At 46.1% G+C, this 72,089-nt stretch overlaps 1 protein-coding gene across 1 annotated transcript; it reads right to left on the bottom strand.

Annotated features, from left to right (window-relative positions):
- Positions 1-27,883: 27,883 nt before the first annotated feature.
- LOC118654992 (zinc finger protein interacting with ribonucleoprotein K-like) lies at positions 27,884-54,620 on the bottom strand. The gene is made up of 4 exons (XM_036306319.1): positions 54,202-54,620; positions 53,327-53,449; positions 30,323-30,446; positions 27,884-29,213 (listed from the first exon to the last, which is right to left on the bottom strand). The coding sequence occupies exons 2-4, from the start codon at positions 53,408-53,410 to the stop codon at positions 28,132-28,134; spliced, it is 1,290 nt and encodes a 429-aa protein (XP_036162212.1). The 5' UTR covers positions 53,411-53,449; positions 54,202-54,620; the 3' UTR covers positions 27,884-28,131.
- Between the last annotated feature and the right edge of the window lie 17,469 nt (positions 54,621-72,089).

Consider the following 72,089-nt stretch of genomic DNA (forward strand, 5'->3'; position numbering starts at 1 on the left):
GAAATTAAGCATACACGGACTGAAATAACGAATATTATACAGACTCCCGACAGCAGACCAGAGGAGCGCAAGAATCAAGTCAATGATTTGAAATGCGAGGAAGCAAAAAACACCCAACCGGAAAAGCAAAATGAAAAAAGAATCCAAAAATGCGAGGATAGTGTAAGGAGCCTCTGGGACAGCTTCAAGAGTACCAACATCAGAATTATAGGGGTGCCAGAAGATGAGAGAGACCAAGATATTGAAAACCTATTTGAAGAAATAATGACAGAAAACTTCCCCCACCTGGTGAAAGAAATGGACTTACAGGTCCAAGAAGCGCGGAGAACCCCAAACAAAAGGAATCCAAAGAGGACCACACCAAGACACATCATAATTAAAATGCCAAGAGCAAAAGATAAAGAGAGAATCTTAAAAACAGCAAGAGAAAGAAACTCAGTTACCTACAAGGGAATACTCATACGACTGTCAGCTGATTTCTCAACAGAAACTTTGCAGGCCAGAAGGGAGTGGCAAGAAATATTCAAAGTGATGAATACCAAGAACCTACAACCAAGATTACTTTATCCAGCAAAGCTATCATTCAGAATTGAAGGTCAGATAAAGAGCTTCACAGATAAGGAAAAGCTAAAGGAGTTCATCACCACCAAACCAGGATTATATGACATGCTGAAAGGTATCCTTTAAGAAGAGGAAGAGGAAGAAAAAGGTAAAGATACAAATTATGAACAACAAATATGCATCTATCAACAAGTGAATCTAAGAATCAAGTGAATAAATAATCTGATGAACAGAATGAACTGGTGATTATAATAGAATCAGGGGCATAGAAAGGGAATGGACTGACTGTTCTTGGGGGGGAAAGGGGTGTGGGAGATGCGGGAAGAGACTGGACAAAAATCGTGCACCTATGGATGAGGACAGTGGGTGGGGAGTGAGGGCAGAGGGTGGGGTGGGAACTGGGAGGAGTGGGGGGAAAAAAGAGGAACAAATGTAATAATCTGAACAATAAAGATTTAATTAAAAAATAAAATAAAATCAGCCAGCCGTGTCTCGGATTCTCCTTATACAGTGTGAAGGGAGCGGGGAAGCAGGGCAGCACTGCCAGGAAAGAGGGACGAAACCCATTTGCTGAGTTGTTCCAGAGTCTTTCTTAGACGCTCACACCCAGCATGGAGCTTGCAGATTATCAAGGGCAAACGTGCAAGGGTTAGGGGTTTTCCATATTTAGGAGTCGTACTGCAGAGCGTTCCAGATCAATATCTTTCTAGGTTTCACGTCACCTGTTCTGCCGATGGACTCAGACTGCTGGATGCCTTTGTCTGAAAGGTCCTTCTTCATCCCACTAAATCTCAGGAACTGGCATTTAAACTCATTTACTCTCAACTGCCAGGGAACATTCAAAAGAGTTGGCCTTGGTCCTCTTTGAATCAAGCTTTCCTCCATTTATGCAAGGCCAAGCCGGGGCACTGGTCACCACAGGCGCTGCAGGGCTGGCCTCTCTCTATCCGCCCCAGTCCAGTCAACGAGCGACTGGACGGCCTTTTCCGGGAGCTCCGGCTGAACATGGCCGGGCGCCTGCCACTCGCAGCGGGTCCCTGGGTCTGTCCCACGCGGCCGAGGAGGGCGGCTGCCTGGAGGGCACGCGTGGCCAGTGGCCCGGAGCCCGGCTGTTTCCGCCTCGCAGCCCCGCAGGCTCCGAGTGCAGCCTCACATTTCAGTTTTAATAACTTTTAATGAAATAGAATTTCCTTCTTAAAATTATCCTTATGTTTATTAAAAGCGCTAAATTAAGACCAATTTATTTATAGCATTCAATTTTGGCCCGGAGGCTGCGTGCACAGAGCCCCAGAGTGCCCTGCGGCCGGCAGCACGGATGGTAGCACCACCCAGGACAGAAGCCCGGGATAGACTCACGATCTCGAGGGTCGACACACGTCTGGTACATGCATGAAAGCCTTGGAAAGGTCTGGAAAAGGGCCGCGCGGGTTCGAGGGGGAGGGGAAGGCTCGCACACTCTGCCTGCACACTTGTGCATTTGCTTGAAGTTTCACAACCGGCCCCACAGGCAGCCCGGGGCGGTGTGGGAGAGGGGCAGGTGGTGGCCGCCGCCGGGATGTGCCCGGGACAAAGTGTTGGCCCTCGGCCAGGCCAGCCCTGCGCTGCCCTGGGAGGGAGAGAACCCGGCCGCTTACCCTGCACTCGGCTGGGCTGCCTGCTTCTCCGAGGCCCGCTGTACCCCAGGCACCTGCGAGGGGGTCCTGCCAGCAGCGGGCCTGGGGTACAGCCAGAACCCAACCCCCCCCCCCCCCAGCCTCCTGTCTAGCTCAGGATAGGACCCCTGGTTCAGCGGGGAACCAGCAGTTTCAGACGAACCCCGCCCAAATGCTAACAGGAAATGGCTGAGAGAGTGCAATCTGACGGCTTCCCACCCTCACCCCCAGCCGGCAGGTGACACAGATGGTCCCTAGGAGTCTGCAGGAGGATGGGACAGCCGTGCCCAGCCTAGGGCCCCCCCCCCGTGCGGGCCAGATCCCAGAGCTGCTGACATGGGCAGTGGGCAAGGAGATGTTTTTGGGGTTTTTATTGATTTTAGAGAGAGGGAGAGAGAAACATCCATGATGAGAGAAAATCATGAGTCGGCTGCTTCCTGCACGCCCCACACTGGGGATCGAGCCCGCAACCCGGGCATGTGCCCTTGACCCAAAATTCAACCGTGACCTCCTGGTTTCAGGCAATACTGTTGCTATTTTATAATAAAATTTGGTCTCTCTCTCACTCTCTCTCTCTCTGTCTCTATCTACAAGTACACATGTAACTCCTAGCGATGGAGGGGAAACAGCACAGAATTCATTCTGAGAGCAATGCTTTGTGGGCACAGATAGGTAGACACATATAGGTAGACAAGAAGGATGGAGGGACCATTCTCGGGGGGCCCACCAAGCCCCTCCATTTCAGACAACAGCCTCCTACATGGAGGAATCTCCAGATGCAGGACGTGGGAGCTGGGGGGGGGGGGGGGGGGGGGTAGCAGGGGGGCCTGGCCTCCCGGGGCCCAGGCCTTTCCTACTCTGAATATCTTTGAATGTTCGCACCCCAGCCCATCAGCCTCAGTGACAGTCAGCTCCTGGCCTCGCCGCACACCCTCCAAAGCCCATCTTAGCAGATGTCCCAGGCCTGGGCCTGACGCGCCGACCCACCCAACGAGAGTTCGCTTGAGTTACAAAGATGCTGGTGTCTTTGTTTTGTTTTCGAGGGTGTTTTGCTATAACATCAACAATGACTTGCCCTGGCCGGTGTGGTTCAGTGGGAAGAGCGTGGGCCTTCGGACTGAAGGGTCCCGGGTTCGATTCTGGCCAAGAGCATGTGACCTCGGTTGCCAGGCCCGATCCCCAGCTCTGGTCGGGGCATGTGCGAAGGCAACCAATCGGTGTGCCTCTCTCACATCAATATTTCTGTCTCTCTCTCTCTTTCTCTCCCTTCCACTCTCTCTAAGAATCAATGGAGCCCGGCCGGTGTGGCTCAGTGGTTGAGCGTCAACCTAGGAACCAGGAAGTCACGGTTCCATGCCCGGTAAGGGCACGGGGTTGCGGGCTTGACCCCGGTGTGGGGCGTGCAGGAGGCAGCAGATCCATGATTCTCTCTCATCATTGATGTTTCTATCTCTCCCTAACCCTTCCTCTCTGAAATGAATAAAAATATTTTTAAAAAAATAAAATTAAAAAACCTGCAGTGCTGGGCGGCAGAGCAGCACCCGGCACCTGGAAGTATGCGATTCCAAGGGCCCCAGCGGAACCATGCGCCCCTACGGTGGAGACGGCCTGGGGAGTTGTGCACACCTGGAGGCGGGGGGCCGGCTCCCGCACTCATCACAGACGGGGTACACCTCAGGCAGGGCTGGTTCCATCCTCTTTGGCCAGCTTTGGGGTTCCAGGCACACCCCCCACCCCCAAACTGGCTCCCAGCGCCCTGCCCCAATCCTCTAGCAAGGGGTCCGCGCAGGGCCCACAAAGCCTGGACCCCAGCAATGGTTGGGGGGCTGGCCGCAGCCAGCCAAGTCCAAAGTCACCCCCAGACTAAAGCCCTCCCTCCCTCAATACCCCCCCTCCCCCAAGCCAGGCCAGCTCCACCCACGACAGCGCGCCGCCCTTCACCCAGCCCCTCCCCAGTTCTCCAACCCAGCGAGCCACCGGTGCCATCCAATGGGAGGCCACAGCGAATCCAGTCGCAAAAATATTTTCCAACCAGTAAGTTCCCGGCCTAGTGCGGGCCTCGCCCCTCCCCTCCAAAGAGGTTCCCAGCCCCAGCCACGTCCCAAGCGCTCACCCCTTCCTTGTATTCAGGGTCCCGGGAGCTGGGAGCTGGGCCCCGCCCTCGCTGCCACACCCACCATGGCCCTGTTGTGCCCAAGCTAAACCAACACTCTCCCTTCAGGGATGCAGGCTCCATCTGGTCCACACAGCCTTCATTCGGACACTCAGAGGGCCTAGCAATGGCCCGCCTTCACCCTGGGCCCCACTTCACCCCGGACTGCCACGTGGTTTTGGGGGCCACATGCCTGGGCCGACAAACGCGGGGGCAGCCCTCGGAAGGCTGGGTGCTTCTGAGATGCGCGGGTATTGGACCCTTGCAGACCTCGGATCCGCTCAGTTGACCAATGCAACCGAGAGGGCACAATTTTAATTTTTTAAATGTTTTTTAAAAAATTATTATTGATTTCAGAGAGAGGAAGGGAGAGAGAAAAAGAAACATCCATAATGAGAGAGAACCATGGATCGGCTGCCTCCTGCACACCCCACCCTGGGAATCCAGCCCACAACCCGGGCATGTGCCCTGACCGGAAATCGAACCGTGACCTCCTGGTTCCTAGGTATCCAGGCTCAACCACTGAGCCATACTGGCCGGGCCTGGGCCGCAATTTTTAAACCAGTATTTTAATCATCTGATGAACTGTTTTATACGTGAGAAGGCTGAACCGCTGGGAACCAGAAAACAGCAGAAGCACACGGGTGTTCGTTTTGTCTTTCACTTGCCCCAAATCGGGAGGAAGTGAAGGATTCACGTGAGCTCAGAGGAAAGATGCGGTTCTTGACACTGAGCTGGGAAAGAAAAGTTGTCATCCATTAAATGCGGGGTGGGTTTTGTTGTTGTTGCTACTTTTGTGTTTAAAAAAACAACCAACTCCCAGGTCGAGGGTCCCTGGGATCGAAGAGCGGGCGGCGGTCCCCGGCCCCCAGGCTGCCGCCCCGGGACGCCCACCCCCGCGCAGGGGCCGCGCGCCCGCATCCGTCCGGGGCAGAGTGAGCGCAGGGCCGGGAAGTGGGCAGCGCAGGGCGACGGGCGGGCAGGAGGGCTGGGCCCTCCTTTCCGGAGAGAGCATGGCCTCCCCAAGGAGCCCCTGGGGTCCGACGTGCCCCTGCCGGCCGGATGGGCGTGGCTCCCACCCGAGCCTCCGACCCGGGACAGGGACCGCCCCCCGCAAGCTCTGGTTTCGACAAATTAAACCTTAGAGGGCTGGAAAAATTACAGGAAGAGAGAGCAAAGAATGTGCCGAGCGGCTGCAGGGAGTCCTGTCCCCGCGTGAACTTCACCCGCCGCGCGCCTCGCCCGGCCGGCCCCGCCCCTCCCGTGCGCGCGCCCGGGCAGCGCGGGAGGGACCGGGAGCCAGGGCACCCCCTTTCCTCGCGGCTTCCGGGTGCCACGGCCTCCCGAATTTCCCCGATGGGTCCCCCACCCCGCGGCCCCCACCCAGCTCGCCCGCATAGCCGGCGGCTGCCACGCTGCGGGCTCCGCTGCTCGTCGCAGCGACTCGTCAGAGGCGCATCCGCACCCACAACCTCGGGGGAGCGAGGGCGAGCGGGGCGGGGGCGCGGCGGGCCCTCTCCGCCGGCTGCACGGGGGCTCCCGGCCGCCTCTGCTGTCACCCGCGCGACTCCGCGTCCGTGAGGCGCCCGCCCCACAGAGTGAGCGCATGGAGGGGTGGGGGTGGCGTGTAGGGACCACGGCGCCAAGTCGCGGCCGCAGCCTCGCCGCGCATTGTGGCGGACGGGCGGACGGGCGGGACCGCCGCCGTGCGCGCAGCGGCTCGGGGTGGGCGGCCCGGCCCCCGGGGGCGGGCGGGGCCGGGGCCACATCGGGACCAGACCTCAGCGCCAGCCACATCCTGGCGGCGCAGGCTACTGGCGCCCGGGCGGCCGCGGGGCGCTGCGCGCGCGGAGGGGGCGGGGGATCCGGGAGCGCGCCCCCCGCGCCCCAACAGGGGGAGTGCCCAAGGGTAGGGGCGGTCCCCATTGGTCTCCACGGCCCGACTAATCCCGGCCACTGGGGGAGCCCAGACCCCGCCTCCGGGCCGACGCGCGGCCATGGGCGTGCCCCCTGGGCCAGCCGGTGGAGGGGCGCACTTTGCAGCTGGGAGTCCAGCTCACCGACGCGCGTCACCCGGCGGCGGGGGGCCCGCCCTCCACCGCCTCGGGGACCCCGCAGGGTATTTTCTTGCCAGACCTTTTGTACTGTCACGGCCTGGACCCCGGTGTGGAGGCGAGCGCTGGGGAGGGAGAGGGGGGCACCCCTTTGTCCATCCAGCCCCTCTCGCCAGGGGCGCCGGGGTGGGTGAGCCTCCGCTGCTCCTTCCCCTCCGGAGCGAGGTTTGCACCAGGAGGAGGCGGGGCCGCCGGGGCTGGGTGCGGGGCCCTCGGCCGCGCCTGGGGGCGGAACCACTCCCGCCGCATCCGCCCCAGAAGGGCTCCTGGGTGGCCGCGCCCGGAGACTCAGACCGCTCGCCCCCATCACGCTCGAGCCCTAGTCGCGTCCCGGTCTGGGGCGGGGCCGCGAGCGAGAGGCACCGGGAGCTGCGCCGACTGGCCCCGGGCGGCCGGGGACCTGGTGCGGGCCGCGCTGCCCTGGAGGCGGGGGCAGCCGGAGCCGGACGGCCCCGGAGCTGTGGCTGTTAACCTGGCGGCGTGGGGGTTGCGCCCACCGCCGCCCTTTGCTGGCGGGAGCGGACTACGTGCAGGGGCGGTCGGTGCGCCGTTCGGGGAATGCAGGGCGCCTTCCTCCCGCTCCCTCCCCCCAGTCCCAGGCCCGCAGCCACCTTCTCCTGGCCGCCCCTCTCCCACCGTGGTCGGTCAGTGCCAGCGGCGGGGACCCCGCCCACTGCGCGCCACCCATCCGCTCCCCGCGGAAAGGCTCGGCTGCGCCCAGCTCTCCAAGGCGTCCGCACTCGCACCCCCTCCGCCCTCGCCGTTCGCCTCCGGGACTGGGCTAGCGCCCGAGGGGCCGGTGCCTAACTTTGCAGCGAGCCCCTTACCGGACCCTCGCCCGCAGCCCCTGACCCTGCAGCCCTGGATCATTTTTCTTCTCTACTTTTATTTCTTTAATATGTTTTTATTGAATTTAGAGAGGAAGGGAGAGGGAGAGAAACATCAACGAGAGAGAATCATGGATAGGCTGCCTCCTGCACGACCTCCACTAGGAGTGGAGCCCACAACCCGGGCATGTGCCCTGACGGGGATTCCAACCATGGCCTCCTGGTTCCTAGGTCGATGCTCAACCACTGAGCCACACCGGCCAGGACGGGAGTTAACTGTGTGTTTAATTCCCCGGGGTCTCAAAACATGTACCTCCTGTGCCTTCTTTCTCGGGGTAGGAAGCTGCCAGGGATAACGCTTCACGAAAAGTGGAGACAGACGTTAACCCAGAAAAGAGAGGCAGGTGATCCAGGAAGCAGGTGTTCACCCCAGGAGGGTGTGGGGGGCGGTGGGAGGACAGAGGTACCACCAGGCCAGACTGGGGCCGGTCTGCAGCTGCAGGGACACGTCTCCAAAAGGTGGGAGAGAGAGGATTTCGGAGGAGCTGGGACATGTTGCCGCATCAGCGACTCGCCAATCCCAGTGGCTTCTTCCTGGTCCTGGCTCGGCATCTGTCCGTCCATCTGACCGACCCACCGTCGTGAGGCACCTGGGGACCCAAGTTGGTGGAGCAGCCAGCGGTCGCCAACCTTTCGGACCTCAAGGACCACCGGTTGGCGACTGCTGAAAGGTGAGGCACACACCCACAGGGGGCAATTTGATGTTTAAGGGGGGCAACTGGAGAATGCGTTAATAACTGAATGTTTTGCATTTCTTATGGTTCGAGGGGCCTCGTAGACAGTCTATAAATACATACTGTGACATATTTATGCATCTCAGTTCTCTATTATATGTTTTAAAACTTTATTTGCTATTTTTATATCACGTCAGATTATTATATTTTAAACAATTTCTTAGTGAGTTCTTCCTCAGTTCGTCCAGTCCTTTCCTTCTTTTGTTTTTCTCTTTCATGGACGCCATGTTCTCTGGCAGCTTGTTTAGACCAAGTTCATGGCCTTTTAGGCTTCCTCCATGTGAAGGGGAGTTCACTTTTTTAAAAAATATATATATTTTTATTGATTTCAGAGAGGAAGGAAGAAGGAGAGAGAGATAGAAACATCCATAATGAGAGAGAATCATGATGGATCGGCTGCCTCCTGCATGTCCCTCACTGGGAATCGAGCCTGAAACCCAGGCATGTGCCCTTGACCAGAATCCAACCTGGGACCTTTCAGTTCACAGGCTCGCCACCTTCCTCCTGGGCAGGACTCTGCTTCCTCACCTTTGACCCCGAGAGGCAGGAGCCTGGCCGGGCACAGTTCTGTGGGGAAGGACCAGGGGGATAGCCGTGAACACAGACGTGAAGCAAGAGGAGAATTGTTTTTTTCTTTATTTATTTTTAATACTCACCCGAGGGAAAGACAGAAAAAAACATTGATGTGAGAGAAACACATTGATTGGTTGCCTCTTGCACACGCTCTGACCAGGGCCCGGGCCAGGGAAGAACCTGCAACTGAGGTACGTGCCCTTGACCAGAGTCGAACCTGGGACCTTTCAGTCCAAAGGCTGATGCTCTAACCAGTGAGCTATACCGGCCAGGGCCAGAGGTATTTCTTCCCTTTCCCCGTGAGGACATAGAGCAGGCAGGCTCCCCTCGCCGCTCCGCCCCCCAGGCCCGAAGGACGCCTTGGTCTGGTAGTTTTTGGATCTGTCCACTCCAGGGGCTGCTGGCCACAAGCACCCATTGGTGTCGGGGAGAGTTTGCCAAAACAAAGCGTTTCTTGTAGAACTGCCTGTTTAGTCAGAGCCGGGGTGGGGGGGGGGGGAGCCCTCCTCAAGCCCCTCGTGGTATCAGGTTTCTGAAGGAGGAAAACACCTCCCCTCCCCACCTCAGAGACTCATTAGCAGCTTCTATCACAGGCCCCATGGTGCCAAGTTCTAACGATTTATGAAAACCAAGGCTTTTCCCCATATGTTCCTGGCAAAACCATTTCTTGGCCAAACCTGACCTGGTCGGATATAAAGACAGGGAAAGGCTAAGAGTGAACATTGGCACATGTTCCTGCAGAAAAGCTTTTTTTTTTTTTTAAAAAAAAAAATGTATTTTTTTAATGATTTCAGAGAGGAAGGGAGAGGGAGAGAGAGAAACATCAATGATGAGAGAGAATCATGGATCGGTGGCCTCCTGCATGCCCCACACTGGGGATCGAGCCCGAAACCCAGGCCTGTGCCCTGACCGGGAATCAAACTGTGTTTCTCTCTTTCTCCCTCTTCCTGCCTCTCTGAAATCGATAATAAAAACATGTATAAATGAGCCTGCTATATTTGGTCAAGCATTTAATTAACTCAGCCCTAATGCCTTGTTGGGGTCTGACCACGATTTCTCGGGCCTTATACGGCCCAAAGGCCGGATGCTCCCCACCCCATCCCCAAAGAGGGGACAGACATTATTCCAGGTGTCTCACAGTGAGATACCCCATTGCAAATGAAAACCACTGCCCAGCTGGTGTGGCTCAGTGGTTGAGCGTCCACCTAGGAACCAGGAGGTCATGGTTCAATTCCTGGTCAGGGCACATGCCCGGTTGCAGGCTCCATCCCCTGTGTGGGACATGTAGGAGGCAGCCGATACATGATTCTCTCTCATCATTGATGTTTCTCTCTCTCCCTTTCCCTCTCTGAAATCAATACACATAGATTGAAAAGAAAATCACTGACATGAACGTGCAGGGTGACATGACATTGCAGGCTGGGCTGGAGGCTGGGGAGTCCCTGGGAGAAGGCAGGCAGGCAACTGGGAGGATGGGGGTTGGGGGAGGGGGTGGGAGCGGTTAATTCCTGGTTGTCACTGGGATCTGAGAACAACAGCGCAAACCCCTTATTTCTGTTCAGGCTAATATTAGCCTGAGCGGGATGGGAATAATGTCCTTTCCCCGAAGATGTTGTTAATACTTAAGGGTGAAGAGTGCCAGCTTGAGCCCAGGCTCCTCCCCACCCCGAGCCACACCAGCTAGGGCTCATCATCGATGTTTCTCTCTCTCTCTCCTTCCCTGAAATCAATAACAATTAAAAAAAGAAAAGAAAATGGGACTAGCATTGCTCATGCCCCGCCCCCCCAGGGGGGATGTTGAGGAGGCAGCAGGATTACCTCCCCGCTACCTCTCCCCGCTGCCTCCCTGCTGCCTCCCCAGAGCCCTGGCTGGGCTGTGTCCCGGCTCCTGGAGGGCGGGGCCTCCAAGCCCGGGCAGGCCCGTGGTGCAGCCCCGCTCAGGCCTGGGGGGCATCTGATAAGGCTTGTGCCTGGTGCCTGGTGACAGGTCAGGGCAGGTGGCGCCCCAGGGCAGCAGGCAGGCTCCTGTGAAGACAGCATCCATCCAGCCAGAACCCAAAACAGCCTTCTTGTTTTTCCATGGAGCCGGACAACCCAGGAGCCCATTCAGGAGAGACAGGCTTGACTCCTGTATAAGCGTTGATTCCAATCCTCCCGGCAGCGTGGGAGAGCCTCAGGGCACCCACAAACATCTGCTCTCTCCACCCCACCCCCCATAAGCCAGCTGCTGATAGTGGGTAGAAGGACAAAGATTACATGGGAAGTGGGCAAAAGGGTGATGCCAAATGGGCAGCTTACAGGTGAGCTGGCTGGAGATTTGCAAAGGCCTGTGGGTGTGCAAAGGCTGGGGGTTTGCAAAGGCCTGGGGGTTTGCAAAGGACTGTGGGTTTGCAAAGGCTGGGGGTTTGCAGAGGCCTGTGGGTATGCAAAGGCTGGGGATTTGCAAAGGCCTGTGAGTGTGCAAAGGCTGGGGTCCTCAAAGGCCTGTGAGTGTGCAAAGGCTGGGGGTTTGCAAAGGCCTGGGGGTTTGCAAAGGCCTGTGGGTTTGCAAAGGCTGGGGGTTTGCAGAGGCCTGTGGGTATGCAAAGGCTGGGGGTTTGCAAAGGCCTGTGGGTATGCAAAGGCTGGGGGTTTGCAGAGGCCTGTGGGTATGCAAAGACTGGGGGTCCTCAAAGGGCTGGCAGCTCTGGTTTCTGCAGCAAAGCTATTCATCTTTCCATGATCACAGGCAGCTCCCAGTGGGGAGGACGGGCTGCGTTTCCAGGGGAGCTCCCAGGGCCCGCGTGCAGCTCCCAGCCAGGCCAGAAGGTGCCTTCTTTCATCAGAACAACACAGCCATGGGTCACAGAGCGTGATTCATATTTCTGACAATCGAGCTGGTCCCCAACATTTTATTTCTGCCGCCGTCAGCGGGACCCACCTGGGGGCCCCTCTGCAGGGAGGCAGGTTCCCAAACCACAGGGAGGCGGCTCCTCACTGAGCCCCCAGCTCCTCCCCCTGCCCGGCCAGGTGAGGGCGGGAGGAGCAGGGCTCCTGGCTCAGCCCTACCCGGGCGGGCGGCCCTCACCCGAGGGATCCTGCCCGACCTCACCGAAGGCCACCCCTTCCCTAGCATCGAGATTCCTTTTCTTTAATTTTTATTATTAAAGACTTTGTATTGATTTTCAGAGAGGAAGGGAGAGGGAAGGAGAGAGAAACGTCGATGTGAGAGTAAAACATCCATGGGCCGCCTCCTGGAGATGGAGCCCGCCACCTGGGCATGTGCTCGGACTGGGAATCGAACCGTGACCTCCTGGTGCGCGGGATGAAGCCCCACCCCGGCGGGGCTGGGATGAAATCTTCATGTTCCCTCCCTCCAGCCCGTCTCCCTCGGCCTCCGAGACCAGGCCTGGCACGCACACCGCCAGCGGAAGGAGCGGGCAGGCGGCGGGGAGGGGAGACACACATGGCCTGGGGGCGTTTCGGATACAGTTGGGAGTATTTTTAGCAAGTTGTTCTGACTCAGTGAAAAACTTGAAAGATAGTGTTGATAACCACGCTGATTATAGCGTGCAGATGGCCCGGCTGGGCTCAGACGCCTGTTTCTGGGCGATGGTGCGGGGCCCGGGAGAAGGCAGGCACCTTGCCCAAAGCAGGAACAGGCACCCGAGGTTGTCCTCAGTGTTTAACGGTCGGGGCTCGTGCAAGAGGCAACTGATCGGTGTGTTTCTCTCGCATCGATATTTCTCTTTTCCTCGCTTTTCCACTCTCTCTAAAAATCAGTGGAAAAATATCCTCGGGTGAGGATTAATTTAAAAAAATAAAATAAAGAAACATCAAGGATGAGAGAGCACCCTGGACCGGCTGCTTCCTGCACGCCCCCTGCTGGGGATCAAGCCAGTAACCCGGGCCTGTGCCCTGACCGGGAATGGAGCTGTGACCTCCCATTCCTGGTTTTTTCCCCAACACCACAGATTTGGGAGGACTTCCAGGGAGTCTTGCCCGCCAGCCCTGTTCCTGCCGCTCTGACCACGACCAGATGGGCACTGACACCCCCCACACACAGCCCCCCTCCCGTGTGACCCCCACGGAGGCCTAGACATGCTGTCATGGCCTCAGAGGTCTGATGGCCACCTAGGGCTCCGTGTTTGGAGTTCACGGGACTGTGTGTGTTTCCCCCTCGGGGTCTTATACGCTGAACATCAGAGCCCTGAGCCTTTGGCTCAGTGGATAGAGCATCAGCCTGCGGACTGAAGGGTCCCAGGTTCGATTCCTGGTCAAGGGCACATGCCCGGGTTGCGGGCTCGATCCCCAGTGGGGGGTGTGCAGGAGGCAACCGATCCATGATTCTCTCATCACTGATGTTTCTATCTCCTCTGAAATCAATAAAAAAAATATTTAAAAAAATTAAAAAGAGAATGCAAACAGGGTTGGGCTCTGTGGTGTGCCCGGGGCACAGGGAGTCCCCAGGGGGTCCCCCACCACTCTCCAGTCTCCTCCTCCCCTCCCCCCAGCACCTGGAGCTCCCTCGAAGGCCTCTGGGGACCCACCTCCCCTGCTTGTTTGGGTGAGGAGAGCCCTGTATTTATAGCCGAGAGCAGGCGTGCCAAGCGGGCACCCAAGCAACAGCTGGGCACAGGCTCCAAACGCCACACACACCATGGGGGTGGGGTGGGGTGGCAGGGATGCGGCCCTCTCCCCTGTCTTGGGGGTGCTGCCTCCAAGATAACCCCTCCATGGGCTCCAGGGAAGGGTAGGAGAAAACAGCACAATTGTCACTGGCCATGTGCTGGGGGGGCGGGGTGGAGGACAGGGGGGACAGTGGGGAGAGCCCCACAGACCTGAGGGCTGGGGAGAGGGGGCCATCAAAACAGCCCTTTGCTGGGGCCTGGCCAGCCGCGCACAGGGCTTGTGTTTCTCGGGGATGACAATGGGGTGAAACACTAGAGTGGGCATCAATTATTCACAGTCCCCCGCCAGGTCAGAGCGCAGCAGCCCGGCCCACCCCGCCCCCACGCAGAGCGGAGGAGGACGGGAAACCGGAGGTGCTCCATGCCAAGAGGGAGGCTGATGATGGGGTTCAGGCAGACTCCGGGCCTCAGCCCAAGCCCCCTGTACCCCCAGGTCTCAGCCGCCCGCCCCTATCGGATCTAACCTCCCTGCACCCTGCTCTTCTCTGCATCCGGGTGGCACTGAAGATGATGCACCATCAGAGAGGAAGGGAGAGGGAGAGAGAGAGAGAGAAACATCCATGAGGAGAGGGAACCATGGATCGGCTGCCTCCTGCACACCGCCTGCTGGGGATCGAGCCCGCAACCCAGGCATGTGCCCTTGACTGGGAATCCAACCTTTGGCCCTTCAGTCGGCAGGGTGACTGACGCTCAACCACTGAGCCACCCTGGTCGGGCCATTTTTAAGTGGGTATTTTTGTATGGCCCTCGAGTGATGTTAATAAATATCCAAATGGCACTTGGCAGAAAAAAGGTTCCCACCCCTGCTTTAGGGTGAGGGGTAAAAAGTCCAATTGTACCTGCTAAGACCCCCCAAAAGCGAGTCCCTTGCTCCTCTCCCAGAAATGGTGTTGAGCATCGCCCAGCCTGTGAGGCTCAGTGGTTGAGCGTCGACCTATGAACCAGGAGGTCAGGGTTCCATTCCCGGTCAGGGCACTCCCTGGTTGCGGGCTCCATCCCCAGGAGGGGGTGTGCAGGAGGCAGCCGATCCGTAATTCTCTCTCCTCATGGATGTTTCTCTCTCTCGCCCACTCTCTTCCACTGTGAGGTCAATAATAAAAATATATTAAAAAATAAACAAGAAATGGTGATGAGCAGGAATCGTGTTGTGGGCAAAGGCTGGTCCCCCGTCTGTCATCGCAGTAGCAGCCTCTCGCTCTGGACGCTGGGGACGTGGTCCCAGGAGGCCCCGTGGGGGAGGGCCGGGTTCAGCCCCTGGGAGGTGTCTGGCCCCGGCCCCGGTGGCCCCGGAGAAGGGTTCTTATTCGGGTCAGGAAGTGGCTGCCTCTGACCAGGCCGCCTGACATGATTTGAGCTGCATGGAGGCCCTTCCAAGGCAGACCAAATAAACACTCGCATCGAAAAGAAGGCGAAATGGGGTCACTGGAAACAGAGGAGAGCGGCTCCTGGCCCTGGAGGGCGAGGCCAGGCTTTCCAGAGAAGCCCAGTGAGGGAGAGAGAGAGAGAGAGAAAGAGAGAGAGAGAGAGAGAGAGAGAGAGAGAGAGAGAGAGAGAGAGAGAGAGACTGTGTGTGCGGGCCCAGGCACAGCCCTGCATCAGGAGGAACTGTTTTCTGTTAAATAAAATGCGATCCGACCCTCAGCTCTCCTCCACGATTCGCTCCGTGGCCTCTGCTGCTCTCAGACCCGATCTTTCAGGGGCTTGCTTTTCTTTGTTGCTTTTTAATATATGTTTTGCATTGATGTCAGAGAGGAAGGGAGAGGGAGAGAGAGAAACATCCATGATGAGAGAGAATCATGGACCGGCTGCCTCCTGCACGCCCCCTACTGGGGATGGAGCCCGCAACCCGGGCATGTGCCCTGACCAGGAATGAACTGTGACCTCCTGGTTCATAGGTCAATGCTCAACCACTGAGCCACGCTGGTTGGACTCCATTGATTTTTAGAGAGAGTGGAAGGGAGAGGGAGAGAGAGAGAAACATTGATGTGAGAGAGACACATTGATTGGTTGCTGCCCCCAAGCACCCCGACCAGGGCTGGGGATCCAGCCTGCAACGGACGTACGTGCCCTTGAGTGGAATGCAACCCAGGACCCTTCAGTCTACAGGCCCACGCTCTATCCACAGATCAAAACTGTCCAGAGCGCCATGGGGATTCTTGGTTGGTTGATCCCATTGTAAAGGAGTGTCAGGATGGTGGTTCTCAAAGTGGGGTACGTGGACCCCTGGGGGTTCCTGAGACCCCATGGGCGGAACCACAACGTCAAAACTCTATTGTAAGAATAACACAGAGACGTTTTTCCTCCCGTGGCCGTGGAACAGAGTTTTCCGGAGTGTGCATGATGGTGTGATATCCGATGAGACTGAAATAGAAGCAGTTGTGAAAAATCCAGCTGTCTGGTACACCAGACAGCGGCAAAGATTTCTTTAAAAAGATAAAACACGGTCGTTCTTCTTACAAAATGAACTCTTCTTAGGGAAAAAATGGCTATTTTCATAAATGTTATTTGTGTTAACAAGGACTGGCTTGACTGTCATTTTAAAATAAATGCGAGCTAATTTTAAATCGGTCTCAATGTTAACTTCTATTTGCAGGACATACTGATGGGTTTGCCCGTATAAATAAAAGCTTTCTGTCTGGCCGGTGTGGCTCAGTGGTTGAGCGTTGACCTATGAACCATAAGGTCACGGTTTGATTCCCAGTCAGGGCACAGGCCCGGGTTGCGGGCTCCATCCCCAGTGAGGAGCATGCAGGAGGCAGCGATCCATGATTCTCTGTCATCATGGATATTTCTATCTCTCTCTCCCTCTCCCTTCCTCTCTGAAATGAATAAAAACATATTTTAAAATAAAAGTAAATGGAAAAGTATCATCAGGTAATGATTTAAACACACACACACACACACCCCAAACAAGCGCAAGAGATCTCAGGAAAACCCCCTGGAAGAGGAGAGCAAGGCCTGCCCGTCTCTATGAGGAACACGTCCCCGTAGCCGGGCTCCGTTCACGTTCGACTTTGTGGCCACAGGCTGGTTATCTCCTCGGATCTCCCTCCGCATAAACCCTGGCTGAGTTCTGAGGCTCAGAAGTTTCAGGGAAACCGATGTTGGATAGTGACACCATGAAATAACCTTCCTTTACTGTCTGTGTACGGCCCTGCTGCACGTAGCAACGTCTCATTGCCCAACACAGCCCGGGGCGGCCGGACAGATACTCACGGTGCCACGGTCATGTTCCCAGGGGATGACTCATGAAAACTCCGCTTGTGGTGCATGTGTGGGAAGGGGCCCCATGAATGCATTTTAAAAATATATACTAGAATTTTGTGCCAGGGGTTCGGCCCTCGTAGCCCCAGCTTCGTCCGGAAGGTCGTTCGGTTGTCCAGTCTAATTGGCGTATTACACTTTTATTATTATAGATATTTTTTTATTGATCTCAGAGAGGAAGGAAGAGGGAGAGAGATAAACATCAATGATGAGGGAGAATCATGGATTGGCTGCCTCCTGCGTGCCCCACATTGGGGATCAAGTCCACATCCCAGGCCTGTGCCCTTGACTGGGAATCAAACCATGACCTCCTGGTTCACAGGTCGATGCTCAACCACTGAGCCTCACCAGCCGGGCCCCCTGGCTTCTTTAGAAGCGAGTCCCTACACATCAGTAAGTTCATCTGTAAATAGTTCAGAGTCCTGTTCCTTATCCATTGTTGTTGCCTGGTTGCTGGTCACAGCAATGGTCTCTGAGGTCCTGACTCGTGGACTGACAACTTGGTCTGGGACCAGCCGAAGGCTCCTCCCGCAGGTTCTGCCCGGCTCCCTCTCGCGCGGGTGGAGTTCGCTGGTGACTTCGTTGGGGCTGGATAGACTCGGATGGCCTCGCTTACACGTGCCTGGCCTTGCAGCGGGCTAGCTGGGGCTTGCTTCCCGGTGGCAAGAGAGGGCAGGCCCTGAGGGGCAAGGGCCGTGCAAGCCTCTGCTTGCGTCTTGTTTGCTGATGTCCCGTTTGCCAAAACAAGTCGTGTACGGCCACGCCCAGGACCCATGTGGGAGGATGAGAGAGATGGATGAGGGCTTCAAAACGGGGGGGACTCGCCTGGCCTGTGGGCATCGCTCAGCGGCTGAGCATCAACCTATGAACCAGGAGGTCATGGCTGTATTCCTGGTCAGGGCATGTGCCCGAGTTGCAGGCCCTATCCCCAGTAGGGGGGGCATGTAGGAGGCAGCCAATCCATGGATGTTTCTATCTCTCTCCCTCTCCCTTCCTCTCTGAAATCAATAAAAAAATATTTTTAAAAATAATCGAACACTGATAGAACCAGCACCCCTTAGATCAGTGGTTCTCAACCTTCTGGCCCTTTAAATACAGTTCCTCATGTTGTGGTGACCCCCAACCTTAAAATTATTTTCGTTGCTACTTCATAACTGTAATGTTGCTACTGTTATGAATCGTCATGTAAATATCCGATATGCAGGATGGTCTTAGGCGACCCCTGTGAAAGGGTCTTTCGACCGCCAAAGGGGTCGCGACCCACAGGTTGAGAACCGCTGCCTTAGATGCTGGGGGCCCACTCAGGCCAAAAGCAAGCTCCCCAGTGCATGGCAGCTCCAGAGCACCTGCAGTACCACATTTAGACACCATAGGGAGCCAGACTGCCAGTTCCTGAAAAGGGCACAACCAGCAAACCTATGCAGTTAGCAGATCACACATGAATCCAGACAGGATGCATCTTTACAAAAGATGTTTTTTATTTTTATTTTTTTAAAAATATATTTTTATTAATTTCAGAGAGGCAGGAAGTGGGAGAGAGAGAGAGAAACATCCATGATGGATCGGCTGCCTCCTACTGCAGAACTCGGGTGGAAAACGAAACCACACCAGGAAAGTGAGGCATGAACACAGGAGAACATCGACAAGGAGCAGGGCCACCTGTCTCTCGCCCCGTGACACGGGGGCAGGAGGGTGGCCAGATGGGCCCTGCCCCCTCGGCTCACCCTCCCGGCACAGGTGACCATCCCCAGCTTCCATTTAGGGGCTCAGCTCTGAGCTGGCCCCGCTGGCTGGCTGGCTGGCCTTTAATCCTGTGTGCAGAGGCTCCAAATGCAGGACGCTTAAGCCTGGGGATAGGCAAGAGTAATACCATTGGAGCCTCAGGGACAGAAGGGTCCTGGGTTTGATTCCGGTCAAGGGCATGTACCTCGATGGCAGGCTCCATCCCTGGCCTGGGCCCTGGTCGGGGCTTGTGCAAGAGGCAACCCATCGATGTGTTTCTCTCATATCCATGTTTCTCTCTGTGTCTCTCCTCTCTCTTCTACTCTAAAAACCAATGGAAAAATATCCTCGGGTGAGGATCAGCAACAACAGAAAATTAGAAAACAATGATAAGTGTGTTACAAAAGCTATATGTGCACACCAAGGAAATGTGAAGAACAAATATGCATAAAAAATAATTTTAAAAAGCCAATATGCATGTATTTACAGAAGCATGGCCAAAGAGTTAAAATGTATTAAGCCAGACCAGGGTGGCTCAGTGTCCACCTATGAACCAGGAGGTCACGGTTCGATTCCCCGTCAAGGGCACACGCCCTGGTTTCGTGTTCGATCCCCAGTATGGGGCGTGCAGGAGGCAGCCGATCTATGATTCTCTCTCATCGTGGATGTTTCTCTCTTTCTCTCTCCCTCTCCCTCCCTCTCTGAAATCAATAAGAATATATTTAGCTCATCTCATTGCCACCAAATAGACAGGGGGATGTGGACTCTTGCTGGCTGGGAGGAGGGAGCTGTGAGCTGAGGCTGGGCCTTGGTGCGGATTTGGGTTGGTGCTCACGTGGGTACGGGGGGTGGGGGGGCTCAGACGCCAGCTGTTGGGGACTGTCTGCCCTGGAGTTGTGCCTCTCTGGATTTCCAAATCCCCCGATTTGACCACCCTCTCTACAGCCACCACTTTGCTTTCAATTTGCTAAATCGGCACCCACTAAATCTCTGGGTGGGGAGGAGGGATTACGGCTGATGACAGAGGTTATAGGAGGACGGGAGTCAGGCTGGCCAGCTGCAGCCAGCCTGCTCCTAGGCCCTGGGCCTCCTTGTCCGGGGCCCAGGGGGCTGCCCTCGTGGGGGGTCTGGCCCTACCCACCAAGGGGTGCAGGAGACAGTCATGGGCTCCCCAAGGAAGATGAGCAGCTCTTTCAAGCGGGGCTTGCTCAAGAGCTCCACATTGGGGTCGCAGAAGGTGAGTGAGTCCTGGCTGGTGTGCCTCAGTGGGTAGAGCGTCGGCCTGCGGACTGAAGGGTCCCAGGTTTGATTCCGGTCAAGGGCACGTACCTCGGTTGCAGGCTCCACCCTGGCCTGGGCCCTGATCGGAGCATCCAGTTGATGTGTTTTTCTCACATCGATGTTTCTCTCTCTGTCTTTCCCTCTCTCTTCCAAATATTCAATAGAAAAATATCCTCAGGTTAGGATTAAGAAAAAAGAGGAAGGAGGTGAGTGAGTGTTGCCTGGCAGCCTGAGGGCAGAGGGACAGAACGACAGAGGGACCCTGGTCAGTGGGCGTCTGTCCTTCGCAGTCTGCAGTAGATGGGGATGGGGTGCCCTGCCTTCAGAGGTGCTGCATCCGAACCCCTTCTGGGGGCGGAGGTCCCCCTTTCCTGCCCTTGTGACCAACCTTTGTGGTCTCCTGGCTGCTCCCACCCTCAGAGATGTAGCTCATGGCCCTCACCGGATGCGTTTGGGGTGTGAGCTGTTCAGATCCTCGGGCCACATGGCATCTGGCTCCCCACCCCCGGACGTTCTGGGCTCTCCCCATCGCTTCTCCTGTGATGACTCTCCCCACCCCCTGAGCTCTCTGCGCCAGACCGTCGCCCCTCTTTGGTCTCCATCACATGTTGGGGGGAGCGCCGTGTGGGGTCTGGGAGACCCTCCGTGAGGGTCAGGATCACGCTGAGCCCCTGCAGAGGGTCAGACAGCTCCCAGGACTCGGAGCAAATTGAAACGGGTGCCTGGTACCCCACCTTGTGCAGTTGGTGAGGTATGGGTGCAAAGAATTCAACAAGAGGAGAGCAGGGTAGGAGACTTCAACGTTGGTCAAGATTGCAAATCAGCCCGGCTGGCGAGGCTCAGTGGCTGAGTGTCCATCTAGGAACCAGGAGGTCAGAGTTCCATTCCTGGTCAGGGCACAGGCCCGGGTTGTGGGCTCGATCCCCAGTAGGGGGCGTGCAGGAGGCAGCTAATCAGTGATTCTCATCATGAATGTTTCTATCTCCCTCTCCATTCCTCTCTCAAATCAATAAAAATGTATTTTAAAAATAAGAAGAGGTATGCCTCACAGGGAGGGAGGCGCAGCAGCTGGCAGGCGAATGCTCCTAATGTCTGCTTTCCTGTGATTAATGGTCCCGGATAAAACCTTGAACCGGGAGAAGCAGGCCCGGCTGCTAAACCAGCCAAGAGCAGCGCTGGGGGCCCGGGAGGCCTTTAAAGCAACTTACATTTTTAACTCGACTGTTTGGGGATAAGCCATCCTTTTAGAATCTGGGGAGAATAATAAAGAGATGGAGAACCAGCCCGGCCGGCCTGGCTCAGGGGTTGAGTGTTGACCTAGGAACCAGGAGGTCACAGTTCGATTCCCAGCCAGGGCACAGGCCTGGGTTGCGGGCTCCAACCCCAGTTGGGGGGCTTGCAGGAGGCAGCCGATCCATGATCCTCTCTCATCCTTGATGTCTCTGTCTCTATCTCTCTCCCTCTCCCTTCCTCTCTGAAAACAATATATATGTTTTTTTTAAAAAGAGCCCTGTCTAGTTAAATTCGTGGATAGAGCATCAGCCCACAGACCCAAGAGCCTGAGTACCTGAGTAAGGGCATGCACCTCAGTTGCAGCGTGTGCATGAGGCAACCCATCAATGTGTCTCTCTCACATCGATGTCTCTCTCTCTCTCTCTCTCTCTCTCTTCCTCCACCTTCCTTCCACTCACTCTAAAACTTGATGGAAAAATATCCTTGAGTGAGGATCAACAACAACAACAACAACAAAATAAGGCTCCACAGCCTCAATAAAAAAAATAAATAAAATAAAATCCTATATAACAAAGAGGCAATATGCAAATTGACCATTACTCCAACACACAAATGACTGCCCTCATGTGGTTAAAGATGGCCCCCCTGTGGACACAAGATGGTCAGCAGGGGCAGGCAGTTGGGGATGACCAGGCCTGCAGGGAAGGGCAGCTGGAGGTGACCAGGCCTTTTTAAAAATTTTTTATTTTATTTTTATTTTATTGCCCTTATTATTTTATTTTTTTTATTTTTATTTTATTTTTTAATTTAGTTTTTATTTTAGTTTAATTTAATTTTTTATTTTTATTTTATTTTTAATTTTTATATTATTTTTATTTTGTTTTTGTTATTTTATTTTTAACTTAATTTTTATTTTATTTTCATTTAGTTTTTATTTTATTTTTAATTTATTTTTATTTTTATTTTTTAATTTTTAATTTAATTTTATTTAGTTTTATTTAAAAATATTTTATTTATTTTAAAATAAAAATATTTTTATTTAAAAATAAAATAAAATAAAATAAAAAAATAAATAAAAATAAAAAATTAAATTAAAATAAACTAAAACTAAACTAAAATTAAATTAAATTAAAATAAAACTAAATTGCCCTAACCGGTTTGGCTCAGTGGATAGAGCGTAGGCCTGCGGACTGAAAGGTCCCAGGTTCGATTCCCGTCAAGGGCATGTACCTTGGTTGTGGGCACATCCCCAGTGGGAGGTGTGCAGGATGCAGCTGATCGATGTTTCTAACTCTCTATCCTTCTCCCTGCCTCTCTGTAAAAAATCAATAAAATATATTAAAAAAAAAAAACTAAATTAAAAATAAAATAAAAGTAAAATAAAAATAAAAAATAAAATAAAAATAAAAAATGAAACTAAAATAAAAACTAAAATAAAAATAAAACTAAAATTAAAATAAAATAAAATAAAAAAATAAAATAATAAAATAAAATAATAAAATAAAAACTAAATTAAAAAAATAAAATAAAAATAAAATAAAACTAAAACTAAACTAAAAATAAAATAAAAATAAATAAATAAAAATAAATAATAAAATAAAATAAAAATAAAAATAAAATAAAACTAAAATAAAAATAAAATAAAAACTATATTAAAAATAAAATAAAAAATAAAAAATAAAATAAAATAAAAAATAACTAAAATAAAATAAAACTAAACTAAACTAAAATAAAAACAATTAAATAAAAAATAAAATAAAATAAAAAAATAAAAATAAAAATGAAATAAAAATGAAATAAAAATACAATAAAAATAAAATAAAACTAAAAACTACAATAAAACTAAAAACTAAAATAAAAATAAAAAAATAAAAAATTAAATAAAAAATAATATAAATAAAATAAAAAACAAAATAAAATAAAAGAAATAAATAAAAAAATAAAAATAAAAATTGTAGTTGCATCAGTCTCATTCCCACCAACAGTGCAAGAGGGTTCATTTTTCTCCACATCCTTGCCAGCACTTGTTTGTTGATTTGTTGATGATAGCCATTCTGACAGGTGTGAGACAGTACCTCATTGTCGTTTTAATTTGCATCTCAGATGTCTGAGCATTTTTTTTTAAATCCTTACCTGAGGATAATTTTCCATTGATATTCAGAGAGAGTGGAAGAGAGAGGGAAAGACAGAGAGAAACATCAATGTGGGGAGACACATTGATTGGTTGTCTCCTGCATGAGCCCTGACCAGGGACTGGGCCAGGGAGCTTGCAACCAAGGTACGTGCCCTTGACTGGAATCGAATCCCAGGACCCTATGGTCTGCAGGCCAACACTCTATCCACTGAGCCAAACTGGCTAGGGCCTGAGCAGACATTTTAACAATTGTGATAAAGACAGTGTAAATAAATGTATGAAAAAATGCTCACCATCAAAAATTCTTAAGTACATAGAATTAAAAAGAAAGTGAGTAAATACTATACTCATTTATGGTGTTAGTATTTAAAAAGATTAACCATTGCATGTGCTGGCAGGGTTGCAGAAACTGTGGAATTTTCATTACTGTGGGTGGATGGGAATGCAAAGGGAATGGCCATTTTAGATCACAGTTACACATATCTTACAATGTAACACATTCACCTACACAAAAACACTATATACTAGGTGTACCAGTTAATAATGGTGGATTTTGTAATTAAAGAAAACATGATAATTTCAAGAGAAACATCAAAAGTGCTTTATAGTAATGTCCATTGCTAGCTACACATTTCCCCCATCTTTCAGGTCATTTGTGGATACCGTCCCAATAGAACTTTTCTTGTTTTGAGGCAAACCATTCAGACCCAATTTTCCACTTCTTCGTACGTTTTGAAGTGCTGCTCAGAAAGTGCATGTGTCATCTATCGGAACAAATGCTAATCTGAAGGAGCAAGGGCTGGTGAATACGGCGGGGGGGTTAATACTTCCCAGGCAAGATCTTCCAACCTGCCTTTAACAGGTTTTGAAGTGTGTGATAGTGCATCATCATGAAGCAAAATTACTTTGCTGTGTCTTCTGGCCCATTCACCATCAAAGCATGGTTCAAATTGATTATTTGTTGTCGGTAGTGATCAGTATTAACAGTTTCACCTGGTTTTAGAAGCTCATAATACACCACACCTTCCTGACCCCACCAAACGCAGAGCATTGTCTTCTTTCCAAAGCGATTTGGCCTTGCAGTTGATGTTGATGGTTGACCTGGATCGACCTATGATTTTGTGCATTTTGGATTCTCAAAATAAATCCACTTATCATCACCAGTCACAATTCGATGCGAAACAGACTTTCTTTCGTGCCATTTTAGCAACATTTTACTGATGACTTTTCGGTTTTCCATTTGTCTTTCGTTCAGTTGATGTGGCACCCACTTTCCTTCCTTTAAAATCTTTCCCATTGCTTGTAAAAGATCGAAATTGTTTGCTGAGCAACGTTTAATTTTTCTGCACGTTGTTTTTGAGTTTGACACGCATCTTCATCCAATAATGCTTGTAATTGTTGGTCTTCAAACTTTTTCGGTTGACCTGGATGTTTTTTGTCTTTCACATCAAAATCATCTCTTTTAAAATGTTTAAACCAGCATTCACAAGTATCTTGAGATGGAGCATGTTCACCATGAGCTTCCCAAAGTATACAGTAACTTTTTCTTCAATATAATGAATTAAGACTTCCCCCAAATGCTCTTTTTTTGGCATGAAATTCAACTTTTTTAAGCATAAAAATATCTATGATGTTAACACCTTCAGCAAATTTGACATATGAAGTTTTGAAACTTGCTGTCAATACAACAAAATAGCATTCATATCAAATCGCATATATCTCAACATATTAAAAAAAATCCGCATTACAAAATGGTACACCTAGTATATAAAAGGCTTAGTGACCCACAGGTACATATGATGTGCACTGGCAATTTAGAAATAAATGTTGACTTGCGCATGCCTGATACATATAAAGCTCTCACTGACACCAATTGCACGTGTGTTTCCATCTGTCATTGTCGATCATGAATTTGGTTGACACTTCTATTATAGAGAAAGAGTGAATAGCAATATTAAAGTATTTCTTCTAATTAATTTCCTTTCAATGTGCATGAATCTGTGCACCGGGCCACTAGTATCTATATAAAGAAGTGAAAGGCCCTGGCCGGTTTAGTTCAGTGGATAGAGCATCAGCCTGATGATTGAAGGGTCCTGGGGTTGATTCTTGTCAAGAGCATGTGCCCAGGTTGCAGGCTTGATCCCCAGTAAGGGGCGTGCAGGAGGCCGATCAGTGATGTTCTCTCATCATTGATGTTTCCATCTCTCTCTCCCTCTCCCTTCCTCTCTGAAATCAATAAAAATATATTTTAAAAAAGAAGTTAATGCAAATATTCCTAGCTGATTTATTTATAATATCCCAATGCTGGAAATGACCAAAATCATAGACAGATCAATAGATAAAGTGGTAATTCACAGATCACAATACTACTCAGCAGTAAAAAATTAACTATTCACATAAGCATTTGTATTGAATCTCAAAATAACTGTGCAGCATGAAGAAAACCAATATTTGTTAAAGAGTACACACATTATAGTGCTTATAAAATTATAAAAAATATGAACTAATGCATTGTAATGGAAGGAAAATCAATGCCTGCAAGGAGGACTGGGAAAATAAAGAGTGAGATAATAAAGGGGCAGGAGGTAAATATAGGGTGTGCCAAAAGAGTTGTTGGTATGGGAAGTAATACAATAATTAACAAATAATAATACAAGAATTTACTCTGCCCTGGCCAGTGTCGCTCAGTCTGTTGGGCATCAACCCCACACTTAAAGGTCACTAGAACAGGCCAGGGCACATGCCCTCCTCAAACCCCAGTAGGGGAGAGCAAGAGGCAGCTGATTAATGTATCTCTTTCATATAGATGTTTCTCTCTCATTCACCTCCCTTCCATTTCCCTAAAAGAAACAATATAAGTAATGTTTAAAATACTTTTTTAAAAACAATAAACTCTGTGTTTTGGGTGCTCAAAATTGTAAATCTATTTTTGCTCCACCGTGTATATTGGTGACAGATAAGTTTGTTTCATGTGTGACAACTTCGCAGCTTTATATGTACATCAAAGCTCACCAAATAGTACATATTAAAAAAGTGCAGTTTGTTGCATGTCAGTTTTCCTATTCTGGGAGAAAGAACCTTGTCTCAGTGGCAGGAAATACTGGCAAGCAGTGTAGACTATTGCCATCAGAACCAACAGGAGTGCTGAGTGGTTACAAAAGACACAAACTGGGATTGATTATAGGATTATCCTTCCTCTATCTTTGAGTTCTTGCCTGTTGAGCAACAACCTTGAGGTGAACACCCTATAGGGGCCAGGGGAATCCACACCACTTTTATATTATTTTTTCTGCCAGTGGCTTCAGCTACAGGAAATAGTTATGGAGGTCCTCAAAATGTCCTAAATATCATACAAGCCACAGGCCCTGGAATAATTTTGGATTTATGTCCAGAAGAGGCACTTTTCATCTCATTTAACTGAAGTCTCTCCCATTTCCATGAAATCAGTGTTTCTGTCCCAATACTAATTCCACCTCAGAGTATTACAAGTGACAACAGTCTATGGAATTTCATACATCATGGCACATGACCTCTTTGGAGCATGTATAGAGTAGTTCTCTAAACATTGCTGAAACTTATATAATACACGAGAGGCCCGGTGCATGAAATTCATGCACAGGTAGGGTCCCTAGAACTGGCTGGAAATCAGGGCCGATTGGGGCCTTCAGATCACTGGCTGGGGCCTTCCTTCTCCTGGCTGCCAGCTGGGGGCCTTCCTTCATTCTGCGCTGCCCCCTGGTGGTCAGTGAATGTCATAGCGAGCAGTTGAACTCCCAAGGGGATAATTTGCATATTAGCCTTTTATTATATAGGATACTGTGAACAGAGATCATAATTCATATTGTTTGTATAAGCACAACAAAGGCCTCCTCTTTAGGATGACCATTGACCTCACCAATAATGGAGACACCAAACTTCAAATTAAAAACAAAAAGTCATGTACACTTTCATTTAAGGCCTTGGTCAGCAATACAAAATTAGCCAATATTAGACAAAGAGGAATTTTCTGCTATCATGCTATGACTTCCAAAGCACAAAAGTTTGGGACCACACCATATCCATTTATCTCTCCATGCTGACAGATCACAACTTTCCATTCCAATCATCCCAGGCAGTGAGTAGAACCAATGAATTAAAGGTATAAAAGAAAAAAAACAACTTTACAAAAACATAAAAGGAGCAGAGGACAGCAAGCAGTTTGCAGGTTGGTGAATTAGAACCTGAAATAATTCATCACAGCTAATGTGAGAACCACAATGTCCCTGTCAGAAGTAGCACTTCTTAGCTGAGGACAGGTGCTCTGGATGAACCCTGGGTCAGGTGCATTCCCTAGTCAGAGATAAAGGAATGAAGATACTGCTAAGAGGTCATAATAATCATAATTTCCTCAAGTACAAGTGAGAACACAGAATATATTTCCCCTGAGCATACAGGTGATGTTACCAATGCACATTCTTCAGGTGGTAGAAGTGAAATTGTTTCAGCCACAAATACATGCAGTGACATCAATCGGGTATTAGGTCTGGGCAGGTTGGCAAATGCAGATCCTTTAAGCCTCACTTGTACTTGAAGCTTATGAAGAATTTAGCAGAGTGTATGTTTTGACAAAAGGAGTTTATATTTGGTAAATGGGTCCCAAATAATCTCCTTCAGTGTTTTCATTCTGAGTGAGAAAGATGAAATATGATCTGGACATTTAAAGCTTTTCTCCAGTGTGAACTCTCAGGTGTGTGACCAGACTATGTTTGTGGCTAAAATATTTCCCACATACACTAGACCAGCCGTGGGCAAACTACAGCCCGCGGGCCGGATCTGGCCTGCTTGAAATGAATAAAACTAAAAAAAAAAAAAGACCGTACCCTTTTATGTAATGATGTTTACTTTGAATTTATATTAGTTCACACAAACACTCCATCCATGCTTTTGTTCCGGCCCTCCGGTCCAGTTTAAGAACCCATTGTGGCCCTCGAGTCAAAAAGTTTGCCCACCCCTGCACTAGACTCAAAAGGTTTTTCTCCAGTGTGAACTCTTTTCTGTTTAAGGAGGTGATTATTGTACCTAAAAGATTTCCCACATCCACTACACTCAAAATGTTTTTCTCCAGTGTGAACTGTGATGTTGAATGAGGTTAGAGCTTTGACTGAAGGACTTCCCTCAATCACTACATTGATACAGCTTTTCTCCAGTGTGAACTCTGTGGTGTTGACTAAGGTTAGAGCTTTGACTGAAGGACTTCCCACAATCACTACACTCATATGGCTTTTCCCCAGTGTGAACTCTGTGGTGTTGACTGAGGTTAGTGCTTTGAGTGAAGAACTTCCCACAATCACTGCACTCATATGGCTTTTCTCCAGTGTGAACTCTGTGGTGTTTAATGAGGTTAGAGTTATGACTGAAGGACTTCCCACACTCACTACATTTATACGGCTTTTCCCCAGTGTGAACTCTTTTGTGATTAAGGAGGTGACTATTGTACCTAAAAGATTTCCCACATTCACTACACTCATAAGGTTTTTCTCCAGTGTGAATTTTCTGATGTTCAATGAGATTATAGCTTTTGCTGAATGACTTACCACAATTACTACACTCATAGGACTTTTCTCCAGTGTGACCTCCCCTATGTTGATTGATGTTAATAATACATCTAAAAACTTTTCCACATTTGTTACACTCATATTTCACTTCACCAGAGCAGACATCCTGATATTGAACAAATTTATGTCTGTGGCTTGCAGCATTTTCACGTTTGCTACACTGTTGATGACTTTTTCCACTGAGAAATTTCTGTGAAGTCTCACTGCCACTGTGAGGCTCCTCGGTATTAAGAGTTGCCTGGGACTGCAACAACCCTGAGCTGGCTGGCCAGTCTTTCCCAGCTTCCCTAGTGGTTGAAGGCACCCCTGATAAGTAGAAGGTGCAGCTGGTCACAAAGGAGGCCCCATCTATAGCTTCTTCCCAGGGCTTCTCTCCTCGGGTATCCCTCTGTTGCTGGTGATGGTTTACATTGGAACAGAAGTCTCTCACAGATTTGTCACTGAAGAAGGCTTTCTGCTCAATGCATGCTGCTTGTGACTCAGTCAGGTGCAGAATAACTTTTAAAACTGAGAAACACTGTTTACAGAGACGGGTCCTCTGGGTTGCTGTAGCTGTCTTAGAAGCCATAAATTTTGACTCTCCTTGTACAGAAACACTCTCAGCAGAACAGGCGTCCTCCTTTTCTGTCTTATGCCAACAACCTGAAAAACAAAAAATGATGAGAAAATGAATGTTGACTGTGGTGACGGGGGAAATTCAATTACAAAAGTGTGTTGTACACGTTACCTTGGCTTCATGCAACTGGCTGAAAATAAAAGATTTGCAAGAAGGATTTACAAGATGCTGCTATGAAGTTATGGACTACTGAAGATCAAAAACCTCAAATGAAATATGATACAAACATGGCAGGCACTACATGGAACACAAGAGGGATCACACACTCATTCTTCTGCTAACAGCATTCAGCAGGGCTTCTCTGCTAGTGACATGAGCAAGCTGTGTAGAATGTTGGTTACATCTTATTCCAAGTAAAATTCAATAAATGAATAGCTTGTGTCTGAGGTCTACTTAAGCATGTATGTGCACCTCATAACACATGTGCAGGTCAATGTTGGAGAATAATGCAGAGAAAGCCTTGCAGGGGGAAAGGTGATGCAAAATGTTATCTTTTCCCCATTTGCCACTCAACAGGGCCAGGCCTCCTCTGAGATCATCCTGCATGTTCACCTTTAAAAAAACCAGGGTTCTCCCTGCACTTCCATTGTAAAATTATGTAAAACCTAAATATTCCAAGTATTAATGAAAGACAACAGAGGTGAGCAGCCAGCACTGGCCCAGGGAAGCTCAGCATGCAACAGTATTTGGGGAAGAGGATATTACAAAGAATGGAAGGAGAGTCTCACAAGAACTGCCCATGGTTCGTGTAAAGACCATAACCAGGCACAGGCAGTCACCAATGATCTTTAGCAGGAGGAAGGGTGCAGAAGTGGAAGCCAGGGATCTAGACATAGTCACTCTCCCAGGAAATGGAAGTTAAGTTGGGTCCCATTAAACTGTCTCCATGACTGGGGACTTCTACATACTTCCTACACACTTTGAGGCACTGGGTATTAGGGGTGTTTGGTGAGTCCATTGCTCAGGGATCGACACACAGCTCAGCACGTGCATCTACAGCACATTTAACAAGAATGTGGGGGAAATTAGCAGAGCCCCTCCTGTGGTTTGGCTGTGGGAGGGAGAAAGTTACATCTGGAGAAAAAAGGTAGAGAGGCCATCACCTCAGGACAGTAGGAGAATGTGAAAGTCTTACCTACAGATGATACAAGTGCAAAAACTTCCAGCATCACATCGCAGTATAGATGTCTCTGATCCTCATCAAGGAGCCCCCACTCCTCCTGAGAGAAGGCAATGGCCACGTCTTCAAAATTCATATCCTGTTATAATGGGGACACGTGACCCATGATCAGCATCTCTCCTATGATTTTATGTTTATCATACTCCCCACCTTCCACATCCATCCCTCCACATCTCTCCCTCTATTACCTTCATCAAAGGAGGTGTCAGGCCTCCGTCCCATCAAAGTAACTCTCTTCTTATGTTCCAACTGATACTTTGTCTTCCCACAACAATAAAGGCTGATAAGCAGATAGAAGATATCTGAGTTCTGGGCCTCACATGTAGGCCATACTTCCTCTTATCAATACGGTTGATGTCCCCAACATAAGGTAGGGAGAGATTTTGGCCATGAAGAGAGTGTGAATGATTTGTCATTGGTTTTATCAGGCATTCCCTTGAAGTGCCCCAGATTGTCCTCCAAGACCCAGAAAAGCATGGCATCACACTTCACTATTTGGAACTCAATTCCAGGATGCTGAGTCCATCACTTTGCACTAATTCTTTGAAATATAGTTATTTGAAACATGCTCCTCTCACACAGCCTATTTCCCAGAGTCACAACTTCAAAGAAAACAAATACATTGTAATGAGGCCAGGTTTTGTCCTAATCACCTCTTTCCCAAAATTCTAAATCACCATTCTGTAACGTATTTCTCTCCTACCCTCCGCCTTCCTAATGCCAGTGGAGATTTTCAAGCCCAGGTGACACTGATGTATGCTATCGTATTCCTAATGATCACTGTATCAGCCCTCAACAACTGACAGGTGTGCACACACATGACACCTAAGCTCTGCATATTGCATGTAGCATGGCAAAACCCCTCTTTTCAGACAATTACACTAAAATTCCACTAATTATATCAGCCAAGCACCACCAAAAATGGATTCACCTTTCATTCACTCTTTAGTCAATGTAAAGACCCTACTGTCATGAACTAACATACCCTCTCCAAGTGCACATTAGTCTTTTTAGCACAACTCTCTCACACCTGCACTCCCATAGCCCTCTCCCCCATAATCATCTTCTTAACCTCCTACTCGTTATTTGGCATGTTGTGGTCCAGAGAATGAATGCCTGGTCAATGCAAAATGGATGAAGTACTTCGTCAACTTTGGTAGTCCACACTCAAAGAAGCAGCCTTGAATCCTTATATAAAGCCCTCCCTCCCTGAGAGCAGGGTAACGATTAAAGAACCAGCTCTGGGGAGGTGACCTCCCCAAACCAGTTTTAAGTGCAATAGCGAAAATAAACCCCTGATACTGGGTAGAGAAGCCATATAGCCTCAGAGGCCAACTCAAAAACACTGCCACCCAGAGGCTGAGCCACAGACTGACTCTTAGGTAAATACAAATTGAGACAGTCTGGGACACAAATACGGCCTGCTTTAGAACCAGGACTGTGGTTTACAACACGGAGGAACAGTGTATCGCAGGGAAATTCAACACCCTCCTGAATACCTGGAAAGACCAAGGCGAGCCAGACTGAAGAGTAGAAGAACCGAAGGACCTTCACTACTGCAATTTTTTTTTCTTTTTTCACCTTTTAACTAAGAAACCAATTTCTTTTTCTTCTTTTTCTGCTTTTTCCATCACCTGATTTTACCCTTTTAATTACTACATTTTTTTTTAAACCAGTATTATTACTGCTACCATTTTACCATTTTTTAAAATACCATTTTATTTTCTCTTTATTTTATTTTGGGATTTATTTTATTTTGGGATTAGTGTTCTCCATTCTATTTTCATCCTTTTTTTTCCTTTCTTTTCTTTTCTTTTTTCTCTTTTATCTTTTTCTCTTCTTTCTTCCTTATCCCCTAATACTCTTAATTCGGGCGGTAACGTTTATTTGAGGTTATTAATATAGTGAATATATTTGTGTTCAGTGCCTGGTACGTGTGCCTTGTTGTGTTGTATTATGTGCCCTTAAATCAACGCAGCAAATCCAAGCAACAGCAGCCTCCTGATCACCACACCCTCTGAGGATCAGCAGCTGTACGTGAAGCCTCCCCCCACAAGCCAGAAGAGCCACCAAAGCTGTGAACAGCACCCACCAGAGGAGCTGCTGCCAACTGAGGAGCAGCTGCTACCGCAACCACCCGAGGAGCCACTGCCACCCAGGGAGCAGCCACTGAATGACTCAACGTCTAGATATGTAAGTGAGATCAAACATGGGTAGACACAGAAACCCCCAAAGGAAAAAAAAGGAGGACTTGCCAGAAAAGCAGCTAAGTGAAACCAAGGCATGCAGCATGACAGAAAAAGAATTCAGAATAAGGTTCCTAGAGTGCTTAAACCGGATGGAGGAAAAAAATCAACAACATATACAAGAAGCAAGAAGAAACAGATGAAAAAATCAACTACTTATGCAAGAAGCAAGAAGAAACAGATGAAAAAATCAACAACTTAAGTAAGACCCAAGAAGAAATGAAGAGTGATATAGCTGCAATAAAAAACACCATTGAAAATATCAACAGTAGACTAGGAGAAGCGGAGGACTGAATTAGTGAATTAGAAGACAAGGAAGCAAAACACACCCAAACTGTACTGCACTTGGAGAAAAAAATTAAAAGACAGGAGGAGAGCCTAAGGGAGCTTTGGGACAACATGAAATGAAACAACATATGAATAATAGGGGTGCCAGAACAACAGAAAGAGGAACAAGGATTAGAAAACCTATTCGAAGAAATAATATCAGAAAACTTCCCTGAGGTGGGGAAGAAAAAAGTCACACAAGCACAGAGAGTCCCAAACAAGGTGAACCCGAAAAGACCCACACCAAGACACATCATAATTACCATGGCAAATGGTCAGGACAAAGAGAGAATCTTACAGCCTGCAAGACAGAGATGGAAAGTTACATACAAGGGATCTCCCATTAGATTATCAAATGATTTCTCAACAGAAACACATCAGGCCAGAAAAGAATGGACGGAAATCAACAAAGGGATGCAAAGCAAAGGACTGAATCCAAGAATAGTCTATTCAGCCAGGCTATCATTCAAAATTGAAGGGGAAATAAGAAGCTTCACAGACAAAAAAAGGCTAAGGGAGTTTATCACCACCAAGCCAGCAATGCAAGAAATGCTAAAGGCACTGGTATAAAAAGAAGAAACAAAAAGCTCAGAAAGAAAACAGCCACACACAAAAAAAGAAATGGCTACAAATAGGTTTCTTTTTTTTTTTAATTAAATCTTTATTGTTCAGATTATTACATTTGTTCCTCTTTTTTCCCCCCATACCTCCCCGCCTCCCAGTTCCCGCCCCACCCTCCGCCCTCACTCCCCACCCACTGTCCTCATCCATAGGTGCACGATTTTTGTCCAGTCTCTTCCCGCATCTCCCACACCCCTTTCCCCCCCAAGAATAGTCAGTCCATTCCCTTTCTATGTCCCTGATTCTATTATAATCACCAGTTCATTCTGTTCATCATATTATTTATTCACTTGATTCTTAGATTCACTTGTTGATAGATGCATATTTGTTGTTCATAATTTGTATCTTTACCTTTTTCTTCCTCTTCCTCTTCTTAAAGGATACCTTTCAGCATGTCATATAATCCTGGTTTGGTGGTGATGAACTCCTTTAGCTTTTCCTTATCTGTGAAGCTCTTTATCTGACCTTCAATTTTGAATGATAGCTTTGCTGGATAAAGTAATCTTGGTTGTAGGTTCTTGGTATTCATCACTTTGAATATTTCTTGCCACTCCCTTCTGGCCTGCAAAGTTTCTGTTGAGAAATCAGCTGACAGTCGTATGGGTATTCCCTTGTAGGTAACTGAGTTTCTTTCTCTTGCTGCTTTTAAGATTCTCTCTTTATCTTTTGCTCTTGGCATTTTAATTATGATGTGTCTTGGTGTGGTCCCCTTTGGACTCCTTTTGTTTGGGGTTCTCCGCGCTTCTTGGACCTGTAAGTCCATTTCTTTCACCAGGTGGGGGAAGTTTTCTGTCATTATTTCTTCAAATAGGTTTTCAATATCTTGGTCTCTCTCATCTTCTGGCACCCCTATAATTCTGATGTTGGTACGCTTGAAGCTGTCCCAGAGGCTCCTTACACTATCCTCGCATTTTTGGATTCTTTTTTCATTCCGCCCCTCCGGTTGGGTGTTTTTTGCTTCCTCGCATTTCAAATCATTGACTTGATTCTTGTGCTCCTCTGGTCTGCTGTTGGGAGTCTGTATAATATTCGCTATTTCAGTCCGTGTATGCTTAATTTCTAGTTGGTTCCCCATCATAACATCGAGGGTCTCATTAGTTTTCTTGTAGATCTCATTAAGTTTATCGGCGGCTTCTAAACAGTTCTTGAGAGACCTTAAAAGTGTGGTTCTGAACTCTATATCTTCCATTGACAATTTTGTCCTGTTTCTTTGTCTCCGAATTTTGTTATGCTTTCTTGGTGCACCCCCTAGTGGTCTTTGTGCGCAGTCTTGTAGTTAAGCCTTAATTGTTGTAGCTAATACCAGGGAGGGTTTGACCTCCAGGCCAAGTGGCTGTGAGAATCAGCTGTGTCTGCAGTGAGAGAACTTCTGTCCTCTAGGGAGGTGCTAATCTAGCCTTTGCCTGAGGCTATCTGGCAAATGCCTCTGTGCAGGGCTTGGGTGGGGCAGGTGGCACAGGATCAACAGGGTGGGCCTGAGAGAGCAGTTATGGCGGCTCTCAGTTCTGTCCCCAGGGGCTCTGCCTCTCTGAGTCCCAGCTACTGCTGCAAACCTCGGAGAGAAAGCTGCACTCTCTCTGATCGAAGCCAGACAGTCCCGCTTCTCCCGTTTGAGTCTGGGTCCCTGAAGACTCGCCCGTATCTGGAGCTCAGAGTCTGCGACTCCCTCCCGATTGAAAACGCCAACCGCGCCCTCCGCCGCCAGCTCACTCCGCGCACTCCGCACCTCAGAATTTGACTTCAGCACTGCGCCTCCTCTGAGTGTCCGTATGCGTTTCTCTTTCCTCCTAGTTGTAGGACTTCCACTCAGCCAGCGTTCCTGTGGTTCTGGGTGATGTCCATTCCGTCTTGTAGTTTCACTTTTGAAGTAGTTGTTCAAGGCAGCAAACTCCGGCGTTAACCTATGCCGCCATCTTGGTTCTCTACAAATACCTTTCAATAATAACTTTAAACGTAAACGGACTAAATGCTCCAACCAAAAGACATCGAGTGGATGAATGGATAAAAAAACATGACCCATATATTTGCTGTCTACTAGAGACCCACCTCATTAGAAGGGACTCACACAGACTGAAAGTGAAGGGATGGAAAAATATCTTTGAGGCAAATGGAAAGGAAAAGAAAGCTGGGGTAGCAATACTTATATCGGACAAAATAGACCTCAAAATGAAGGCCATAACAAGAGATAAGGAAGGCCACTTCATAATACTAAAGGGATCAATACAACAAGAAGATATAATCCTGGTAAACATATATGCACCCAATGCAGGAGCACCCAAATACATAAAAAAACTCCTGGAAGATATCAAAGGAGAGATCGACAACAATACAATCATAGTAGGGGACTTTAATACACCACTTACATCACTGGATAAATCCTCTAGATAAACACTCAGCAAAGAAATAGCAATTCTAAATGACTCACTAGATCAGATGGACTTAATTGACATCTTCAGAACGCTTCACCCCAAAGCCACGGAATATACATTCTACTCAAGTGCTCATAAGACACATTCAAAAATAGACCACATATTGGGTCACAAACAAAGTCTCCCCAAATACAAGAAGATTGAAATCATACCAAGCATCATCTCAGACCACGATAGCATAATATTAGAAATAAACTACAATTAAAATAACCGAAAATACTCAAACACTTGGAAGCTGAATAGCATGTTATTAAATATTGATTGGGTTACCATGAGATCAAAGAAGAAATTAAAAACATCCTGGAAACTAATGACAATGAAAACACAACAATCCAAAACCTATGGGACGCAATGAAAGCAGTCCTGAGAGGGAAGTTTATAGCTCTACAGGCCTATCTCAAAAAACAAGAAAAAATGATAGTAAATCATCTAACTCTACAACTCAAAGAATTAGAAAGAGAGCAACAAGAAAACCCCAGAGTGAGCAGAAGGAAGGAGATAATAAAGATTAGAGCAGAAATAAATGACATAGAGACCAAAAAAACAATACAGAAAATCAATGAAACCAAGAGCTGGTTCTTTGAAAGGATAAACAAGATTGACAAACCTCTAGCCAGGCTCACCAAGAAGCAAAGAGAGAGGACCCAAATAAACAAAATCAGAAACGATAGAGGCGAAATAACAACAGACCCCACAGAAATACAAATGACTGTTAAAAAATACTATGGACAGCTCTACTCCAACAAACTAGACAACCTGGAGGAAATGGACAAATTCCTAGAAAAATACAACATTCCAAAACTCAATCAGGAAGAATCTAAAAATCTCAATAGCCAATAACTATGGAAGCTTCCAGGAAACAAAAGCCTAGGACCAGAAGGCTTCACAGGGGAGTTTTACCAAACATTCAAGGAAGAACTAAAACCTATCCTCCTCAGACTACTACAAAAAATTCAAGAGGAAGGAACACTTCCAAGCTCATTTTATGAAGCCAGCATCACCCTAATACCAAAACCAGGTAAAGACAACACAATGAAAGAGAATTACGGGCTAATATCCCTCATGAACATAGATGCCAAAATCCTCAACAAAATCTTACCAAATCGCATCCAGCAGTACATCAGAAAGATCATACACCATGACCAAGTAGGATTTATCCCAGGGATACAAGGATGGTACAATATCCACAAATCAATAAACGTGATACATCACATAAACAAACGGAAAGAAAAAACCACAGGGTCATATCAATCGATGCAGAAAAAGCATTTGACAAAATCCAACACCCATTTTTTGATAAAAACTCTCAGCAAGGTGGGAGTAGAAGGATCATACCTCAACATAATAAAAGCCATATGTGACAGGCCCACAGCCAACATCATACTCAATGGACAAAAACTAACACCATTTCCCCTAAGAAAAGGAACAAGACAGGGATGCCCACTCTCACCACTCCTGTTCAACATAGTCCTGGAAGTATTAGCCATTGCAATTAGACAAGAAGAAGAAATAAAAGGCATCCAAATTGGAAAAGAGGAAGTAAAACTGTCCTTATTTGCAGACGACATGATATTAAACATACAAAACCCTAGAGACTCCATCAAAAAGTTACTAGACTTAATACACGAATTTGGCAATGTAGCAGGATACAAAATTAACTCCAAGAAATCTGAGGCATTTCTATACACCCATAGTGAACTTTCAGAAAGAGAAACTAAAAAAACAACCCCATTTACCATTGCACCAAAAAGATTAAGCTATGTAGGAATAAACTTAACTAAAGAGGTGAAAGACCTCTACTCAGAAAACTATAGGACATTGAAAAAAGAGATAGAGGAAGACATAAACAGATGGAAGAACATACTGTGTTCATGGATTGGTAGAATCAACATCATTAAAATGTCCATACTACCCAAAGCAATCTATAAATTCAACACACTTCCCATTAAAATACCAACGGCATACTTCACAGATCTAGAACGAACTCTCCAAAAATTCATCTGGAATAAAAAAAGACCCCGAATAGCTGCAGCGATCCTGAGAAAGAACAAAGTAGGTGGGATCTCAATACCAGATATCAAGCTGTATTACAAAGCCACTGTTCTCAAAACTGCCTGGTACTGGCACAAGAACAGGCATATAGATCAATGGAATAGAATAGAGAGCCCAGAAATCGGCCCGAACCAATATGCTCAATTAATATTTGACAAAGGAGGCAAGAACATACAATGGAGTCAAGATAGTCTCTTCAATAAATGGTGTTGGGAAAATTGGACAGATATATGCAAGAAAATGAAACTAGACCACCAACTTACACCATACACAAAAATAAACTTAAAATGGATAAAGGACTTAAATGTACGACAGGAAACCATAAAAATTCTAGAAGAATCCAAAGGCAATAAAATCTCAGACATATGCCGAAGCAATTTCTTCACCAATACAGCTCCTAGGGCACTTGAAACTAAAGAGAAAATGAACAAATGGGACTACATCAAAATAAAAAGCTTCTGCACAGCAAAAGAAACCATCAACAAAACAACGAGAAAACCCACTGTGTGGGAAAACATATTTGCCAATGTCATATCTGATAAGGGCCTAATCTCCAAAATTTATAGGGAACTCATACAACCTAACAAAAGGAAGATAAACAATCCAATCAAAAAATGGCCAAATGCCAAAACCGGTTTGGCTCAGTGGATAGAGCGTCGGCCTGCGGACTGAAGGGTCCCGGGTTCGATTCCAGTCAAGGGCATGTACCTGGGTTGTGGGCATATTCCCAGTAGGAGATGTGCAGGAGGCAGCTGATCGATGTTTCTAACTCTCTATCTCTTTCCCTTCCTCTCTGTAAAAAATTAATAAAATATATTTAAAAAAAAAAAATGGCCAAAGGATCTAAATAGACACCTTCCAAAAGAGGACATTCAGAAAGCCAAGAGACATATGAAAACATGCTCAAAGTCACTAATCATCCGAGAGATGCAAATCAAAACAACAATGAGGTACCATCTCACACCTGTCAGACTGGCTATCATCAACAAATCAAGAAATGACAAGTTTTGGAGAGGATTTGGAGAAAAAGGAACCCTTGTGCACTGCTAGTGGGAATGCAGACTGGTGCAGCCACTATGGAAGACAGTATGGAGTTTCCTCAAAAAACTAAAAATGGAACTCCCATTTAACCCTGTGATCCCACTTCTAGGAATACATCCCAGGAAACCAGAAACACCAATCAGAAAGGATATGTGCACCCATATGTTCATAGCAGCACAATTCACCATAGCTAAGATCTGGAAACAGCCTAAGTGCCCATCAGTAGATGAATGGATTAGAAAACTGTGGTACATCTACATGATGGAATACTATGCTGCTGTAAAAAAGAAGGAACTCTTACCATTTGCAACGGCATGGATGGGACTGGAGAGCATTATGCTAAGTGAAATAAGCCAGTCAATGAAGGAAAAATACCACATGACCTCACTCATTTATGGATAATAAAGACCATTATAAACTTAAAAAAAAAAAAAGCCCTCCCTCCCTGATTGGTTTTTAGTTCAACCTCACCTATTGAGAACCACATCAGATCTCAGACATCCAGAGCCCACCTTCACCTGTGCTGCACTTAATGTTTCTTCACAAGTCACAGTCTTCATCATGCAAGTCCCATCACCTATGTCTCTCTAAGCCATGCTCAGTGAGTCTCATGCCCCTAAGCAATTCCACCAAACTGACTGCAACTCCCCAGGCGATACCAATGATAACCAAAAAAATCATGGTAAGAGTTTAGAGAAGTAAATATGAACCAATCCGAGTTTCATCATCTTTGAAATACTATTTAGCATCCAATTACAAACAAACATAACAAAACACAAAAGCTGATCTAGAACTCCCCCCATAAATTTTCCACTACCTTTTTTTTAAAGAAGTCTTCATATTGAACTGTTCATCAGAGTTCTAGATGCTCATGAAATGCTCTCTGAAATAATTTATCAGATTAAAAATAAAAGTTTTTGTATCCCCAATAAACATTAATCTATGACTTTCTCCATCTCAATTGATGTTGATTCCATACCTCCAGCTGCTAATTTCATACCTTCACTTCATTATTGAATATTACCTTCCTCTTTCCCAAACACAAAATTAGAAAATCCAGGTGTCCACACCTAAAATACTAATCTAGAATGCAACTGCGACTTCCCCTCCACAAGGCCAAGTTACCATCACACTCACCAAGACCAACATAGCAACTTCTTTCTTTGTCTTCCTATCACCTCCCCCAAAGGCATATTGTTCATTATGCTGCAGACACAGGGAATCTAATGACACCTGGGTCAGATCACCTGACTCCACTGCTCTAATTATCCCAATGATCCCATCACCTGGAGAACCAAATCCCAAGTTGTTACAAAGCTCCTCTAGGCCTGACTCCTGTCCCATTGTTACCACTTCTCTTTTTTTTAGAAAAATAAAAAAGGATGCCTGCATGTACCTAAACCAACTCAGTCTTTACTCCAAGCATTTACACATTTGGCACATTTACCTGGGAGGACCTCCTGCATCTCATTCCACAGGTTGCCAATATCTGGGAGCACTTCATACAACTCGAGACCCGGACTTAGGGTTCTGGACTTGGTGTGTTTGTTCAAGGTTCCCAGGCCCAAAGACTGGAAGAGTGGCAGGACAGTCCCAGGACTCCACTATCTCATACACCACAGGAGTATGAGGCCCTGAAATAAGCTGCACAATCAGTATCCCTAAGCGATTCTGCACTAGCAGGAATCTGTGGAAAGAAAAATGTCTGTTGAGAACTTGGCAACCACCGCCAGGATCCGTGGGCTCAGGCTACTCAGTATGTTTGCCAGCCTCAGGCCAAGTCACCTGGAGATGCCTGCATTACCTCAGGGCTTCAGCCTTCAGTGCGCATTCTTGCCTAGTTTGTTATCTTTCAAAGGAGTTCTCCTTCCTGTCCTCAAAGGTATCCTCTCCCTTCTAGTTTGTTCTTCCTCTGAGCCTTTGGGAAAAGTTTAGAACTCTACTTCAGACAACGTCCCTCTTATTCTCCACCATCCATGGTCCTAGGTTCCTGAGAATGAAAATTCAAAAATTTGCTTTATTTTCTCTGTTGCCTTTAGATACAAAACAGGCCCAAGATTCCGAAATCTTCCCAACTCAGCCACATCAACCAAAACCTTACAGGGTGTCATTGCAGCCTGTCACCCTCTTTCTCTCATCACACCATGTATCACCCACAAGTGACTCACTGTTCTGGACTCAGTGACCTGGGTTTCAAGATCTGATAGGCACCAGCACCCAAGGGTGGAGGGTAAATGGAGTGAGGCTGGTAGAACTCTGCAAGCAAAACAGAGTCTGGGAGGCACATAGGCCTCAAGACTGGCTGTTGCTGCTCATCAAGCTACAGACAAACCACTGCACAAAGGGGATGCTGCTTCTGATGCCTTGTCCTCGGTGTGACTCAGCACTGGAGCCTCTGACTTCGTTAACAGAACAAAGAGCTCAGAATGACCACTTTGAGAAAGTAGCGGTAATACCCAAATCAATCAACACTGGTACATAAACCTGTCCTGGGCTCTCATTGGCTAAACGCAGCCATCAGTGGGTGCATTGTCCTTTGGGTAACTTACTTTTTCAGGCCCAACAGATGGCATTAGGATCCTAGTCACTGACTGATCAATGCAAACATTGGTGTTGGGGCGCTTCAGTGGCACTGGGAAATGACAACTTTAGGATTTGGGGACTGTCACAGATTTCTGGGAAGTGTCTGCAACTGATCTTTTGGAATACTATTTCAGATTCCATGAAGCTCTGAATTTTCCCACATGTGAAAAGCATTATTTTAATTATTCCCAAGGACCACAAATCTAAATGGATATGTTGTTTAATTTTTTATCTCATTTTTAGGGAGAGGGGAAAGGAAAGGTAAAGAGATTGAGAAGGCTAACCCCTATTTGGTAAAACTACTGTTTGGAATTCTCTGCTATTCTTTCTAATTTTTTAAAATTAAATCTTTATTGTTCAGATTATTACAGTTGTTCCTCTTTTTCCCCCCCATAGCTCCCCTCTACCCGGTCCCCGCCCCCCGACCCCCCCCTCCCCCACTGTCCTCATCCATAAGGGCATAATTTTTGTCCAGTCTCTTCCCACATCCCCAACACCCCTTTCCCCCCAAGAATAGTCAGTCCACTCCCTTTCTATGCCCCTGATTCTATTATAAACACCAGTTTATTCAGTTCATCAGATTATTTATTCATTTGATTTTTAGATTCACTTGTTGATAGATGTGTATTTGTTGTTCATAATCTGTATCTTTACCCTTTTTTTCCTTCTTCTTCCTCTTCTTAAAGGATACCTTTCAGCATTTCATATAATACTGGTTTGGTAGTGATAAACTCCTTTAGCTTTTCCTTATCTGTGAAACTCCTTATCTGACCTTCATTTCTGAATGATAACTTTGCTGGATAAAGTAATCTTGGTTGTAGGTTCTTGGTATTCATCACTTTGAATATTTCTTGCCACTCCCTTCTGGCCTGCAAAGTTTCTGTTGAGAAATCAGCTGACAGTCGTATGGGTACTGCCTTGTAGGTAACTGTCTTTCTCTTGCTGCTTTTAAGATTCTCTCTTTGTCTTTTGCTCTTGGCATTTTAATTATGATGTGTCTTGGTGTGGTCCTCTTTGGATTCCTTTTGTTTGGGGTTCTCTGCGCTTCCTGGACTTGTAAGTCTATTTCTTTCACCAGGTAGGGGAAGTTTTCTGTCATTATTTCTTCAAATAGGTTTTCAATATCTTGCTCTTTCTCTTCTTCTGGCACCCCTATAATTCGGATGTTGGTATGCTTGAAGCTGTCCCAGAGGCTCCTTATACTATCTTTGTGTTTTTGGACTCTTTTTTCATTTTGCTTTTTGGGTTGGGTGTTTTTTGCTTCTTCATATTTCAAATCTTTGACTTGATTCTTGCGATCCTCTAGTCTGCTGTTGGAACTCTGCATAATATCCTTTATTACAGTCAGTGTATGCTTAATTTCTAGTTGGTCCTTTTTCATAACCTCGAGGTTCTCACTAGATTTCTTGAGGGTCTCACTACATTTATCGGTGGTCTCACCAGACTTTTTGAGGGTCTTACTAAATTTATTGGCGGTTTCTAGAAAATTCTTGAAAAACCTTAAAAGTGTGGTTTTGAACTCTATATCCAGTCGTTTGCTTTCCTCCATTTCTGTCATTTGTGACCTGTTTCTTTGTCTCTGCATTTTTTATGCTTCCCTGTGTTGGTAGAGTGGCTTTGTGTGCTAGGTGTCCTATAGGGCCTGGTGGCTCAGCCTCCCCAGTTACCTGAGGTGGACACTCTTGGTGCACCCCTTTGTGGGCTTTGTGCACAGTCTTGTTGTAGTTAAGCCTTGATTGTTGTAGGTATCACTGGGAGGAATTGACCTCCAGGCCAATTGGCTGTGAGAATCAGCTGTGTCTACGGTGGGAGAACTTCTGTGCTGAAGACACCCTTATGAGGCAAGACTTGCTTCAGTGGGGCTTTGGTGCTCACTGAGTCTGCCCCCTGATTGTGTCCCTTATGGATCTGAGGAGTTGTAATTGGATGGTCCCACTCTGACCACTGGGTACACTGGCTCTTGGATCTAAGGAGGTGCTAATTTAGCCTCTGCATGAGGCTACCCAGCAGGAGCTACGAAGCTGCTGTGGGGCCTTGGGTCTTCTCTTGGAAGTTCTGGGTCTGTCTGGCCCAGCTGCAGTTTGTTAGGTAATTTTCAGATTGCAAAGGGCCAGGCCTTTCGTAAAGCCTCTGCACACAGCTTGGGTGGGGCGGGGTCTCAGGGGGTCAACAGGACAGAGCAAGCAGCTATGGCTGCTTTTCAGTCCTACCCTAAGAGGCCCGGTGTCTCAGTGTCCCAGTAAGTGCTGCAAGGACCTCTGAGAGAAAGCCACCCTCGAGTTCCGAGTTCTGCCCACTGCCAGACAGTCCAGTTTCTCCCCGTATGAGTCTAGGTCCCCAGAGACTCACCCGGAACTGGAGTTCAGAGCAGTCGGGGGCTTGAGACTCCCTCCCGATTCAAAAAGACAGCCGCGTCCTCAGTTGCCAGCCCTTGCCGCGTGCGCCTCTGTACCTCTGCACTTCCACACCTCCTCTGAGTCTCAGTGTGCTTTTCTCTTTCCTTCTAGATGTAGAATTTCCACTCAGCCAGCCTTCCTGTGGTTCTGGATGATGTCCATTTTGTCTTTTAGTTGTATTTTTGAATTTTTTGTGGGAAGCAGCAATTTCCGGTGTTTACCTATGCCGCCATCTTGGTTTTTCCCCTCTCTGCTATTCTTTAGATGGCCTCTTATTCTAAAAAAATACCTTTGCTTTCTAGCCTGCTTGAATAATGAGGAAGATAAACTTAGCTGTCTGACTTTGTAGGCCAGAGAGTAGATATGCCCAATTCCATGCCAGGTGAATTTTTTAATTGGATAGAACTGTGTGGTTTTCAAGGCCACCAGCGAGATAACTACTAAGTGCACATAGGGCTGGCTCTTTCATAAAAAGGGAAGTTCTGCTTGTAGCTCTGCTTAGAATTTGAATTCATTTTCTCTAAGCCCACCACGGTGAATAAAGTGTGACTCCAAACTCTAAGAGCGTTGCTTGGTTCTTCTCCGGGTTTTTCTGTAATGTTATTGGTTCTCTGACTTGGAAGACCAACACATGCTTGGCCTTTTTGGCCTCCGGTTATTGGACCGGGTTTGGGGCACGGGGGGCACTGGACAGGCCTCTGAAAGGCGCGCCCTGCTGATCTTAGCAGAATTAAACCGGGGAATCTGGGTGCTCCCGGACCTCAGCCAGGACCCAGCATCTGGAGAGCGTGGACGGACACTTAGGACCTTTCGACAGAATCGGTAAGGTGGGGCCCCAGTCAGTCAGGCCCACTCTGAGTGAGTGAAAGGAGAACTTGATCACCTTCCGGGAAGCCACAGGGCTTCCTTAGGCAATTAGTCAGGAATTGGGTGGATTGTTTAAACTCTGAGTGAATGTCTGGCGAAAGTGTGTAAGTGTGGAGGGAGAGGGCCTGCCCTCTTCTCTCCTTTGTGTGGCTCCACGACTTAGGTTACGGAATCCGAGTGGGCCCCAACCTGTGGTTCCGCAATTCGTCATATGGCATAACAGTGACTCACCCCCACATGGAGGTGACCAGGCCCGGGGTTTATACGGGTGCACCTTAGCTAAGATGAATCTAAGCTCCCAAGGGACGCAGCCAGGCGGGCATCTGAGTGAGGATCTGTGAAAACAGGTCACCCCCTCCCTTGTCCGTCTTTTGCCACTGATCATCATGAGGTCGGGACAAAGTAAACCCACTGTTCTCAATTTCATGTTGAAAATTTTTAAAAAGGGATTCAATGGGGATTATGGAATTAAAATGAATACTAAAACATTGAGGAAATTCTGTGAAGTAGAATGGCTAGCCTTTGGGGTCGGCTCTTTATTTTTTTTTTATTTTTTATTTTTTAAAATATATATATATATTTTATTGATTTTTTACAGAGAGGAAGGGAGAGGGATAGAGAGTTAGAAACATCAATGAGAGAAAAACATTGATCAGCTGCCTCCTGCACACCCCCTACTGGGGATGTGCCCGCAGCCAAGGTACATGCCCTGACCGGAATCGAACCCGGGACCCTTGAGTCCGAAGGCCAATGCTCTATCCACTGAGCCAAACCGGTCAAGGCCGGAAGGCTCTTTAGATGAAGGATTGGTCAGGGCGGTCTGGAATGTAGTCACAGGAGACCCTGGACACCCAGATCAGTTTCCCTACATAGACAGCTGGTTAGAAATTGCTCAAGCCTTGCCACCTTGGGTCCGGTTCTGCGTGTGTAAGAAGGGAAAGAGTAAGGTTTTAGTAGCAGGAGTGAAGAGGCAGGTAGGGCAGGAGCAGGCTAAGGAAAAGCAGGCAGGAGAAAAGAGAATACAAAGAAGGGCCAATGTAATAGCAGTGGCTTTCAGAGGTTCGGGCCCCCAGACAGCCCAAAAAGGGAAGCAAGAATACAAATCAGGAGGGAAAGGAAGAGCAAGCCTGAGATGGGACCAGTGTGCCTATTGTAAGGAAACAGGGCACTGGAAAAAGGAATGTCCTAAACAGCCAAGCAAGAAAACAGGGCCCCCTTTTCTATCCATTCGCTATCAACCAGAGCCACCTGAAGCAGACCTTATTGGGCTGGCAGCAGCTGACTCTGACTAGGACAGACTGGGCTCTTTTCAGCTGGGCTCCCAGGAGCCCATGGTCAGAATGAAAATTGGGGGCCAGACTGTGGACTTTATGGTTGGTACGGGAGCGGAGTACTCAGTAGTCACACAGAAAGTAGCACCTCTTTCAGGAAAGGAAGTCACCATTATTGGAGCTACTGGAGACCAGACCCGTAGACCATTCTGCCGGCCTTGCCGATGCCAACTTGGTGGCCATCGAGTAATTCATGAATTCCTGTACTTGCCAGATTGTCCAGTACCTCTGATGGGTAGAGACCTTTTAGCCAAAATGGGGGCAGAGATCACCTTTGCCCCAGATGGTTCGGCACAGCTGCGCCTAGGTGAGGAGACTTCTCCAATGATCCTGTCCTTAGTAGTGCCCCGGGAGGAAGAATGGAGACTTTATGCCCCTCAGTCAAAGGCAGCAACTTTAGAGCCTGAATTAGAGGAAGAATTTCCGCTGGTCTGGGCAGAAGGAAATCCCCCTGGCCGGGCCAAAGACCACGCCCCGATACTAATTGACTGAAAGCCTGGAGCACAGCCTGTCAAAATCTGCCAATATCCAATTCCAAGGGAGGCACGCCTAGGAATTCAGGTCCACTTGACCGGCTACTTCAGTGGGGACTCCTTAAAAGATGCTAGTCACCATAGAATACTCCCCTCTTGCCTGTCAAAAAGCCTAGAAGTAATAACTACCGGCCGGTTCAGGATTTGCGGGCTGTTAATGAGGCCGTTATAACCTTGCATTCAGCGCTGCCAAACCCCTACACGCTTCTAGTACTCCTTCCATCAGAAGCAGAATGGTTTACATGCCTAGATCTGAAAGATGCCTTTTTTCTGCCTCCGATTAGCCCCCTCCAGCCAGCCCCTTTTCGCTTTTGAGTGGGAAAACCCAAAAGCAGGGGCCAAGGAGCAGTTCACCTGGACCAGACTTCCACAAGGATTCAAAAACTCCCCTACTCTCGTTAGTGGAGCACTAGCATCTGATCTAAGTTCCCAGGACAGGACTTGGGGTGCGTTCTACTTCAATATGTAGACGACCTCCTACTAGCCAGCTCTACATGAGCTCAGTGCTGGGAGGGGACACGAACACTCCTGAGACTGTTAACTGAAACAGGTTACAGAATGTCCAAGAAAAAGGCACAGATTTGTCAGAAGGAAGTCAAGTATCTAGGCTTCCAAATCACCCAAGGAAAACGAAGGCTAGGGACTGAAAGAAAGCAGGCAGTATGTGCCATCCCAGTCCCTAGCACCCGGCGGCAGATTCTGGAATTCCTGGGAGCAGCAGGGTTCTGTCGAATCTGGATCCCAGGGTTTTCAGACCTGGCCAAGCCTCTCTATGAAGCTTTAAAAGGGGAAGAGAAGGCACCCATTGAATGGGTCCCCGAGCAGGAGAAAGCCTTCATCAGCATAAAGGCAAAGCTCACGGAGGCCATGGCACTAGGGCTACCAGATGTGACACGGGACTTTAATCTCTTCATACATGAGAACAGCGGGGTAGCCCTAGGGGTTCTAACCCAGGAGTTTGGACCCTGGCAAAGACCAGTAGCCTATCTCTCCAAGCAGATTGACCCAGTTGCCTGCGGGTGGCCCCCGTGTCTCAGGGCCCTTGCAGCCACGGCATTATTAGTCAAAGAAGCAGATAAGCTTACCCTGGGACAAAACTTAAATGTAAAAGTACCTCATTCTGTTATTACCCTAATGGAAGTTAGGGGGCAGCACTGGCTAACTCATGCTCGGATGACTCAATACCAAGGACTGTTATGTGAAAATCCAAGGGTACGACTAGAAGCATAAGAACTCTTAATCCTGCCACCTTTCTACCCATTGCTGAGGGGGCCCCTGAGCATGATTGCCTGGAAGTCCTAGAGGAGGTTTACTCTAGCCGGCCAGACTAACAGATAAGCCCCTGAAGAATCCAGACTTAGTATTGTTCACAGACGGCACTAGCTTCTTAGATGAAGGAAAAAGATGAGCCGGATATGCAGTGGTATCAAACTTTGAGATAACTGAGGCACAGGCCCTGCCTGAAGGATGGTCAGTGCAGAGGGCAGAACTTTGGGCCCTCACCAGAGGCTTAGAACTCAGTAAGGATAAGTGTGCCAACATCTACACTGATTCACGCTATGCCTTCGCTATATTCATGGGGCTATGTACAAGGAAAGGGGGCTCCTGATAGCGGGAGGAAAAGGAATAAAAAAATCAAAATGAGATTTTAAAGTTACTAGAAGCAGTTTGGGAGCCTAAAGAAATAGCCGTCATTCATTGCAAAGGTCACCGGAAAGGGAAAGACTCAGTGTCAGAGGAAACCAGCGTGGGGACGCAGCAGCAAAGCAGGCTGCCAAAGAACAAGCAGCACCGGCATGGATCATGTTGGCCCCGAATCATCTGAATCTCCAAAGTACACTCCTCAGGAGGAGGAATGGGTCCAGCAAGAAGGGGGCAAAAGAACAAAAGAAGGTTGGTGGATATTCCCAGATCATAGGGTCTATGTCCCAGGACAGTTAGCCCATAAGTTAGTCCTCCAGCAGCATGAACTTACTCATTTAGGAAAGACTGCTCTAGAAGCCATGTTAGGCAGATACTACCTAATTGCCCATCTTCCCTCCTTGTGTGCCTCAGTTTCTCAGTGTTGCCTCCTCTGTTCACAGAACAATGCCAAACAGAGTCCTGTGGGACCAATAGGAGTTCAGCGCTGAGGGCAAACTCCCTTTGAGCACTTAAAAATAGACTTTACAGAAGTAGGGCCTAGCAGAGGAAATAAATAACTACTAGTCTTTGTTTGCACCTTTTCAGGCTGGGTCGAGGCATATCCCACTCGCATGGAAAAGGCGAGAGAAGTCACTAAGGCATTGCTAAAGGACATAATTCCGAGGTATGGAATGCCTCTGACCATAGCGGCTGATAATGGCCCAGCCTTTGTAGCAGAAATAGTACAACAGGTAACTAAGGCTTTAGGAATTAGATAGAACCTACATACAGCTTACAGGCCTCAGAGTTCAGGGAAAGTACAGTGCATGAACCGTACTCTCAATTAGGCTATGGCTAAGCTATGCCAAGAGACAACCCTACCCTGGACAGATATCTTGCCTCTTGTACTCCTGCGGGTATGCTGTGCCCCGAGGGCCAGGGTAGGTTTCTCTCCCTTTGAAATTCTATATGGTAGACCCCCTCCCTTAATTCGGCCAGAGGGAGATTTGGGAGAAATAGGAAACTTAAAAATCCAGAAGCAACTACAAGGACTTGGAAAAACTGTCTTTGAGGCCCACAGGTGGGTTACATCTCTCTAGCAACAGCCGTACATCCTTATAAACCTGGAGGCCAGGTTTGGGTAAAAGACTGGAAAAAAGAGCCCCTTAAGCCAATTTGAAAGGGACCCTATCCAGTCATACTAACCACCCCCATAGCTCTCAAGGTTGCAGGACCGAACATCTGGATCTACCACTCCAGGGTGAAGGCAGCCAACCAGCTGAGCGACACCCAGCCTGAGTGGAAGGTGACCTCTGACCAGAAACACCCCCTGCAGATCACCCTCAAGAAGACAACGGACCTGGCCGATCAACCTGCTCCAAAGAATTCAGGTAACACCCTGCTGAATTCTTCCTTATACCAATTTTTCTTTCTTATCTTCTCTTAAAGGCAAAATGCTCTGGTATTTCTGAATAATCATTGTTTTTATCTTTCTAGTAATTTTCATTTTGTCTTTTTATGAGTGCCGCCAGAACCCGAGGCTAGTCCCAGGAGGAGAACTCTTCTGCCCTTAGTGGGACACAGAAGCACCATAAAATTACTGCTTCCTACACAGCAAAGGAACAAGATAAAGCTAAGGCTAATTCTTTTACTGTTACTGAACTCTCTCAATCCCTACCACTCTCAGGTCTACACTCTGCCTCTTGAGAGCTTCCTAAGTCCTCACTATCTCTATGGAACGCTTAACCTCACCCTCTCCCTCTTAAATCAGACCAACCTAGCCTTAGCCAGGGAGTGCTGGCTCTGCTTTCCCCTCTCATCTACAAGCTACATGGCAGACCTCCCTGCATGCATGGTCTGATTCTAGTCTGTCCTTCCATTATAAAATACACGGAGGGCCTCCATTCCAACTTACGCACCTCAATGAACTTTATAACACTTGGCATTTCAACAGGGGTTAGCACTGGAATAGGGGAACTGGCAACTTCCCACTCCTACTATCAGAGCCTATCCAAGGACCTTGCTGACAGTTTAGAAAAAATAGCTCAAAGTATTGTTGCAGTACAGGATCCGATTGACTCACTGGCAGCTGTTACTCTCCAGAATCGAAGAGGACTAGACCTTCTCACAGCGGAGAAAGGGGGGCTGTGCCTGTTCCTTGAGGAAGAGTGCTGTTTTTATGCTAACCAGTCTGGTATTGTAAGGGATGGGGCCAAGAAACTAGCTCATTGAGCTTCAAAAATAAAACAGGAATTATCTGAGACCTGGGCTACATGGGGGGGGGGGGGGGGGGGGGAGTCTGGGAATGGCTCCTTCCATTGACAGGACATCTTTTAATGCTACTCATAGCCATAACCCTAGGACCATGTCTTCTAAATCTGTTAACTCGCTTTATCTCATCCTGTCTAGATACCTTTCAACTTCAAATGGTCCTACAAGCCAGAAGAATTCCCTACAAACCTCTCCAAGAGGAAGAAATGGGATGTTAACCCCTTGAACGTCGTCCCTTTTCAGCAGGGGATCGAAACCACTGTTCACTGTAACATCCCATAGTTATTGTACCACAAAGCTAAAAAGCTTGTGGGACAAGGGGGGGAATGAGAGGGCTAACCCCTATTTTGTAAAACTACTGTTTGGAATTCTCTGCTATTCTTTAGACGGCCTCTTATTCTAAAAAAATACCTTTGCTTTCTAGCCTGCTTTAGCCTGCTTGAATAATGAAGAAGATAAACTTAGCTGTCTGACCTTGTATGCCAGAGACCTTGTATTCCCAATGCCATGCCAGCTGCATTTTTTAATGGATGGACCAGCGAGATAACCACTAAGTGCACCTAGGGCTGGCTCTTTCATAAAAAGGGAAGTTCTGCTTGTAGCTCTGCTTAGAATTTGAATTCATTTTTTCTAAGCTCACCGCAGAGAATAAAGTGTAACTCCAAACTCTCTGAGCATTGCTTGGTCCTTCTCGGTTTTTCTGTAATAAGATAAACACCAATTGTTGCCTCCCGCATGGAATCAAACTGGTAACCTTTCCCTGCCTGGGACTATGCTCAACCAACAGACCCACTCCATCCATCATATTTTTTATTTTTTAAAAAAATCATATTATTAAGAGGAAAAGCAGGCTATGAGAAAATATACATAATCCTACTCTGTTTGTTTAAAAACAAAAATTAAAAGGTTACATAGTCGAACAAGTTGACATTTCCTACATTGTCTGAATGTTTGTAGACAGTACACATTGTGAAGCTATGGAGCTAAGAGTTACTGAATGGTTACTACATGTGCAGTTCCTGGATTCAATGCTTTGCATGCATTATTATTTCAATGTAAATTGCATAAATGCTGTTAATAAAAGTCAAGGCTGGAAGTCAAACCCATGTGTCTCTAATAACAGAAGCTCTGGTTTCTAATGTTAGGCTCTGCTGCCTCCTAGAGAGTAGAGTTGGCAATGTATAACCATTAGGATTGGGTAGGTGTTATAGATAACAAACAGCCACAAAGATTTAGTGGCTTATATATATTAAAGAAAGTATCTTGTTCATGCCACATGTCCTCCCTTGTTCTGCTGGGGCTGGTATAAAAAGGAAGCCACCATGTAGATACCTCCTAGGTATGTGAGAGATGGACAGAGATGGTGGGCAGTCTCAGTGGTTCCAGACTGTGAGTGGTGACAAGATTCACTCCACCACCATTCATTGGTCAACGCACATCACAGTGCTGCAGCCAACTTCGTGGGATCAGGAGGAGAACCTGGCATTCTTTTTTTTTAAAAAAATATATTTTATTGATTTAAGAGAGGAAGGGAGAGGGAGAGAGAGAAAGAAACATCAATGATGAGAGAGAATCACTGATTGGTTGCCTCCTGCACACCCCCCTACTGGGGATCGAGCCCGCAACCCAGGCATGTGCCCCTGGCGGGAATCGAACCTGGGACCCTTCAGTCTGTAGGCCGATGCTCTATCCACTGAGTCAAAACAGCTAGGGCAGAACCTGGCATTCTTGATGGGTCCCATTAAGGCCACCACATGGTGCCAGCCTCTTTTGGGGTTGTGCAGTGGCAAAGGAGATGAGTAGGGATTGTAGAAAATGACAGTGTTAGTCAGGATGGTTCATTTTCTCCTCATCCAGGTGAACTTGCTCCCTGAGCTGCCCCAAACTGTCATTGTCAAATTTCAAAGTGAACCTCAGAAGAAGGTGTCAGATGTCATTGGCAGAAAACTAAGAACCCACTTCTGAGTGTGACCCTGGGTAAATCCCTGGCTGCCTCAGTTCCCCCGCTGTAGAGGAAGTGAAGACCCACATGTAAACACTGTCTATTGGGAAGGGTGCAAGCCTGCAGGCATTCCAGCACCATGTTCTTTTACATTAACACCAGTCTCTACCCTGATTCCAAACCTCTTTATCATCTGCATTGCTCAGGTGGGGCTGATTGTAAAAATGCTGACATGAACAGCAATGGTGATCCTGTGGTTTCCACTCAATCTGTGCATGAACCTGTGCTAAATGCTGTCCCTCTATATTTCTCCCTATACCCACTGGAGAGAACTGGGCCTAATTCTCTCCCCTGGTCCCTGTCTTCCTGTGTAGCCATGCATGTACAGTTGACCAGGACCCCCAAGTCCAGGAGTAATGCTCTGAGCCGCCCCAGGCTCCCTCCTCTATTAGGTGTCAGCCTAGCTTACACACGGGCAACTGACTGACCTGCTCTTCAGGGGCCAGGAGTATCACCTGACTCCTCCAGCCCTCTCCATGTGTATCCATGGAGGGGGGCTTAGGGGCCCAGGAGTCTTCCCCCTTAGTTGTCACCATATGCATACATTCATTCTTTCCTTTCCAGGGATCCAGGATCCTTCAGTTTTTCCACAAAGGCACAGAGTCCTCCACAAACACCCCCCTCCACACGCTATTACCTCTTGTCTGCCATCAGAGTCCTCCAAAATTCTCCACCTTCCCACAGCCTGGGATTCTATGAACTGACTCTTCACTTCATCCATCCCTGGAGCCTGAGATGAGTCCCTGGGGTCACCAGACACCTGGAAGAGCAGAGGCATTAAGGGCTCAGCCTGGGGGAGGAGGAAGAACACACTGTCCTTTCCATACCCCTGAGGAGATCGCCTGTGCATCTGCTGTTTCCAGGGCGCACAGACACACACACTCACCGGGAGATATACAGACACCACAAACACAGAAACACACAGGTCACAGAACACCCCAGACACAGCTGGGCACTCAGATGCAGGGGTAACGGCCAGGCCCACAGTGACCCACTCTATAGACAGAGGAGACACGCACACACACACACACACACACACACACACACCAGGACAGACTTACACGGACACAGAATGCAGACACAAAGAGGAAGCACACACAGACACAATCAGGAACACCCAAAGGAGCAGCAGAGTCACACATACAACCAACACTCACACATGCACAACAGGCTCCCACGCACGCCGAGTCACCGTAACGCACTGTGTTGAAGGAAAGATGAAAAATTAAGGTGTGGGTCGCTCACTCCTCACCGCGGCGGCAGCACAAAGCCACAGGCCCCGGCGGCCGCTTCCTCCCAGAGGATTGGCTCAGGCGGCCCGCGGAGGCGCAGGAGGAGGAAGAGGCGGAGGAAGAGGAGGGGAATCGCCGCTGATCAGACACTCTTCGCCGGCCTGTGCGCGGCTCGGGGCTCGCGGTCCTCGGAAGCCCGCCCCTCCCCCACTCCCCTCACCCCCAGTCGGACCTGGGCAGCCCGCGACCCCTCCCCCGCCCCGCCCCGCCCCGCCCGAACCTGGAACAAAGTTGACGAGAGTGACCGGGCCCGAGGGCTGCAGTCCGGGCCCCAGAGGAGGCGGCAGCGATCGGGAGGGACGGCCGAGCCCCACAGACGATCCGGAGCGGCTGGGCCAGCGGCCGAGGCGATCGGGCTCCGCGGAGCCCGGACCTGAGCCAGGCTTCCCCGCGGCGCCCCAGTGTCCAAGGACGGGGGGCGCGGGCGATCCGAGCGTTTCCCGGAGACCCCCGGGCGGAGGCGCGAGCCCCTGAGAGGAGGGGGCCACCCTCGGCGCAGGCGGGGAGAAGAGGCCCCGCCTGCCCGCAGCCCTGCCCGCAGCCCTCCCGTTCCTCGCCGGCGCCCGTCCCTCCCTAAAATAGCTGAGGCCCGCGGGGGCAGGAGGAGCGGCCACCGTCCCCGCAGGGGGCCGCCCGGTCTCCCGCGCGCCTGTCCCGCGCCCCGCGCCCCGCGCCCCGCGCCCCGCGCCCCGCCGCCGCCGCCGCCGCGAGGGCCGAGCCGCGCCAGGGCGGGCGGGGCGCGCAGGGCGGAGGCGGCGGCTGCGCTGGGCCGGGAGGAGGCCCCACGGGTGCGGAGCAGCCCCGGCCCGGCCCGGCCCGAGGGGAGAGATCCTTCCTCCGTGGGTCACAGCTGCAGCCAAGCGGGGATGGAGAACCCCGTGGAGAGGACCTGCCAGGGGCTGCCTGGAGAATGACGCGTATTCCTCAGCGTTGGGATGGTGACTACGGGACATACCTCTCTGCCAACCCTCTTAGGACAACAAGCCCTTCTGATCCGTGGGGCCATCAGACATGTAGGATGTAATTCTTGAAAGAGTAGCTGCTCTTGTTAAGTGTTGTTGGATGCCATCTGTTCAAATCCAAATGCTCTTCCCTGACGTTCATTACTATTACTTAGTGCGGGGGAGAACAGAGTAAAACAGTCTTCCATTTGGCTGCCTTTGGACAAGGCCCACGAACGGCACCTGGGACCGTTTTTTTGATTTTTCATTCTTCTTGACGGAGCCATCACATCTGGGGGAAATCATACATGGCATGTATTTACCAAATGTGTCGTGTGCCTTTCTTATCCACCATTTGTTTTAAAATTGACCATGGAATCGGTCGTCTGCGTTTGAAAATGCTCGTTCCCAGTTAGTGTGGTGGGAAGCACATTCCAATGTAAGAATTCCATTGTGAAGTGCCAAGTGAAAGCACACATGCTGGGAATATTAGAACCCAGCAAGATGAGAGGGGTCAGAAAATGATGCCAGGCCGTTGGTGGAAGTTAGAGATGGGGGAAGTGGTGTTGCCTTTTGTTGGTTAATTAGAATAGCAATGATTGGAAACCTACTGGGGGAGGAGGAGGTATTTCACCAAACAAGACAGTAAGAGACAAAACCTGCACTGTGACAGCATTCGGACTGTGCCAAGTCAATGAACTGTTAAACTTTCCTGTTCCTGTGCCAGTTGTGTAGAATAAAAACCCGGCATAGAACTTGGCCTGAGTCAGAAGTGGGCCAGTGACTACTGGAACCACATGATGACAGCCTCATTGACAGTGGGAAAATGCACATTCCCCCCACCAACCTTCATGGACAAAAGTAAACAGAGGAAAAGCTACCAAATGTTTCCTACATTCTTAAGTGTCAGCCCTATTACCGTTGATGTTCAGTTGGTTATTACTAATGCAAACCCACCTGCTTATCTATTATTGTTTTAAAGAGAAAGTAGGTTTGAATGTGAATGTTTTCCATCTTCCTCTGGCTTGACAAAAAAAAGAAAAAGAAAAAGAAAAAGATCTTCTGAACATTTGAAATGGACTCAAGTCAAAGTTAAAAAATGTTTTGGGTGAAGGTGATTTTTCAATGGAGTGCCTTGTTAAATGCCAGGGCTGGGGTTTTTTCTGTGCTATCTTTGTCATGAACGCGTGAGAGTTAGAATTTTGTAATGTAATAAAAGCACACATTAAATAGGCTTGATATCACGAACAGAAGGATATGAACTAGGAAAGTTTTGCTGTCATGTTTCCTTTTGTTCCTCAGGATAGACTCGGTAAAGGAGTTTGTATGATTCTCATTATAGGTGAGAGGAAGGGGCTTAAAAAGAAAAAGGATACAGGAAAATATAGAAACAATTTTTGTTAAATTCGGTTTCTTCCTTTTTTTTTTTTTTTTTTTTAAACCCCAGCAATTCAGTTTCTCTCCAAAACTCTGTGAAGACACAGTTTTGTATTTAGGTCAATCAATTGCCTAGAAGTCATGGTGATGTTGCTAGTGTCACCTAAGTAGCTAGAAGAGAATCAGTGTGGAGAGAACCCCAGTGTAAACATGGGGCTTTGACAATTAGGGAGCTTTTCAGACCCACCTGGAAAACAGGAACACATTTTATTTAGGCTTGTCATTAGAGAGGAGGAATGGTAAGGAGAAATTAAAAAAAATTGTCACCTGAACTTGCAGCGACATGAACTATTTCATGAACCTTTTGGTCGCTGTCACTATTTCACCTGATATTCTGAGAGGAGAAAAAAAAGTCGTATTTAATCCAAGTGTGTCCCATATTATGTGTTTGGAAACCTGGCTAAATTCTAGTCAATGGGGCGCTGTGTTCTGAATAACAAACCTTCTTGAACATAATGAACACTAAACATTCTGTTGATACTTTTCAGTTCACCTCTGTTGAAAAATAAGACTCTTAGGTAATTGCTTTATTAAACTCTTTGGGTTTATGTCTTTAATCACTTAAATGGGAAGTGTGATCACCAAAGCAATTTAGTGAAGTAAAAGACGTAAATAAATTACAAGTAACTTTATTTCCCCCAAGGCTTTACACAATAAAATGATTTTTCTAAACCATTAAAAAAAAAAAAAGAACTAAAGTGTTGCCCTGACCAGCTAGCTTAAACAATAGTGGGTCCAATTCCTGGTATGAAAGAGCATATACCTAGGTTGCTGATTCAAACCCTGGTCAGGGCGTGTACCAGCAGCAACCAGTCAATGTTTCCTCTCACATTGATGTTTCTCTTCTCTCTCTCTCTCTCTCTCTCTCTCTCTCTCTCTCTCTCTTCCCCTTCCTCTTTCTCTAAAATAAAAAATATATCTTCTGCCCTAGCCAGTTTGGCTCAGTGGATAGAGCGTTGGCCTGTGGACTGAAGGGTCCAAGATTCTATTCCAGCCAAAGGCACATGCCCAGGTTGCAGGCTCGATCCCCAGTAGTGGGTGTGCAGGAAGTAGCCAGTCAATGATTCTCTCTCATCATTGATGTTTTGATCTCTCCCTCTCCCTTCTTCTCTGAAATCAATAAAAAATATATTAAAAACATATATATGTGTATATATACATATATATAATATATTCTTTTGTGTATTAAAAAAGAAAAACAAAGAGTTGAGGTTTTGAGTTTTCAAGAATATATGGTTAAATCTATAGCCATCCCCTAGAACAGTGGTTGGCAAACTCATTAGTCAACAGAGCCAAATATCAACAGTACAATGATCGAAATACCTTTTGAGAGCCAAATTTTTTTTTAAAAAAATATATTTTTTATTGATTTTTTACAGAGAGGAAGGGAGAGGGTTAGAGAGTTAGAAACATCGGTGAGAGAGAAACATTGATCAGCTGCCTCCTGCACACTTCCTATTGGGTACGTGTCTGCAACCAAGGTACATGCCCTTGACCGGAATCGAACGTGGCACCCTTGAGTCCGCAGACAAATGCTCTATCCACTGAGCCAAACCTGTTAGGGCAAGAGCCAAATTTTTTAAACTTAAACTATATAGGTAGGTACATTGTTATTAACTTAATTAGGGTACTCCTAAGCTGGCCTTTGCTAAAAGCGTCTTCAATCTGATTGAGGTACGTTCGCTGAAGTAGACCCCTTCCAACTCTCCCATCCACACTCGTCTTGTATACTTGTTTCGTCTATTTTTTGTCACCCGCGCGTGATTTGCGGACGCGACTCGCACTAACCACTGCACAATGAGACTGCTGACTGACTGGCTCACTCAACTCGCGCATGAGTATCCCGCGGCCCCGCCTGCGCTGCGTCTCCTGTCGCCCCACCAACCAACACCCCCCACTTCTTCTAACGCCACTTCAAAATAGACTCGCCCAGGCCGAAAACCGACTTCTGCACATGGGCCACGAAGTTTCAATCGCACTGTACGTGTGTCCCCGCACGTGGTATTTTGTGGAAGAGCCACACTCAAGGGGCCAAAGAGCCGCATGTGGCTCGCGAGCCGTCGTTTGCTGACCACTGTCCTAAAACAAGTTACCAGAATCACCTGAACTCAGTGGAAGACTGTGTTCCTTTCACCTAAGAGGCTACTAGAATCCATATCATGGATCTCAGAAAAATCCCACATAATTAGTGTTATAGACATGATCCCCTCCCCCCCTTGCTTTTAAGCACAGAAATTCCATAGTTTCTGAATAAAATAATCTATTTTTTATCTTTAGTCTTTGATAAAAATTAACTTACCCATTGGAGAAGGTAATTCTTAGGGATTCCAACATAGCTTTAAACACTGGAGTGAGTAGAGTCCATGGTGAGCTAGAAACTGTGCTTTCCCTAAAAAATAACACAATTGATTGCCTCCCACATGTGCCCCCACCTGGGCTTGTGATTGAACCCACAGCTGACGTATGTGTACTTGACCTGGAATGGAACCCAAGACCCTTGTGTCTTTGGCTTGAAGATCTTACAAAATGAGTGAAAATTGGCCAGGACTTACAGTTCTTCTTAAAGCAGAGAATCCCCTGGAGACTTCTTGGAGGCTGGTGTTGGGATTCTAAAGATGCTTTATTGAAGCAGATGTATTGTAAATGTCTAAGGTTCCTCATTATCTAAAATATTATGAAATATGGCATATCCTGCCCCATTACTGTGAACTTTGGCCATATTTTTTTTTCTATGGACGCCTTCTTAGGGGAGCATAAATCATTCCTGCTCAACCATGTCCACTCTATGCTTATAGGTCTCAGCTGTGACACCCCCTTGGCTGCTGGCCCTCCATCCAGCCTGATTCAACTTCTCACCCCTGCCACCTCCCCTCAGCCCACCCACTCAAGGACCCAAGTGCTGGAAACCAACCCACCAAACCTGTCCAAGGCCCCAAACCTCTCTGCTCCCTAAACCACACACCCCAGCCCCACACTTTCCCCCAGAGTCCAGGGTCCATCACTTCACTACAGGGGCACAGATCTCATCTGAACAGGCCACACTTGGGAAGGGGGTCACCACCTACAATGCATCCCCCCAATATTGTAACATGTTGAGATCAACCCTCTCCTGCTGGAAACACTTGTATTGCAGAACGTTCTCAGCATTGAAAAAACACAGCACCATTTCCTGGAGAATTCATTCTACCTCCAGGACTGGCTGAGGGTGGGGGCTTTATTTTTAATATAACCAAAGTGGCAAATTACCCCCAAAATGTAAAAAAGAATATTCAAACAACACTCATGGGGCTCAGGGATCAGGTGTGAGTTTGGGTTAACCAGAGGCAGTGGACTGATACGGGGCCAAAAGCATCAGGGGACTGCTCTAGGATACAGAGGTAGGTTCAGTTGCAGTGGGCCAGGTGCCTGGGGGATAGGGAAGGGCAGGCTGGATAGACCTCTGGATGGAGACAGAAGAGCCCTGACCATCTCCTCTCAGGCAGACATAGGACCCAAATCCCTCCCAGGGCCTTGCCCCTAGATCAGTTGTGGGCAAACTACGGCCCGCGGGCCAGATCCGGCCTGTTTGAAATGAATAAAACTAAAAAAAAAAAAAGACCGTACCCTTTTATGTAATGATGTTTACTTTGAATTTATATTAGTTCACACAAACACTCCACCATGCTTTTGTTCCGGCCCTCCGGTCCAGTTTAAGAACCCATTGTGGCCCTCGAGTCAGAAAGTTTGCCCACCCCTGCCCTAGATCCTTGCAGCTAACTCCTGGAGAAGGTCAGTGTGCCCTAGCTACATCCCAGGCAAAGGCAGTAAACAGCTGTGCAGGCAGGGACCCCATCTCAGCAAAGCAGGGTGGATGCTTCTTTTATTTTTTATTTCTTTATTTTTTATTGTTTTATTGCTTAAAGTATTACAAAGGGTATTACATATGTGTCGTTCCCCCCCCCCCCCGCCCTTGATAATCCCCTGGCCTCCCCTACCCCCCAGTGTCTTATGTCCATTGGTTATGCTTATATGCATACATACAAGTCCTTCGGTTGATCTCTTACCCCCCTCCCTCCTGCCCCCCAACCCTCCCTGGCCTTCCCGCTGCAGTTTGACAATCTGTTTGAGGCAGCTCTGCCTCTGTATCTATTATTGTTCATAAGTTTATAATGGTCTTTATTATCCATGAATGAGTGAGGTCATGTGGTATTTTTCCTTCATTGACTGGCTTATTTCACTTAGCATAATGCTCTCCAGTTCCATCCATGCCGTTGCAAATGGTAAGAGTTCCTTCTTTTTTACAGCAGCATAGTATTCCATCGTGTAGATGTACCACAGTTTTCTAAACCATTCATCTACTGATGGGCACTTAGGCTGTTTCCAGATCTTAGCTATGGTGAATTGTGCTGCTATGAACATATGGGTGCACATATCCTTTCTGATTGGTGTTTCTGGTTTCCTGGGATATATTCCTAGAAGAGGGATCACAGGGTCAAATGGGAGTTCCATTTCCAGTTTTTTGAGGAAACTCCATACTGTCTTCCATAGTGGCTGCACCAGTCTGCATTCCCACCAGCAGTGCACGAGTGTTCCTTTTTCTCCACATCCTCTCCAGCACTTGTTGTTTGTTGATTTGTTGATGATAGCAAGTCTGACAGGTGTGAGATGGTACCTCATTGTTGTTTTGATTTGCATCTCTCGGATGATTAGTGACTTTGAGCATGTTTTCATATGTCTCTTGGCTTTCTGAATGTCCTGTTTTGAGAGGTGTCTATTTAGATCCTTTGCCCATGTTTTGATTGGATTGTTTATCTTCCTTTTGGTAAGTTGTATGAGTTCCCTATAAATTTTGGAGATTAGGCCCTTGTCAGATATGACATTGGCAAATATGTTTTCCCACGTAGTGGGCTTTCTTGTTGTTTTGTTGATGGTTTCTTTTGCTGTGCAGAAGCTTTTTATTTTGATATAGTCCCATTTGTTCATTTTCTCTTTAGTTTTAAGTGCCCTAGGAGCTGTATTGGTGAAGAAATTGCTTCGGCATATGTCTGAGATTTTGTTGCCTTTGTATTCTTCTAGAATGTTTATGGTTTCCTGTTGTACATTTAAGTCCTTTATCCATTTTGAGTTTATTTTTGTGTATGGTGTAAGATGGTGGTCTAGTTTCATTTTCTTGCATATATCTGTCCAATTTTCCCAACACCATTTATTGAAGAGACTACTTTGGCTCCATTGTATGTTCTTGCCTCCTTTGTCAAATAATAATTGAGCATATTGGTTCGGGCCAATTTCTGGGTTCTCTATTCTATTCCATTGATCTATATGTCTGTTCTTGTGCCAGTACCAGGCAGTTTTGAGAACAGTGGCTTTGTAATACAGCTTTATATCTGGTATTGAGATCCCACCTACTTTGTTCTTTCTCAGGATTGCTACAGCTATTCGGGGTCTTTTTTTACTCGAGATGAATTTTTGGAGAGTTCATTCTAGATCTGTGAAGTATGCCGTTGGTATTTTAATGGGAAGTGCGTTGAATTTATAGATTGTTTTGGGTAGTATGGACATTTTAATGATGTTGATTCTACCAATCCATGAACACGGCATGTTCTTCCATCTGTTTATGTCTTCCTCTATCTCTTTTTTCAATGTCCTGTAGTTTTCTGAGTAGAGGTCTTTCACCTCGTTAGTTAAGTTTATTCTTAGGTAGCTTAATTTTTTTGGTGCGATGGTAAATGGGATTGTTTTTATAATCTCTCTTTCTGGAAGTTCACTATTGGTGTATAGAAATGCCTCAGATTTCTTGGGTTTAATTTTCTATCCTGCTACATTGCCAAATTCATGTATTAAGTCTAGTAGTTTTTTGACGGAGTCTCTAGGGTTTTGTATGTATAATATCATGTCGTCTGCAAATAAGGACAGTTTTACTTCCTCTTTTCCAATTTGGATGCCTTTTATTTCTTCTTCTTGTCTAATTGCAATGGCTAATACTTCCAGTACTATGTTGAACAAAAGTGGCGAGAGTGGGCATCCCTGTCTTGTTCCTGTTCTTAGGGGAAATGGTGTTAGTTTTTGTCCATTGAGTATGATGTTAGCTGTGGGCCTGTCATATATGGCTTTTATTATGTTGAGGTATGATCCTTCTACTCCCACCTTGCTGAGAGTTTTTATCATAAATGGGTGTTCGATTTTGTCAAATGCTTTTCCTGCATCAATTGATATGACCATGTGGTTTTTTTCTTTCAGTTTGTTTATGTGATGTATCACGTTTATTGATTTGCGGATATTGTACCATCCTTGCATCCCTGGGATAAATCCTACTTGGTCATGATGTATGATCTTTCTGATGTACTGCTGGATCCGATTTGCTAAGATTTTTTTGAGGATTTTGGCATCTATGTTCAGGAGGGATATTGGCCTGTAATTCTCCTTCATTGTGTTGTCTTTACCTGGTTTTGGTATTAGGGTGATGCTGGCTTCATAGAATGAGCTTGGAAGTGTTCCTTCCTCTTGAATTTTTTGTAGTAGTCTGAGGAGGATAGGTTTTAGTTCTTCCTTGAATGTTTGGTAAAACTCCCCTGTGAAGCCGTCTGGTCCTGGGCTTTTGTTTGCTGGAAGCTTTTTGATGACTGCTTCAATTTCTTCGATAGTCATTGGCCTGTTGAGATTTTTAGATTCTTCCTGATTGAGTTTTGGAATGTTGTATTTTTCTAGGGATTTGTCCATTTCCTCCAGGTTGTCTAGTTTGTTGGAGTAGAGCTGTCCATAGTATTTTTTAACAATCATTTGTATTTCTGTGGGGTCTGTTGTTATTCCACCTCTATTGTTTCTGATTTTGTTTATTTGGGTCCTCTCTCTTTGCTCTTTGGTGAGTCTGGCTAGAGGTTTGTCAATCTTGTTTATCCTTTCAAAGAACCAGCTCTTGGTTTCATTGATTTTCTGTATTGTTTTTTTGGTCTGTATGTCATTTATTTCTGCTCTAATCTTTATTATCTCCTTCCTTCTGCTCACTCTGGGGTTTTCTTGTTGCTCTCTTTCTAATTCTTTGAGTTGTAGAGTTAGATGATTTACTACCATTTTTTCTTGTTTTTTGAGATAGGCCTGTAGAGCTATAAACTTCCCTCTCAGGATTGCTTTCATTGTGTCTCATAGGTTTTGGATTGTTGTGTTTTCATTGTCATTAGTTTCCAGGATGTTTTTAATTTCTTCTTTGATCTCATTGGTAACCCAATCAATATTTAATAACATGCTATTCAGCTTCCAAGTGTTTGAGTATTTTGGATTGTTTTTTTTATTGTAGTTTATTTCTACTATTATGCCATCATGGTCTGAGAAGATGCTTGGTATGATTTCAATCTTCTTGAATTTGTGGAGTGTGGGAAACTTTATTGCCTTCACTATCTGGTAAGCATAGACAGAGAACTCCCCGAAACACCCCCCTCTCCCCGAAGGCTGGGTGCCTTTGAAGCCCTAGCAACGCTCGGAGCTAGGCGCCACCTCTGTTTGTCCAGACAGTGGTAGCTGAAACTACTCCCCCATTTATTATTATGTAAATCTTTGCTAATGAGCTAGTCTGCCTGTTAATGGGGGGGTCGCCTGCCTAAGGGCTACTCCGGATCAATAAAAGATTGGAGCAGCCTAAGCATGGGTGGAAGTTCCTCTCCTTGAGTTGGATTTGCCCACCTGGTCCTCCAATATTGCAAAATTATCTCGTTTCTTTTTCTCTCATTTGTTGTGCGGCTCCTCTTTCAGATACCGAACCCTACTCCACAGAACGTGGAGGGAGTTTTACTCGACATCTGGCGCCTGACGGGTAACCTGGAAGTGCAGGCCTTGCTGGAGCAAGAAAAGGAAGTTTTCACCGAAAAGGTGTGGAAAACTCACCGAAAAAAGTGAGGGGAATTCTACCGCACGCAGTGCCCAGGATCAACTACAGAAGCCCGGGTCTGTAAGTACACTGGGAACGTTTTCTTAACCAGGGTAACAAATGGGGCAGGATTTGGCTTTAAAAAAGTAGATTTGGCTTTAAAAAGGTATATTTGGCTTTTAAAAAAGTAAGAAACTTTATTATAGACTTTCGATTTGCATGCTTAAGGAGTTAAAATTTTAGAAGGTAATATCTTATAGTTTTTGCATGTTATTATAGAACATAACCCTTGGTTTCTTGAAAAAGGTACATTAGATCTTAAAAGTTTGCCAAAAAGTTAATCAGAACTTGCCAAAAATTGTTTCCCCTTGTGGAACACGGCATTTCATTTCCTAGAGGCTTTAGGAGAGGTCAAAGGGGATGGATCTCCTCCCCCTTGCACCCTCCGCTCCTTAAGAGGAGCAGAAAGAAAAAAAAAATGGGAGGATGACCTTCATGGCTCCCTCCACCTCCATGTCCTAATCCTGAAATGTTTAATTCTCCGTTAATAGAATCACCTGTGCAAAAAGGCCAAATTAGAAAGAAATTGGAATATTAAAAGGTACTCTTTTAAATCAGGCTGAAAAAAAAAAAAAAGAGTGCCATGGTCATCTTAATGTGGTTTCTTGTCCAAATTAATACCTTAATTTGTATTTGGAATCTAAAATCTGTAATAAGAAATGAAATCCCACTGCCGAGTCTGCCTCTGGTGTGGAGAGATTCAAAGGTAGCAGGAAAGGGCAGAGCTATAAGCTCTCACACAATGAGATTACTCAATGTTTTATTTAAAAATTACCGGAGAACATGTTTGGAACACCAAACTTTAGCTAAGATAACCTTGGGTGCTAGCCATTGCTTTAGAAAGCGAAATAGGGAGAAACTTAAAATGTCTTTTTCAATTAAGCATGACTTTGGGAAAAATACACCATATGAGTCATTTGCTGAAACTTCCCCCAAAGCAGGATGTGGGGGAAGGGAAGAAGGAGCACGTGGCGATCCAATATGGCTGCTCCCTCCCCAAGTATTCAAAAATTAAAGTCCTTCTTGTAATTGAATAGCTTTTACTAATTCATAAATGCATCCAGGATTTCTGTGCACATGTAAAGGGAAAAGGCCAGCTTAAAAACGAGTGTGCATAGTTTTGAGCTGAACTTGACCTTTTGCTGTGTACAGAATAAAAACCCGAGACTGTTTTGGCCTTAAAAATGGCAGAGATGAACCTGAGAAAGAAATGCAGGCTGGTTTCCCAAGGCGATTTAAAGTAGTTCTTTTGAAATTTCCCGCCCTGAGGCAAGTACCACCAGAAAGTTGATAGTCACGTTTACATGTGAATAGCTATGATTTTGCTTCTTGACTTCCCCAGCAGGAAAATTGTGACCATTTTGAAATTTAGCAGCTATGCCAGGCTTATTGGCTGGAAACTTAAAACTTTTAAGTTCAAATCATCTAAAAGTATTGAGATTAATAATACTGAAATGTTGATCTGAGTATGCCTAGTATGAAGTCTAGATGATAGAAATTAATCTATTAATTGAAAATGCCTTATATTTTATTTGAAATGTATCCTTAAATGCAAAAGTATTGATTTGAAAAATGCTAAGTATTTAATTTGCTACCTAAGATTTAAAGCTCTGAAAGTTTAAGGTGCAAATTGCATCGGGAGAAATTAATTAAATATCTAATGTATAACTTGTTTTTGAAAAAACAAAATGTGTTTTCTCTTAAATGATTAGGAATTCAAAATATATTACTTCTTGGTCTGATTTAAAAAAAAGAGGATTAATTTTTAAGATAACTGAAATTTTTAACACAAAAACCAGTTTAAATTTGATTAATATTCTTTAAGATAATTATAAAGGGTATAAATAGCTAATGAGATTTCTGTTTGTCTACAATATAATGTTCGCCATCTATCTTTTAGGGATTTTGGTTTGCTCTTCCCTTATTTATTGTGAGAATAAGGAAATCATCTTTTCTGTCAGAGAACAGTGTAGACAGCCACAATGTTGAGCTGTGTGTCTTGGCAGCCGCCATGTTGTCCGCATGGCTCACTGCTCCCCTGGGGGCGGCCATCTTGAAACAGCAAAGGCCCTGCCCTCTGACAGCCAATCACAAAAAGAATGTCTTCTCACTGAGGCAGGATGGAACTTCAGCAGTGGAGCTTTAAGGTGGAATTTCACTACAGAAATGCAGATGGGGCAGAAAGTGTTTCTAATCCCTTAAATCTAGAAAACCCTGCTTTCCTTAAACTAAGGACAATTAAAGGTTATATGTTCCCTCCCTAAACAAAAGTTAAATAGCTTATGTCAAAGCATTAAAAGGGACTGATAACAGTAATCCAATTTCTGTGACCCCAGCCAAAATTTTAAAACCAGTTTAAATTTAACGGATATATCTTAATAATTATAATAAGTATATAATTTTTAAATCATATATATATATTTATATATATTTGATGGTCTTTCAAGTTGGATTTCAAAACTATAACCAAGGAATGACTTTGAGAAATTTCACGGGCCCTGAAATGTTTTTCAAAAGTATATTCTCTCTTTTAAAGGATTTTTTAATTTAGCTAAATTTAATATACTTGAAATCACATGGATAACTTTATCAAATAAAAATTAATAAATATATTTTAAGTTTTTGCCTCTGAGAAAGGGGAAAACAAGTTATTTTGTTTAATATTTCTTAGAATACAGCAGTGAAATTTTAAGATGTAATTTGAAATAACAAAAGCTCCTCACTACTGCATTTTAAATTAGGCTGGAAGTGGTGCAGCGTTTGCCCCTTGTGAATAAGAAGTTTACTAAATACTAAATTTACTTGCTTTGTTTTTTAAAAAATACTTACTTAAATTACTATCCTTGTAAGCAATTGAATCCTAGTAAAGTAAATTCTTCTGAAAAGGTTACTGAAGGCTTCCCATGATTCCTCTGTATATGCAAATAAGCCAAAGGGTATACTCTTTAAAAATATAATTGCTAACATTTACAGATTGTTGTTAAAATACTAAATCTGACAATAATTAGTCACCATAAATTAAAAATCACTTGAAATATATAGCTTTGCGACAGTATTTGTTAAAATCTCAAAAGGCAACCATGTTCCTTACATTTGTTGCTGTGTGAGAAAGAAAGCTGTCTGGAAGGAAATAAAAAGAGGTTTCCTTCAGATGCCTAAATAAAATTAAAAATCAATATATTGGGCCTCATAAGCTAAATTAAATAATTTGTGTTTTGCCTCCTTAAACAAAGTTTATGTAAATTTACGTAAGACTAATACCAGAAATTTAATTAATGTCATTTACTGTCCATAACTTAGGACAAGTAAAGTTAAAAGAATAAATGTTATTTCAAACTGACTTAAATTGGCAAATTGGGCTAAGTGGATATTCAGGGGAACTTAGCTGTCACCTATTAAAATATAAACTACTACAATTTTTATATAAGACCTCCATCATTATACCAAAAAACACTAGGCAGGAACCAATTCCTGGAGCTTTAACTGTTTTTACTGATGGATCATTAAATGGGAAAGCTGCCTATCATACTATAAATTCTGACCGAGTCATACTGACCAGTCATACTTCTGTGCAAAGAATTGAGTTAAAAGTTATTAAGGCTGCATTGCAAGATTTCCAACAGCCTATTAATATAATTTCTGATTCCTCTTATGCTTCGGGCCTAGTAAGTAGAATTGAAACTGCCCGGTTGAAATGGCTTAGTGACCAAAGTTTATTCTTACTGTTTAAGCAAGTTCAACAGATTGTGCAGCAGAGAAAATACCCTTTTTATATCACCCACATCAGGGCTCACAGTGTATTACCTGGCCCATTAACTAAGGGAAATGCACATGCTGATCAATTGGTTGCTTTATTAAAAGAGGCTTCAGAGTCTCATCAGCTTTTAAAAATCCCAACTTGAAAAACAAAAAAGGGGGATGATGGAGAAATCACCTACAGGTAGGCTGCACCTAGCTTTAATTACTCTAAATTTTTTCACTTGTGATGCTAATGGAAAGACACCTATGGAGCTACATTGGTGTCAGAATAAAAGGAACAGCCTAGAGACCACCTGGGGCACGGTAAAGTGAAGTATGGTAACAATTAATTCAGGTAAAAACTATAAGTTTCATATGTCTTAGAAGGCACATTTTTCCTTTACCTGGGAAGGACAGCACAGCTATCCCAAGTTCAGAGGGCTCCAGTTAGCATGTCAACTCAGTGTTCTGGAGACCCAAAACTGCCTAAGTGCCTAAGTTTAACCCAGGTCACCAAGGACTCTAGATAATGTGTTCATCCAAAACTGCAATTTAGATAGCATACTGTCTCTGCTTCTGTAAATTTCTTCTTCTTCTTTTTTTTTTTAAAACTAGGTTCCTCATTCCAAACCTTGAGACAGCCAGTTTAGAAAATTAAGTTGTCTTTGACCTAGAACAAAGAATATTCTTACATGGTATTATTCTACAAGTTTCATTAATAATTTTTGATGCTTTACAACAGTATATTGTGCATTTATCCCAAACAAACTTACGAATTAATTCTTTGACATGAAGGGATTTATTCCCTCCTGGGAAGGCACTTAAGCATTCTGTATTGACCTCTCTTGACCTTTTTTTTTGCCAAAAGGATTCCAGTTGTCTACAGCTGTTATCTGAGCTCTCCGTTCAAGCTGAGATCATGAAAAGCTGGTACCATGGATCTGTCTCTTGCCCAATGGCGTAAGCTGGGCCCTCTCTGGAGAAGAAACCTGGGTTCCCTATGATCAATGCTGGGACCCCGCCAGCAGGCGAGGGGATCCAAAGGCAGTTGCTGGCCATGGAGGCCAGAGAGACATAGGTTAACAAGGAGACAGAACTGAACCTCACATCACCCTACTTGGCCCAGAGATGGTTGGTAGTCAAAGACGGGTAAGACCCCACAGGGTGGGGCAACCTAAGACAGGCACAGCTGGGGGGCCAGTAGGAGAAAACTTGGGGTTCAACAGAGGTGGGGCACAGATCCTCACCCCCCCAATTGTGCAGGGGCTTGAACACTCGCCCCTTCTGAGGAAGGTCTGTCCCCATGGCTGCTTCTTGCTTCCCATGCCCAGCCCAGATCAGGAACCAAATAACAGAAGAGACTTGGTCCAGCTGAAAATGGTACCCAGAAAAACGAAGGCTTAGTTTAACAGACTCTAAATTTAAATCTAGCCTAACAACAGGAATGCTCAGGCCTCCTGGAGGATGTAAAATGATCCTTTCCGTTAATATTTACAGTGTAAATTTAGATTATTGTTAGAATATTAAATTTGACAGTAAAATAGTTGTCAAGTTTTCAAATTAATTAAATTTGGCTAACTTGAAATAAGTAATTATTCATATAGTATTAACCAAAATTTTCATTTCATGGTAAAATTGCTTAACATACAATGACCCTAAAGCAGTCATATTTTTGTGCAAAAAAAAATGAAAATTTAAAGTTATCTAGACTGCATTAAAAAATTTTCCATAAGCCTCCTAATTAAATTAAAAAAAGGGGGATAATGGAAGAATACCATGTAAGGAAAAATATCCTGTAACTAAATTACATCTAGAAAATTTTTTTCATTTTGTAATGCTAACAGCAAGACACCCATGAAAAACATATGTGGTGTCAAAATAAGCCAAAGGAAAATCATCTGGGCAAATATAAAAAGGATTCCACAAGTAAAATTTCCTTTATTAACCTTTGGTCCAGAATATGTTTGTATACTTTCAGAGAACAACTCCAAGACCATGTGGATTCCTGCAACAACAGATCCCAGAGAGAAACTGACCAGATTGCTCCAGCCACAAAAACAGGAGAGACAGTTCAGAGATGGAGATGGTGAAGATGCCTTGCCATGCTAGCAGTCAGCAGCTGTGCGGCGCTGCAGGGTGCCCAGGACCAAACCAGAGAGGACCGGACCTGCATTTGTCCACCATCCAGAACCAGCATTTCATTGCTAGTATGTACACATGAACTGTCGGACATTGAAACTTGGACTCAGAACTGTTGGACATTGATTTTGGGAATTAAACATTTTTTGTTCTTATATGTTTATTTCTGGTTTTTTAAGGAAAAAATAAGGAGGAGATGTGGGAAACTGTTTATTGCCTTCACTATCTGATAAGCATAGACAGAGTACTCCCTGAAACCCCCCGAAGGCTGGGTGCCTTTGAAGCCCTAGCAAAGGTCGGAGCTAGGCGCCACCTCTGTTTGTCCAGACAGTGATAGCTGAAACTACTCCCCCATTTATTATTATGTAAATCCTTGCTAATGGGCTAGTCTGCCTGTTGCAGGGGGTCACCTGACTAAGGGCTATGTTATGGGTGCATCCCAGATCAAAAAAAGAATGGTGAGGCCTGAGCATGGGTGGAAGTCCTTCGGGACTTGCCCGCCTGGTCTCCCAATATTGCAAAATTTTCTCGTGTCTTATTCTCTCATTTGTTGTGCGGCTCTGCTTTCAGATACCGAACCCTACTCCACACAGAACGTGGAGGGAGTCTAACTCAACAATCCCGATGATTGAACACGGCCACAAAGTAAGTACGGCTCTATTTACTGGTAGTTCATGAGTTTCTTACAAGTTTTTAAACATTTCAGGTCTATAATTGTGTTCTTTAATAGTTAAAACATAATTTTAATAGTTTTCTTAGAAGTATATACAAGAAACTTCAGTATTTAAGCTGTTTCATTCAAAAAACGATAACCAATTCAGCCACAGCTGTAAATATAAACAGTATCCTCATCATTTAAAAGTTTTATACACAAATTCTGAGCACTATAAACACGAATTCTTAATGTTTGGAAGAACTTTGTTCTGAACTCGCCAAGTAAAGTAGCCGGAATTGTAAACGTTAGCAGAATTCTCTTCATTTTAGTGCTTTGTACCTGAAATCTCCGTGATTTAAGGCGGCCAAAATGTTAGAACGGCCTTATTTACTTGTATTTCTTGAGTTTCTTACAAGTTCTTAAACATTTCCCGATTCTATTATTGTGTACTTTAAGAGTTAGAACACAATTTGATAGTTTTCATAGAAGTTTATACAAGAAACTTCATTATTCATAATTTTTTATTCAAAAATCAATAAAAACTCAACCACAGTTGTAAATATAAACAGTGTTCTCATTATTTAAAAGTTTTAAACACACATTCTGAGCTTTATAAACAAGAACACTTAATGTTTGAAAGAACTTTGTTCGGAACTCGCCAAGTAAAGTAGCCGGAATTGTAAACATTACCAGTATTCTCGTCATTTTCCTGCTTTGTTCCTGAAATCTCAGTGATTGAACACGGCCAAAATGTTAGAACGGCCTTATTTACTTGTATTTCATGAGTTTCCTGAAAGTTCTTAAACATTTCCCGATTCTATTATTGTGTACTTTAAGAGTTAGAACACAATTTGATAGTTTTCATAGAAGTTTATACAAGAAACGTCAATATTTGAGATGTTTTAGTCAAAAAACGATAAAAAACTCAACCACAGTTGTAAATATAAACAGTGTTCTCATTATTTAAACGATTTAAACACACATTCTGAGCTCTATAAACAAGAACACTTAATGTTTGAAAGAACTTTGTTCGGAACTCGCCAAGTAAAGTAGCCGGAATTGTAAACATTAGCAGTATTCTCATCATTTTACTGCTTTGTACCTGAAATCTCAGTGATTGAACACGGCCAAAATGTTAGAACGGCCTTATTTACTTGTATTTCATGAGTTTCTTACAAGTTCTTAAACATTTCCCAATTCTATTATTGTGTACTTTAAGAGTTACAACAAATTTGGTAGGTTTCATGGAAGTTTATTCAAGAAAGATGACTATTCATAATTTTTTATTCAAAAAACGATAA

Source organism: Myotis myotis, unplaced genomic scaffold (assembly GCF_014108235.1).
Source record: "Myotis myotis isolate mMyoMyo1 unplaced genomic scaffold, mMyoMyo1.p scaffold_m19_p_40, whole genome shotgun sequence".
NCBI classification, from domain to species: domain Eukaryota; kingdom Metazoa; phylum Chordata; class Mammalia; order Chiroptera; family Vespertilionidae; genus Myotis; species Myotis myotis.

Coding starts and splice junctions, on each gene's coding strand:
- LOC118654992 (XM_036306319.1), bottom strand. CDS start 53,410: ATGGATGAAGTGAAGAGTCAGTTCATAGAATCCCAGGCTGTGGGAAGG. Junction 30,447..53,326: donor ACTCTGATGGCAGACAAGAG/GTAATAGCGTGT, acceptor CCATTATAACAG/GATATGAATTTTGAAGACGT. Junction 29,214..30,322: donor TGCACTTGTATCATCTGTAG/GTAAGACTTTCA, acceptor TTTGTTTTTCAG/GTTGTTGGCATAAGACAGAA.